We start from the raw sequence: 62,787 nt of genomic DNA, 5'->3' as shown, positions 1-62,787 counted from the left end.
TTTTTTTTTTTTTTTTTTTGGGTCTATGAACTCAACAATGCTACGTGATGTTTGGCTTGGATCTCTACAAAACACTACAATCAATGTGTTTCGATTAATTCCTGAGCTCTCATTTGTCGATCAGTTCTATACAACTTTTTCTAATCAAAGAGTTAAAACTCTTTCTAATACTAATTGAGTTCATTTTTTGGCCTTAATTGCAATTGCTAATCCTACGAGTGAGCAATTGAATCTTGTAACATGTACCGATGTACGCAAGTGCTTTTGACAGGATCGGACCTGTTTGTGACCAACATATGGTTGAAAAAAGATTAGGTAATCAATTTATTTTTTATACTTGACATTTTGTCTTTCGTTGTATAATTGTGTTAACAAAACTACCATCGATAGTGGTAATGTAACGCGAATATAATCGTTAATAAATGAAATAAAAATTTACGCTAAAAGATAATGAAGAAGCGAATGGTGCAACAATCTAAAGAATCGATTCCTAAATCAAGCTTTCGTACGTGTATTATTATTCGGATCAATAATAAAAGAAAATCGTGATAACAAATGGTTTGTGGAGGAGACAAAGAAATATACGCCACATAATATTACCCTGAAGTATATAGCTTTTATTCGTACGCTAAGTAACAGACAGGAACATCTACTTGCCCCATTTGTTTATTCCTTTCACTGAGTAGTTATATTTTATTTGCAATAAGCAAAATAAGGACAACATCACTAATCAACACCCGTATATGGATTGGATTCATTGAACATACATGAGTTTTCAAGTATTGGAAACTTTTTTTTTTTTTGTATTTCTGGTTTAATCATTTCGTCAGTGACCACTTGCGGCTATTTGGTTGGTAGATTTGTAAAAAGTTTATATTAAATATTGTTTTGGTGCCTGACGATCATTGAGGGTGATTTGTTTGTCAAATTATCTAATCGAATGTCATCATTGTGACTAAACTCCGTAAATATTGCCACTGTAAACTTCGTTGAAACTCATTCATGGTCGCTAGCCTCCATCTAGGGGTTGATTTAAATTTCGTTTTTAAGGTTAGGAGATCATTGTTCGAGTTTTTTTACTAAAATGTTAATATAATTAGAAGTTGCAGATGTCTTGAATGACAAAAGTTCTCGGTGTGCTTAACAACGATCTAAAGATTAGTCAAGACTTTGGTTTGAGATTCCTCGATTGATAAGAAGAACGTATGTTATGAAAGTTACAGTTTGCATATGAAATTATAAATAAGATACAATCGTACATTCATATACATCAACTGATCGGAATCTAAGATGAAAGAATTGACATGTAGATATTTAAAGGAATAAAGAAACGAAATTATTGATATAGTGAAATCATGTGCCTCTCGTACGTAAGATTCTTGAAAAAGAGAAAACTCGAGTGACCCATGATAATAACTCATTTTAGATGTAAGTACCAAAATGCATCATGATTTATCACATCGGACAATATAGTCTCGAACACAATAATCACAACAAACCAATTCTATATAGTATGTTATGGACCACCCATCTACAACAAAACCGTCCACGATCTTTCACATTTTTTTTATTTTTTATTTTTCATTTTTTTCGCTAATAGCCAAAAATCTCATATTTCTAATAAGAGCAACAAATACTCCCAAATAAGGTATATAGGAAAACCCCAAGGAAAAGACAAAACTATATTATTAAAAAAAAAAAAAAAATTATACCAAACTCACATCACCATCTTCATGACATCACATATCTTACACTGTCTATAATTACAATCAGTTAAAACTCTAATTGAGCGTTACTTAATCATCTTATAATATAAAAACAGAGCATCAACATAAGAAAGTTACATCTTTACCCCAGATAAGATTCGTCTATCTCACGATGATAATGATATGAAATTTTGATTACTACTACTCAGCAACAGTTGAAAACATCACCAGCAGTAGAAGCAGAAGCCATGATTGATTGATTATAAAACCCTAGATTCATATGATTCATCACTCCATCGTAAAATCCACCTCCACCGACGTCGTTTAACCCCTGACCGGTCTCCATACCGAACCCTGAAGACGATGAAGATGCTTCGACGAAATCGACGATCTCGTTAAGGGACTGGAGACGGTGGTTGAGCTCAAGAAGCTGAGCTCTGAGAATGTCGTTCTCCGCTTCGATGGTGACGTAGTGTTGCGTGGTGACGGCGATCCCGGCGACGAGCTGAGCGTTTTCTTTACGTAGATGAGTCACCTGAACAGTGAGATCGTCCAAATACTTTTGTTTCCTCATCCTCGACCTCCTAGCTGACTCTCTGTTCGACTGCTTCCTCTTCCGCTTCCTCTCGTCGATCAGATCTCGTTGCCCGCGGAGATCAGACTCTGAACCGGAGTTTTGTAAACCGGTTATTGAAATCGTCGACGAGCTATTTCCACTAGTCGACGACGCCATTTCAGTTTTATTATTCATATCACACGACACAAGAAAAACAAACACACAAAAAACAAGACGCAGGACCCGAACGTTATTATGTAGATATATAGTAGTATATAATATATAGTTTTATGTTATTATTATGGTTATAGAAGATATATAGATACAGATATATAGATAAAAGGGGCTAAAGGAGAGATGATTTATGAGAAAACATAGAACCAGTAGAGGAAGACAACGGAGAAAGATTGAACAAGATGGGTCCTGCGTCTAAGAGACGAGTCTATAGTTAAACCAGATCTAAGGATTTCACTAATCACCGGAGACATGAATGTTTGAACATCAAGATCCACNTTCCTCATCCTCGACCTCCTAGCTGACTCTCTGTTCGACTGCTTCCTCTTCCGCTTCCTCTCGTCGATCAGATCTCGTTGCCCGCGGAGATCAGACTCTGAACCGGAGTTTTGTAAACCGGTTATTGAAATCGTCGACGAGCTATTTCCACTAGTCGACGACGCCATTTCAGTTTTATTATTCATATCACACGACACAAGAAAAGCAAACACACGCACAAAAAAAAAAAAAGAAAAAGACGCAGGACCCGAACGTTATTATGTAAAATAGATATGAGAGAAGTATATAATATATAGTTTTATGTTATTACTATGGTTATAGAAGATATATAGATATATAAAAGGGGCTAAAGGAGAGATGATTTATGAGAAAACATAGAACCAGTAGAGGAAGACAACGGAGAAAGATTGAACAAGATGGGTCCTGCGTCTAAGAGACGAGTCTATAGTTAAACCAGATCTAAGGATTTCACTAATCACCGGAGACATGAATGTTTGAACATCAAGATCCACCAGAGTTTTGCCACATCAAAAAATATTATTATCAAAACAAAACACACAGAAACTGATGATCAAAAATTAAAAAAAAGAGAGGAAGTTAAAAAGGCAGAAGAAGAAATTGAGGAAGAGAACCAAAACAAAAAACGCTAAAGAAGAGAGAGAGAGAGTGTGTGAGTGATTGATTCGAGAGCGAAGGGGGGAAGAGGTAAATTAAGGATTTGGGAGGGGATTATATAGAATCTGATAAAGGGTTTAGAGCACTTTAACCAAAATAAAATTTTAAAAAATTAGAAAAAAAAATGAACAAAAAGGAAAAGAAAATGGGAAGATGAAGAAGCATGTGAAGTGGGATTTTCCGAAACAGTCAAGTTACAGCTGTTTTGCAATATTTTTTATTTTTTTATATTCATGTTTATGGGTTTGATTTTTATATTTATGATTCTGTATTCTATAACAGCCAATGACTATTTTTAGACATCTTGTATAGAAAAAAGGAAAGAATCTTGGGGATTCTATATGTGAAAACATTTGTATTTTTTTTTTAATTTTATTCTCTGATATAAAGTAATCTGTTTAGTTTTTTTTCTTAGTCAAATGACGAGTTTTTAAAATTAAATATGTGTGTATTAACCTTGCTTTTTACCAGAGAATTCTAAAGATTAAAAAAAAAAAGTAATAATTGAAATTTTTGATTATTGATTTTCGCATTCTTTTAAATTTAATACATCAGAATCACCGCCCAAAAGTACCAGAATTAACCGTTCAGCAACAGACACCTGGAGTATAAGACAAATGATGAATAAGGGGTAGAGGTGCTATTTCTTCATTCATCTATGGGTACTTTCGGTATTTAATATTCTACCATAATATTCCCAATGTCAATAATTCAGTCAAATTTTAGACCGTCAATTAATCTTTTCAGGAAAATATATTAATTTTAATTTAAATTAAGTACTTGATATAATATAGTTTTGAGTATAGAATGAATAGAATGTAGAATATATACAAAAAGAACAATAGAATGATACATTTTCATACGATTAAAGGTTTCTGTGTTTTACATTTTCATACGATTAAAGGTTTATGAGATTTAACCCATTAGTTTGACAAAAAAAATAAAAAAGATTTAACCCATTAAAGAGATGAGTTTAACCAAGTATTATGTTAATATAATAATTATTATTATGTTAATATAATAATTATAATTCTATCATATAGAATGAGTTTAACCAAGTATTATGTTAATATCATAATTTCCATATTAAATTCGAATTTATTTTTGGTATGAAACATCAACATTTTATCAAAATATTATATAATTTTTTTTTTAAACACATTCAAACTATAGAAATATCTTTTATAAAAAACCGATTAAAAATATCTAAACGATACAAATGATACTTTACAAAAATCACACTTTATTTATTTTATAAGCTGTAGTATTTTATGTGTATTCTTTTAATTTAACTATTCTTATTGATTATATTGTCACCAGTGGAATTGGAGGTTATGAATTATATTAAGTAAATAATTTTTATGAAATATTGCTATGAAGACTTGTGAGAATGTAACTATTGCTTAACAGTTTTTGTATTCATAAATATATTTGCATTTATAAAGGATATAAAAATTGATATATTTATCTGAATTGTTGAGGAAAAAAATATTAAATAACCTATAGCTTTTTGATATATTTATCTGAATTGGTGTGAAAAATGTAGTCATATAGAAAATAAATGCTTTTCTTGGTTAATAAATTGTTAGGTGTAATGTATATTTCTACACTAATATATATATATATATATATTATATATATATATATATAAATATATACACTAATATGATTCATAACTCTTTTCAGAATTGTATCTGAATTTTGGCATTCGCCTCCCCGGAAAGTAACATACTTGCATTCCAAATTTTAGAGAAATTCAGAATATCTCTAATAATGTGCAGATTGGTAGACAAGATTAATAACTTGATTGGACAAGATGCCAATTCTAGATCTCTAATTGGAGTTATGGACATTTACGAATTTGAAAGCTTCAAAACTAACAAGTAAATAAATCTCTACGTTGTCAAAGGCTCACAGATATGCATTCCATCATCCTCTGCTAATAATCTAATACCCTTCTGTTGCAGTTTTGTATCAATTTCACTAATGAGAAGTTGCAGCAGCATGTTAAACAGTAGGTTCTTGACTGCAATAAAAAAAGGTTTATTAATTCCAGCTCTGATTCTCAAATAGGCTTTGAGTTTTCTTTTTGCTGTTTCAGCACGATTTCAAGATGGAACAGGAAGAGTACACAAAAGAAGCAACAGATTGGAGTTACATTGAATTTGTGGATAATCAAGATGTTCTCGATCTTAAAGAAAATGTCATTTCTTAACCAAGAAAGGACAATGTTATCAAGTTAATTAATTGAAAGGGTAATTATGTTTAGATGGACCGTCAATCGTACGGACATCTCACGTGCGATGCAAGAGTGCGTGCTCTGTGCGCATGTGGACCCATGTTATAACCTCAAAGATGAGCTGTATGATCGACACGTGTCCTATGTATAATTTTTTAATGTTTACTAAGTTAGTAAATGAAATTCAAATATAAACAATGTTGGTTCAAACAAGCAAATAAGTGAGGTCTGACGATAATTAGGTATCCTTTTAATTTTTAATCAATTTGTCTCTGCATCCATTGGAACATGTAACAAAGTACTTCTAAATGTTTTCTTGACATATTGTTTTGTCTTTTATTCATACCCTTTTAACATTGTAACTGATATATCGATCGTCATATTATTTCGTTGTTGATTTAGAATTAATCGTAATTTATTTTACATAATTTTCCTTATATATAATATTGAAGATAGTTAGATAGATCATAAATACCTAATTAACAAGGTTTCGTAGAATAAAACAATTAAACTATCTCAAGTTTATCTTAACCCCAAAATCAGTTGAAGAAGAGAATCAAATTGCGACATATATTGGGGTATGCAAAAGATCCCACTATAAATGTCTATAAACCAAATGGTTACCACTTACCAAAAGAACAATAATTTCCATTCAACGTAAAAGGTGGTTTGTTATTGCTTTTTTACCAAGGAATATCACATCTCATTCACAAAACTAAATGTTAAAAAAAAATTCAAAGTGTAAAGAATAATAACGTTATACAATTAGATTAACCGTATTTGTGTAGAATGTTATTATTAGCTCTGAAAAATCTATCAATAAAACAAGTTAATCATATCTAATTAGATATAGATCTTACTAGAATTTCAGGATTGTTTGCTTCACTAAGATATCAAAAGGGAATCAGATTGTCAGAACGGAGTACAAATTATATATTTTGACCTAGTAATTCAATTAAAACGGAGTACAAATTCTATATATGCACGTTATAAACATCATATTGTTTATAATTAACGCCCATTTTTTTTGTTTTGTAGTTTCGCTTTGAATCTCATATATAAATACCAAAAGTTAACAAAGCTGATCAAAGTTGAGATCAGATTTAGTACTGCAAAGTTTGGTAAGTGGTGTGTGGTCAGTGGTGTGAAGTCTCTTTTTTACCCAACGCAAAAGGGATACAAGTTGCTTAGTGAAACATATACACGGATTTGGGGAAAAAAGTATTATAAAAGCAAAGGCAAAGATACTGTGTTTTGGCAAAAACAGGTTTCTATATCAAAAGCGGAATCAAAATGTAATAATTATTATTAGGTCTGTTACAAAATAAAACAAGTTCGAGAGAGATATATATACTGTAGATAGAAGGTAAGAAAAAAGCAAAAATAGGTGTCTTGATTATCATTCTCTAAAGGTCTGCTCTTAATCACCCTTTGTATACCCTTAGCCAATATAGGTAGTGTTCCCTGAAAGCTTTTGTCCGAAGACTGCAAATAGCTCTAACATACCTTGGTTGTTCTGGTTATACAAACGATTTTTGAGAACCCTGCCATTAGTTTCACCTAGCTTTATGGAATATGAATTTATAAGCTTCACATTGAGAGGTTGTTTGTGCCAAACTCTTATGTCTATGAGAACCTTGCCTAGTGAAACATCTAGGATTCATACTCATGTTGTGAAAGGCTTGAAGAAGTTCGGCATTATGATCATGTCGCTTAAGAGCGGTGATTACCGAAGCTTCTTCAGCCCTTGTTTCACATACCCGGTTCCTGATCCCACTTATGTGCTTTTTAACCTCTTATGGGATATGTTTTATACCCTCAAGAGCTTGGAACCTAAGCTTCACCCACCCTCTTTCAAACAAACCCTATCCGTGTTGTCCAAAACTAAATCGACCAAGCCTACTCTGCATTTTCTTTGGTCTTACTGGCTACATGCTTTGTGTGGATTTCTTAATCTCCTTGGCCAAGGGCCCCAAGTGAGAGAGAACCCACCTGTATTGTTACAGTTTGACCTTTATCATTGGCATATGGTTTTAGTTTTCCTTGGAAGATCTGTTTGTATTGGCATAAAGTCTTATGGTCTATCGCCCTGCTCTCCAATTTACTCACTCAACGACTTCAAGCCACTCTACTTCAGTACCTCCTCCAGCTCTCGGACCCTATGGATTGAAGACTACCCTAGGTCCAATGGAAGATACCTTCTGACCTGGGCTCTACACCATCCTACCTTGGACCCTACAACCATGGTCCCTGGAATCTCTGCCATCGCACTTCTAGTGTACTTCGTCTTGGCGAGCGTCTTGGCTTTGGATCCTTCTACAATGTCTACGCGTCTTTTGACCTTGACAATTCTGTCATCCATCGTTCCACTCAATGATGATCTTTCGAGTATCCATGATCTCCCATGTTTCTATCTGCTTCACTGCATTTGCTCCATAGCTCTCATGGTGTTCACCTCAAAGTCTTTTATTTTCTTGTTTATGGTATTGGGGAATACCTACTTTTGTAACTCTTTAAATTTTGGGATCTTTGAGTTTCCACCTTGTACCTTGATTTGATTTGAATGAATGAAATCATGTGTTTGTCCAAAAAAAAAAAAAATGTCTTGAAAAGATTCTGAATCTGCCTAACACCCAAAGCACATGCCCTCATCTTTCTTCCTTAGCATTGATCTCTTTCCCTTTGCTTTATCCCTTTTTCTTTGCGAGCATTGTGGAGTTGTTTTATATTCAGACCACTTTTTATTCTATGTACTACCTCGAAGCTAGCTAAGCAAGTAGTTTATGATTTGTTTTGGTGAGCTAGCATTGCATAACAATTGATTTATAGTATAGGTCATGATGATAGAAAATAGAATCAATATATATACATACAACAATTACAAAACCGTTGAAAAACAACTTCTGATTCTTTAGTTTTGTTGTTCTATCTTGCCGAAGAGTAAATTTAGAAACAACACAATCACTGAATTGTTACTGGGATTACCAATAAATTTTAGAAATATTTATCTACGATATAGAAATTACATTGACAAATCTTTCTTTAACTGAAATTTGAGTATACGGCTAAAAGTATATATATCTCTTTATATATATGATCTGGATAGATTATGGCCACACAGAACTCAACTTTTTGGTCATACAAAGGGCAAAAAAAACTCAGTGAATTGTGTAGTAAGCAGGTACGTTGAAATTAATAACATAAATTATTTGCTTTACTATTAATTGTGGAATCCCTCGATCGAACTGGAAAACGAAAAGCCGAAAGAAGTTTTGCCAAATTATTTTATAGGTGGGTTCTGGTGACTAGTCAATTTGCATGAATGGACACTTTATCAATGTTATATATATTGAGTGATATATAAAAAAGAAGTATGGAAACATTCAACAATTTGGTATGAAGGTACCATAGGAAAATATTCTATTTTCAGTTAAATATGAGCATTTTCCACTTGTTGGATTAGGTACTTAATTGGTGAAAGTCAAATTCATAAACAAATTTGATGATAACAAGAAGAAATCCATATTAATTCTACATAGTTTAGTTTTAGAAAAACAAAATGTGTAAAATATATAAATAGAGGTGGTTTGTTCGTAATCCCTAATTCACTTAATGGAAACACACAGACACAGTTGCCTAATATCCGTTAAGCATCTCTTTCAAAGATGAGTGAGACCCTAAGGTTTTTGTTTTTCTTGTTTCCCTCACTCGTAATTCTTAATATTTTTGTAAGTTAGACCCATATGCAATGTCTCGACTACATACGGCTATAATATATAAAGATATTAGCTATGTCACTTAAGTTAAGATCTATCATCTTAGGGATTCCAAATTTGTTTAGCTAAGACTAGATTACTCTACTAACATCAAAAGTTTGAAAAAACCATTTCTAGTTACTAATTGGAACAACTCTTTCCATTTTTTTTTCTTTTAATATTAATTCACTAGCGGTCCCACATCCACTAACACCTTAGCACAATCAACAACAGCGGATAACAAAACAATTCAATTAAACCAATAAGAATTCCAACAATAACAATCCAATAACCAACAATACAATAATCCTAAATTAACAATGAAATAACCAAATTCCAACATCCTACAATGTTCTATCAACTCAATACTAGCAACCAAACAATAGCTAGACCACAATCAATCAAGCTTCTAGAACATCATCCTCCTCATCGTCTTGATTCCACGATCACACTTTGCCTTTACTTGCACACCACAAACAACAATTGAGATGCGTAAGTATTATCACAAATACTTAGCGAGGCAATCCTCCCATCTACTGGGCTATACACACAAGCATTTGAGAATCTAATGTCAAGCAATCATCAACAAAATCAATCAAACCCGGAAATAAGCAATCGTCGACCAACAAAAGTTGGTGTCGACCGACACCATACCAGTGTCGACCGACACCTGCTCGACACCTCCCGAAAACCCTAGTTGTGTCAGACCGACACCTCCACATGGTGTCGATCGACACTCCCAAAGATTCCCGAGCCATCCTTGCACAAGTGTCGACCGACACACCGAAGGTGTCGATCGACACTGATGCCGAGCATCGTCTTCCTCGACGCTCTCTTGCAGATCTCCGCTTTCCAAAGCCTCCCATTCATCCCAAACTCATCCATAAGCCACAGAAGGACGTATAACACCAAAACAACCACAAGCAAGCAAGGAATCAATCAAACAACTCAAAATCACAAGGAAACATAGAATTCTAAAGCTTAGATAAGCCATGGTCATGCACTCACCTCTTTTGCAGGAGAATCTGACTCAAAAACAGCTATCACACACTCCTAGCAAGCTTTTGATGCAATAGACAGCAACATATCTTCCCAGAAACCACCACAATCTCTCCAAAACTCAAGAATACTCACAAGTCTCCTTTTTCTCTCTGAAACACTTAAGCGGCCACAAAAAGAAACTTTTTTTTAACCCTTTTTCGTCGACCCACCTCTTAAATATGTCGGTTTAGAGATTTCTAATTGAACCAATCCGAACCAAACATCAACCAAAACAAACCGGTTGAATCCGGAAATGTTGGTGTCGATCAACACTCAGACCAAAAATACAAATTCTGGTTTGCAGATGTTACAATTCTCTCCCACCAACAAGGATTCGTCCTCTAATCCCGCAGCACCGTCCATCCTTCAAGGATCTCAGTGCCACCGTCAACACGGCCACACGTCCTCCGACCGGACTGAACACCATCAGCCAAGGTTTCCCGTGCAACTGTCGCAACAGCCCGCACACCTCCGACTGACCCACGAGGTCTCCCTCTAGCCACTATACTCACATCAAAAACACTATTTGCTCACAACTCACTGCTTCCCCCGTCCGTGGTCGCAACAAACGAATCATGCCGGCTCGCTATCAGGCCAAATTGCCTTAAGCTACGACATCCAGGAAGTCACTCACACAAACTCCCCCCGCTCTCGGATCGCAACCCTCGAGACAAACCGGCTTACTGTCGAGCCTCGACTCACAGCTACGGTATCTAGGGAGTCTCAAATATTCCGCTCTTGGGTCGTCACCCTAAAGCGCGCTCTCGGATCGTCATCCGAAGCAACATACCACTCCCACTCTCTGGCCACAAAGTCCATCAAGCTATCGGTATCACACGAGTTGGGCCCTCACGACCTTGAGCAAACAAGTCTGATGTCATCGAGTATCTCCCGACTAGATCTACCTCAACACTTTCCACAAAAAAATTCCCTTTTTAGAAACTTTCTAACTCTGGAACTTCCTTTTTGTGGAAACTTTCTATTTATGGAAACTTTCCAAAAATAGAAATCCGAGCTATTTCTCTTTTTCCCATGACAAAAACAATTAAACATAAAGAAAAATACTCATCTTATTAATCTCAAAAATGTCATAATCGTTACAACCTCAACGAAATACATAAGAAAAATAAGATACAACAATCCGAGCTATCAACCCGCATCCCGAACACCACCTCATCTTGGTACTTAGTCGCACAACCAACCACCCCTAAGCAACCAAGTATCAAGAGAGATGGGCTGGAATACTCCGTACCAGCTCCAACCACGGACTACAACTTGGACCTGGCTAGACAAGCTCAAGTCGCGGTCTGCTTCTCAAACCTTGCCTTCAACCTCGCCTCTGTCTTCCAAGTCTGCTCCTTTACTCCATCAAAGTCCCACAGGACTCTCATCAAAGGAATCTTGTTCTTCCGAAGTTCCTTCACTCTCCTCTCGAGCACCCTCAACGGTCTCGCCTCCAAGGTCATGTTGGGCTGAAGATCCTCAGGAATCTTAGCCAACAACTGATCACCCTCGTGAAGACACGTCCTCTGCATCGACACATGAAATACCTTGTGGAACGCACACATAACCTCAGGCAACTCCAGCCGCTATGCCACTGGTCCCACCCGCTGAACTACTCTGAATAGACCCATGTACCTCATACTCAGCTTAGTCTCTGTCAATGACCTGTTCGGACCCTGCAACATGACCATCTTGAGGTACACTCTATCACCAACCTGAAAATCAAAATCTTTCCTTCTCTTATCAGCATAGCTCTTCTGCCGATCCTAAGCCTCTTTCATATTCAGTATCAGAACCCGAATCTTCTCCGAGGTGTCGATCGACACTCAAACAAAAAATACAAATTCTGGTTCGCGGATGTTACACTAATTAACGAAAGAGAAAGAGAAACTATAGGAAGACAATGAATCTTTGATGGTTGGCCAAGTAGGGTCGGACGAGATTAAAAGCAAACAACTGGGGTCAATTTCCTATTTTTAAAAAGCTAGCCTTTAAAAGCCGTATTATATCTTCTTTTTCTAATACAAATTAAGGGCATTTTCTTGAAGGTTTTTTTTTTTGTTGTTAAAATGTTCTTGAAGTTCATCTTCTTCTTCTTCGTCTGTTTTGTTTTTCCTTTTCAATTAACAGGTATCTTCCCTAATGTCTTATTTGCGAAATACTCTTTTTACAAAATTTGTAGTCATTCTTAAAGGTTGGTTCTCTCTAGGAACTGACTGGTTTATCTTAAAATACCTATAATTTGTTGGTTGTCCTAGCAACAACAAAGAACATAACAACTGTTAGTTTTTTCGTGTTTTTGATATACAAAACACACACATACATTCAAATTTGAAATTAGATTAGCATACGTCGAAGAAAAATTATTAGGTGACAAGTTCTAGTCATTAAAATAGTTATTGTAGTCTATTTGCTTTTTGTAACTCACTTAATTATTTTATCTTCATTATTTACAAGTCGCTATAGTTTTTAATTCTCTAAAAAGAAAACCAGAAGATATTTTCAAACATATAGACACGTTGCACGATATATGCCTCACATATATACAACGACGTTACGAGATTAGTTGATATATTTTACAGTTTGCATATTATATTGGCCATTCATTGTAAAGAAACACACACATACATAAACATTTTCTTTATACATCACATCAAAACTGATGTTGCAACTTAGGGGTCGAGATTTCTTGTCTACCTTTGTACGGTCCCGGACTTTTCCTTCGGTACTAAGGCAAAAATGGCACATGCACATTCAAGCATGCATTAGTGAGTTTAACCGGAACATGTTTACCATTGAGAATCTATACTTACAGTAGTATAATTAGTATATTACTTGATCTCTTAAAACCTATACTTACAGAGTATTATAGTATCGATCGAACTTTAGTAACACACGAACTTTTGTAACTTAATTAGTCAGCTAATTAGCACGACAGTGTGAGAAAAACCAACTTCTTCAATCAGAGAAGTGACTATATCATTCCAGTTTTTTTAGGTATGAATTCGAATTCTAAACGAAGTCATTGCGGCCGATTTGTAATGTCCGGATACTGATAAAAATTCAAGACTTTGCTGACTAAACAAATAAAATATAATAATTAGTATGGTATATGCGTACGCAGTTACGTATTATCACACAATGGCTTGGTAAATAACTTAAACATATATGCAAATGGAGGGGATATTCTTTTGCTTAAGAAAAATGCTATAGAATATGTGTTAATTTTATCAAGAAAACATAAATATATGTATGTGAATTCTAGAAGGATTCTCTTTAAACCAAGACCAAAGAATACCTAAACGATAAACATAATTAAAAGAATTAAAAAAAAAAAGAATCTTGGAACAAGTTCCAGACACTAGCATCGACATGCATGATCTATCAAATCTTGGATATCAAAAAACCAGATTCGAAAAACACACGCATATGCACTCACATATACTACATATAGTAATATACCTAATTAGAGGGCAATATACAATTATACAATTGTGTAACATATTGGTGTCTCATAAACTTGAGCATATGACCTTTCTGAATTCGTCGTCTAAGTTGTTATTACTTAAAAATTATTGTCTCGTACGTATTTGTAGAAGACAGAAAAAACACAACAACCTAATCGACGCGTATTAAATTTTGATCATTTTTGGAAGGAGATCACTTATTTAATAGCACAAAAATTAGTCAAAATGACGACGGGTACGTGATTTCAGGTTCATGCACTCCTATAAAGATATACAGTAAAACGTCTATAAATTAATACTCTATAAATTAATAAACACTATAAATTAATAAATTTTGGTAGTTCCAAGTCGGGATAGTGTAAAAAATAACAAACATCGATAAGATAATAAAATAATATTTTTTTTGAAATCCCTATATAAAATATAGTCCCAATAATATCATAAATTAATAATCATGTAAATTTATATATACTTTTTTTTCTGCTGCGTAAATTTACATATGTAAATATATATGTTTAAATAGTAAAGTATGTTTCTCTTAAACCTCATTTTATAAAATAATTTTTATGTTGTATTTTCAAACTATAATGATATAAAATATTCTATAACATTTCATAAAACAGCTAAGACTTTTAAAAGTTTTCAATTTCTAAATATGCATCATTTGCATTTGGATAGTTTGATAGAATATTAAAATACGATAATTGATATTCTTATTCATAAATTTGAATATTTACGTCATTTGTATAAGTGAATTTGTCTATAATATTTGTAATTCATTGTCAAAAATATTTTTTAATTATTTCAAATTCAATTCCGATACCATAAAATTTACAACATCCAAAATTCTAATCTTATTTTGCAAAAATTGTCTCAATTCATAATTTTTTAAAAAATAAACAATTAAAAATATACCTATAAATTAATAATTATTAATTTACACTATAAAATAATAATTATTAATATCACTATAAATTAATAAAATGTCTTGGTCCTAATATTATTAATTTATAGAGGTTTTACTGTACTACTACTATTTAATAGTCGCTGAGACTGTTGGTGAAGTGCATGTATATATATATATATATATATATATTTNGGATAGTTTGATAGAATATTAAAATACGATAATTGATATTCTTATTCATAAATTTGAATATTTACGTCATTTGTATAAGTGAATTTGTCTATAATATTTGTAATTCATTGTCAAAAATATTTTTTAATTATTTCAAATTCAATTCCGATACCATAAAATTTACAACATCCAAAATTCTAATCTTATTTTGCAAAAATTGTCTCAATTCATAATTTTTTAAAAAATAAACAATTAAAAATATACCTATAAATTAATAATTATTAATTTACACTATAAAATAATAATTATTAATATCACTATAAATTAATAAAATGTCTTGGTCCTAATATTATTAATTTATAGAGGTTTTACTGTACTACTACTATTTAATAGTCGCTGAGACTGTTGGTGAAGTGCATGTATATATATATATATATATATATATTTACCAAATTTCGTTGTATAATTAAGCCTTTAATTGATGATATATTAGTTAGCTAGGTGTGCTAGCTAGTTGTGTGAATAGAGATAAAAATGATCATTAAGGACCAGAAAATTTTTTTATTGTACATGTGTTGTATGTTGATAACTTTTTAGTCCAAGAATATGGATTCATATCAACAAAAGTCCTTAATTGAGATAAAGGAAACCATTCCATGATCATATTTACATGTATCAATGTGAGTGTCAGTTCGAGAATTTGAGTAATGAACCAAATAAAACCAAGTGTCTATCTATACTTATGGAGAAAAAATCTCTGATCATGTGAAGCGGTTTTACTAACTAATCAGTAACATATTTGGTACTACGCTCTATGTTTTTTTTTTTTTTTTTTTTTTTTTTTTTTTTTTTTTTTTTAAAAAAACCGATGCAAAGTGAAAATTAGAAAAAAAAAATGAAAAATACGTAAAGTGGTAAAAGGAAAGAAGAAAGAAAGAAAGAATGAAATAGTGGTAGGGTTAAGTCGGGAGAGAATGCTAAAAGTCTTGAGAGTGAGTGAACGAGGCTTAGAGCAGCCGACATCGAATCTTTTTAAAAGTCGCAAAAAATATCAGAAACACCTTATCATATATAGCTCATACATATACGTGCATCTGATTATCTTTCTTATTTTTTAAAAATATATGAATCTTATACTACGATATATATATATATAGATATATTTCAATTTAGCTTTTTCTTCGAACGAAAAGAACTTGAAGGTTCCTCTTGAGATACATCTCGAACCATCAATTTTATAATAATAGATTATTATATGTTTATTTGGAGAAATTCACATAAGACAAATAAAAAATTATACATATAGAGTCGGAAGTGTAAACCGTGTAATTAAGTTCGGTTAATACCCAAATATCACTCTTTTTATAAAAACAATAAATCAAAATATGTTGTATGCTCTTTCTATTCGAATATGCTGTTCAGTGATTATATTTGACCAGTTCAGATGTTTGTGAATGCTCCATCTTTTGTCCGTATTAAGGTCAACGCTTTGACTTATTACTGTAGTTGCTTTTTGAAATGTTGGGCCTTCTCCTTTCAAGCCCATTGTTTTCTTAATTGCATCCAATAAAACGGGTTTGATTTTGATCGGTTGATCCGTTAACTTTTGTTTTTGTTGTGTTTTGTGGTGGTTGTTAATTAATTAATTAAATCAAAAGTTAAAATATTCATTAGATGCTAGAAAACATGGGTAATTATTGGGCCTTAATTATAGGCCAAATTTTGTTTTGGACCAACATAATTTGTAATAATGTATCATTCATGCAATAGAAAATAAACCCCAGAGAATCTTAGCCTTCTGTTTGTTTGTTTGTTTTTCCTCCAGCATCGTAGCACTCTCATGTCAGTCTCAATGATCAAGCAATAATGCATATGCATAAAAGTAAAATACAAATGAGAAAAGAAAAAAAAAAATATCCAAACATTGAGGAAGAGGGGTGGGGTGAGGATATTTTTGGGGCTGAGAAATTGGATAACGAAGGAACGCTCGTGAAGCCATTAACCTATCAATTTTTTCGTTGGACCGATAAGGTATTTGGCAATGTCAAAGGGCCCATCATTGACATTGACCTCTTAGCTTACAAATTTGTACTAGTTTCAATTTCAACTTGCTTATTTTCACTTTCCTTGATTCAGACTTGCATTTTCCGCTAATTGGCCAATCAAAAATTACTCAGACTTTGTTAATTGATAGTATTATTTTTATATAATGTTCCCATTTCTCTTTTTTTTTTTTTTTTGTTGTAACATAAACTGTATTATTTTTTGGTTAGATATAAATGTAAATATTCTATTTTAGTTAAAGTATATCAGAAATATATAATTTTAGATAGGACATTTTTTTCTAGAAGATTAAAAAAAGAAAAGGCTAAAAATAAGGGAGTCCATGTTTTATAAGTTATAACTTACATACTACCTTATCCAAAACCATCTCTGAGAGATACAAAGGGCGCAGGTACACGTGGCATCCATATAGGCGAATAATATTTCGTCTGCCGTCAAGTAATGACGTGTCGAGCTTTTACGTTGTCTTGTTCTCACGTCATCACGTTTACATTATTGGAATTCCCTTTTTTAACCCTTTCCCATTTCGGTTTCCTAATTACAATATTAGGATAGGTTCAAGAAAAAAACAGGAATACAGGTGAATGAGTTATTCCGTACCAATTTTATATGCCTTATGATTTTATTATTATTAACTAAATAATAAGTTGTTGGTACATCTCTTGCTCAAATTAGACGTAATTAAAATTGACGGTGTCCTAATTGTATAACAATGACCAAAGCACAAAATATCATGTGTTTTTGTTTGGTCAAATAATAATTAAAGATTTTTTTTTTTACATATCGATGCCTTCCTTAACCAGAAATGTCAAAGCATACATACTGTATCATTATTTTTCCCTTAATTATGTTTAAAATCTATATGAGATTCCCATTTTTCATTTACTAAAGAGCACTTTTTACAATTAACATTGACTAAACATAAATAAGAATTACCAGATTACATTTTTAATCAAAAATTTAGTATTAATAAGGATGTTTTTGTTTTGGTAAACATCGCTAAATTTATTTAAAAAGTTGGTCCATAAATAAAATACGAAAAGGTTAGGCGACGAAATGAAACATCAAAATTTGGGGGAAAGGGGTAAAATCGACAATTAAAACAAAAACTGAGTCGATAAAGGTAACGGAGATTCTCTCACTCCTTTGATCTCTCAAGTGAAGAATCATCTCTCTCTCTTCTTCTTTCTTCTTTCTTCTTCCGATTGATCCTCTCTTCTCATTCGGAACTCTTCGATCCTCTTCTTGAATCGATCCGTTCAGAGATCTTCTTCACTAATCTCTCTCTCGTGCGAGTGTTTATACCATTCACGATCATCTGATCTTATCCGTTTCCACTTGTAAGTGATTCAGAAAACTATTTATGATCTTCCTATTTTATTTGATCAATCATCATCAATATGTGTGTTTTTGGGGATATCTATGGTTAAATTCGATGAATAAGTGATCTACATGATAAACTCTTTCCATTGTATATAGAGATCATTGATTGATTTGACTTTTTTTTTTTTTTCGGTAGTTTGTTTTGGAATCTATTGTATGGATCAATGATCTGCTATCCAGTTTTTAGAATTTTCAGATTAGAGATTTGGTAATGTTTTTGATACTCTAAAATCTCCTGTGTTTGATTTGATGATTGTGTGTATTGAAGGAAGGAAGATGAGGTCGCTTCAAGCACCAGTTGTATGCCCTACGATTCGTCCAAGACAAGTTAGTGGTGCATGTGCTTCACTTGTCAACTACACTGGTTTGAAACCGAGAAGACAATTCTGGGGTAATCATCCGAACAAAGGTGTCAAGTCTCATCAGGTTACCACAACAACAATCACTCTTAGATTCTGCAACAGGAGTACTATTAAGTGTGTTTTCAGCTCTCACTCTGATGGTACTGGAAGCACCGCTGAGAATTTTAATGAACACGATGAAGATTATGTTAAATCTAGTGTTGTGGAAGCTGGTAAGCTAGTTCGTGCAATTATTTTCTTTGTCTGGTTTGATTGAATTTGAGTTCCACCTTATTATATTAACTTTGTCTGATTATTTTCTTTGTCTGTTTTTTTTTTTTTTTTAATGTTTTAGTTGAAGTAAGGAGTGGAGCAGATGGTTTCATGGTTAAGATGAGGGATGGTAGGCAACTACGATGTGTTCATAACAATCCTCAAGGAGGGCATTTACCAGATTATGCTCCACACCCTGCTATTGTTTTGAAAATGGAAGATGGAACTGGTCTTCTCCTCCCCATTATCGTCTGTATGTGTAGTAGCTTAGCTTTAATGATCTCAAAAGTGTTGATATTTTATCTCACTCTCAGAATGTTTTCAGTTTCTTATTTCGTTTTGTTTTATTGCAGTGGAGATGCCAACTGTATTACTCATGGCAGCAATGACCAATGTCCAAATTGTATGCTTTTATCCCTCCTTGTCTTTTTTTGTTTTTTGGTTCAGTAAAGAGTGATTGAAGAGAGGTTTTATGGTTTTTTTACTTGTTACAGGCAAGACCTACCATGTATCAAGTGGTGAAGGAAATGGTGGACAAAATGGGTTACGAAGTATGTCATATGGTTTCAGTTTGTCCTCATTTATGTATTTTTCCTCTTCTCGTGAACATGTTTTTTCATGAAAAATGTCACAACTTTTCTACAGGTTAGACTTGTTAGAGTCACCAAAAGAGTTCACGAGGCGTACTTTGCCCAGTTGTACCTTTCAAAGGTTTGTAACTGGTTTCCTTAATACAACTTCCATCAAGTCTAAGGAACTCAATTGTCTTGTTTCCTCTACTAATTAAGGCTGCTTTTTTGGGACTACATTGCAGGTGGGTAATGCCTCGGACTGTATCAGCTTCGACCTTCGGCCTTCAGATGCAATTAATATAGCAGTTAGATGCAAGGTAAGACATTACTATGTTTATTTTATAATTTGCCATCTGAGCTAAATATAAATACGTCTTCATTGATATATCGTGTTGATCCATCTATAGGTACCTATCCAAGTGAACAAGTACCTTGCATATAGTGATGGAATGAGAGTCATTGAGTCAGGAAAGCTATCAACACCGGCACCTGCTTCAGATGGTTTACTATTTATTGAACAAGACCGGTAAATCTTCAGACATCTAATGATTAATAAAGATCAATCTAACCTGATCACATCTTTTTGCTGTGGATTTTAGTGTCACAACTCGCAACTTAAAACTCCGTTTCAACTTTGTGCAGACCAAATGGTCAAGCTTGTCTTGATACGAAAGAGTTTAATATTTTGAGAAACATGATGCAAGCTGTTGATGAAGAGCGATATGATGAAGCCGGTAAGCTTATTGTCTCCATGTCCACAATGTACATACATCCATGGTTGCATATAGTGTTATACTGGTCTGATTGGTGGCTGTAGCTCAGCATTGAGTCGAATCTGATTTATGTATCAGCAAATAGTGTTATACTGATCAATTACATTGTTGGTTCTATGATTTGCAGCTGAGTGGAGAGACAAGCTTGGCCAGTTTCGGGCCAAACGTAACCTGAAGAAATACACATAAGAGAGGTAAGGAGAAATAAACGAAAATTCATACTGAATGACCAAAATTTTGTTTCTCGAATCTTATGTTTCTCCTTGTGGCAGCTCGATCAACAGTTATTGGCTGTGTACATAACAAGAAGAAAGTCATTGGTCGGAATCAAAGTGGAGGAAGGAAGAAGCCTGAAGTGTCGTCTCTGTATGATGGGAGATCGAAGAATGCTTCTGCACTTCACCCATTTCCCAAGAAGAAAAGAAAAATGTATAATGTATGTAGTGTGATGTGTACATATAACTTGTTAATCTATGCAAATTAAGCTCGCTCTAATTAATCAGAAGTCTACTCTTGTGTTCGGCGTTGTTTGTTTTCGTGCTTCTTTCTTCCTTTTAGTTTTTATTTTTCTTCTCAATATATAATATAAAATATATTATTTTCTTGCTACTTGCGGTTGTATCAATCTTATAAGCAAGTTAGTATTATTAGTTTATTTATGTTAATGGATTTTGTTGAAGTGACACATGGTTAACAAAAGTTTGGAAGAAAAAGACAATCTAGATGACATTGCCGACATATCTGCAGTGTCTGTTTTGTTTGTTAGTCAATGTCTCTAGAACATATCTTGATATATTTTCTTACATCAGAACTCACTCAATGTTTCATTATGATATTTTCAAGTAAAATACCTATATCGAAGACATGTTTTTTTTCTTCCCCAAAACCATTTTAACAATTAACAATATGCGTGGTAATAAATTGGTTTTGGTTGAGCTAAATTGTGTAATTTAACTAGTTTACAATTCTTAATCGATTGACTTTTAGGTGAATCGATAATGATTGGAAATTCACATTATGGTACTATTGAAATAGCTTTTGCTATGCGTTTCTTTTGTTTTAGATTTCTTTTTATTTAAAATTTTAAACAAAATTCAATAAATTGTCAATTGAAACATGGAAAAAAAATTAAATAGAAAAAAACGAAAATCCATATCCATACAAATAAAATATCTCGCAACATACGTTTCATAGGACAAATTAGTGTGACAAGCACTTGTCAAAAGTGGGCTCCCAAAATATAGAAAAAATATATTTATAATAAATTCATAATCAATGTTTTATTGAAAAAGCAAAAAAAAAATAGAACAAAAAATATAAGAAATAAAGGAATTTGTATATTTTAAATATAAAATATTCAAAACAGAAAATCATGTATTATCACAGATGAAAAGTGGTTTTCAATAGTACATAAACAACTCATATATGAACAAACACCAAAACAATTATAGCAAAATCATGTAATATTAGATATCAAATTTTCAACCAGCTCAATAAATTTTAAAGACGATGAGAAAACACCAACTCGCTAAACTTATACAATTTTAGATTCTGAATATGTTTAGGTCATCAGGTGACATACTATGTATCATAGTTAGTAAACAATTCTCTCGTTATAATACATTTCAAAATAGTTTATTGTTAACGAATTTATATAACTAACAAAAAAATTAGAACGGTAATTGGCACGCGCGGAAAATCATCTAATTAATTTTTTTTCCAGAAAATAGAAATAGTTAATCAGGATTTAAAATAAAATAGAACAGAGCAAAGCAAAGAAAATATAGCAAATTCATGTAATATTGGATCACAAAATTTCAATCAGCTCAATAAATCTTTAAGCAAAAAAAACACCAACTCATTAAACTTATACAATTTCAGCTTTGTGAATATGTTAGGTAAGCTACTTTGATCTAATAGACATAGAGTTTGTTAACCATCATATGAAAGTTTCGACAAATTTTCTCTCTCTAAATTTTATCTGCCTTCTCTCTAAGCTTTCTAAGCTTTTGTAAGACTTTCTCAAGAATTATCAATGTCATCCCTTTGATAGGGCTTTAAGAACATCTCTCTCAAAAAGAGACTTGCCTCTAATTGAGTAGAGCTTCCATCCGAAGATTTCTCCTTTTTCTGTCGGCTTTGCGTTTCTCATCTCTCTCTCTATCTATAGTGGCTGTTCTGGATCTCAATTCTTCTTGTTCACATAACCAGAAGATTTGCTGAGTTAGTTCATCTGTTGCTTCTCATAGATCTGGTCTTGGTGCTATGGTTTCTTCTAAAGGTTCAGAAATGGATCTAGATAAAGCAATTTATGAGATGTCATTAGATGACAAACCTCTAGTTCTTTCTGATCAAGCAAAATTCTGTTCTATGGAAAAGAATCACTGTAGTATAATGGGCAGATTCTTAAATCCCAGTAATCAGAGGATGTCTAATTGGATTTTAGAGATGCCCAGAATTTGGCGAATTCAGAATAGAGTCCGTGGTGTGGCTTTATCTCAGGAAAAATTTCCGTTTTTTTTTTCAAATCAGAAGATGATTTAGAGGATATCTTAAAAGCATGAGTCTGGACACAAGATGATTGGTGTGTCGTAATGGAAAGGTGGAGCGTAAAACCTACGGCTGATCATCTGATGTTTCTTCCAGTATGGATTCGTCTGAGAAATATTCCAGTTAATTACTACACAAAGGAGACGATTCAGGAAATAGCGGAGTGTGCTGGTAAAGTGTTACAGGTACTTTTTGATTCTGAAAAATCTCAAGCTCAAGATTATCTTCGAGTTAGAGTTCTAATGGATGTCAGAAAGCCTCTAAGAAATTCAAAAGAAGTTCAACTCCCGTCTGGAGAACTAGTTTTAATAACCTTTGATTATGAAAGGATCCAAAAAAGATTTTTCCAGTGTCAACGGTTGACACATGAAAAGACTTTGTGTCCTTTTAATTACTCAGCAGAGGTGAAAGAACTCCATCCACATCAAAGAGCTTTGATAAGCAGAAAGGGTTGCTTATACACGAATCAGATCATGATGCTTCTCAACAAGCTCCTCCTAAACTGCTAGCTGATACTTTAAAAGAATCTTCATTTCAGAATCAGTTAGTCTCATTGAAGAAAAGGAATGATGATGTCTTCTCAGGATTTTCAGATGTTTCCTTCTCCACGAGTGTTAACTCTGGTGTTTTTGATGCTAGTTCATCAAGAATAAGTGTGAAACAGAAAAACCCTCAAAAAAGAAAATCTCCTTGCATAAAAAAAGACAAAGCAAAAACGGATATGGGAAGCAGCTGGATAAAGTTGTTAAGAGAAAAGCTCCGATGTCTAGAAATATGTCATACAAATGCCTAAAGTTGGACCAAAACACGGTGGTTCCAGAGGAACCGCTGATGTATGAGTAAGGCATATTGAGTTGGAATTATCAAGGTTTGAGGAATCTTTGGACAATTCGACATCTTAAAGAAATAAGAAAATATCACTTCCCAGATATAATATTCCTCATGGAAACTCAGAATTTTGACGATTTTGTTTTAAAAATCTTTAGGGAGCTTGGTTATGATAAAGTTCATACAGTGCAACCAGAAGGTAACAGTGGAGGATTAGCTATCTTTTGGAAAGACCAACTGGATATTGAATTTTTTTTTGTCGACAAGAACCTGCTTGATTTACAGATATCTTCAGGTAAAAAAAGCTGGTTTGTTTCTTGTGTTTATGGAAATTCAGCTTCATATCTTAGACCTCTGTTATGGGAAAGAATGAGTGAGCTTGGTGTTGATAGAAAAGACGCTTGGTGTATGATAGGCGATTTCAACGATAACCTTTCTAATAAGAATAAGTTAGGTGGTCCGCTTAGACCCTTATCATCTTTTAGAGCTTTTAAAAAGATGATAAGCTTATGTGATATGCAAGAAGTTGGCAAGTCTAGAAACAGTTTTACTTGGACAGGAACGAGAAATCATCAGTGGATTCAATGCAAGCTTGATAGATGTTTTGGAAATTCAGCTTGGTTTTCAATGTTCCCTAATTCACATCAATGGTTTCTTGAGAAACTAGGTTCAGATCATCGTCCAGTTTTGATGAAATTCATCAATGATCAAGAGCTAGTACGGAAACAATTCTGTTTTGATAAAAGAATGGCAAATAATCCTTCTCTGATGAAGGTTATTCAAAACTCCTGGAATACTGAAAGGTCAGACGTCAAACATTCTTCCATGTTTAGTATTGCAGAGTGTAGAAAAGCTATGAGTAAGTGGAAAAGATCAGCTGATTGTAATACTAAAGAAAGAATTCAGAGGTTGAGAAAAGAGTTAGATGATCAGGTTAGTCACAAATACCCCTGCTGGCAAAGAGTTGATGATATAAAAGATCAGTTAAGAATTGCTTTTTATGAAGAAGAAATTTATTGGAGGCAAAAGAGCTCAGAGAAATGGTCACTAGATGGTGATAAAAATACTCAATTTTTTCACGCATCGGTTAAATCCAAGCAAATTGGAAACTCCTTGAAGTTCTTATTAGATGAGACTGGAGTAGAGCGATATTTAAACAAAGAAAAAGGATGGATTGCTTCTTCTTTTTTTACAAAGCTATTTAGAACTTCGTCTCCAATCAATCTGAGTTCTTATTTGGAGGGGTTTCAGCCTCGAGTCACAACAGCAATGAATCAAGATCTACTCAAGGATGTAACTGAGCAGGATATTTACAATGCAGTTTTCTCTATTAATAGTGAAAAGACTCCGGGTCCTGATGGTTTTACAGGACTTTTCTTTCAGAAATATTGGTCAGTGGTGAAAGATCAAGTTATAAAGGAGATTCTGGGATTCTTTAACACAGGAATCCTTCCTAAAGGCTGGAATCATACTCATCTTTGCTTAATACCAACGATTCTAAATCCCCAGAAGATGACAGAAGTAAGACCAATAAGTTTGTGTTCGGTTTTATACAAAATAATCTCCAAAATTATTTCAAGCAGATTGAAGTTGCACCTTCCAGACATCGTCTCTCCAACACAATCTACGTATGTGGCTGAAAGGTTAGTCGCTGACAACATTTTAGTTGCTCATGAAATAATGCACAGTTTAAGAACTAATGATCAGATTTCCAGAGAGTTCATGGCTTTCAAAACTGACATGTCCAAAGCCTATGATAGAGTAGAATGGACTTTTTTGGAGGAAATTCTTATAGCTTTAGGTTTTGATAAGAAGTGGATAGCTTGGATCATGGGCTGTGTTACAACTGTAACTTATTCAGTGTTGATTAATGGACAATCACATGGATTCATTAAACCTGAAAGAGGCATTAGACAAGGAGATCCTCTATCTCCTCTTTTTTTTGTTCAATGTATGGAGGCTCTGATTCATCTTCTAGATCAAGCACAAAAAATTGGAAAAGTTACAGGCATTCAATTCAATAACACAGGTCCTTCAGTGAATCACCTTCTTTTTGCTGATGATACCCTTCTAATGTGCAAAGCTAATAAAGAGGAGCGTGATGAGATTATGTTGTGTTTATCTAAGTATGAGAGAATATCAGGTCAGATGATAAAATTAGATAAATCAGCAATTACTTTTAGAGTGAATGTGAAAACAGAGATTAAGAATTGGGTTAAGATGAAATCAAGTATATTGATGGAGGGTGGATCGGGGAAATATCTTGGCTTATCGGAATGTCTAAGTGGTTCAAAGCAGCAGTTGTTTGGGTTTATTAAAGACAAACTTTTAGCCAAAATGAATGGATGGTATGCGAAAATCCTTTCACAAGGCGGCAAAGAAATTCTGTTAAATTCTATAGCAATGGCTCTCCCAGTTTATGCTATGACATGTTTTAAGATGCCTGTTAGTCTTTGTAAAAATCTGACAAGCGTGATGATGAACTTTCGGTGGAATAATCTTCAGAATACAAAGAAAATTCATTGGTTAAGATGGCAGAAATTATCTATACCTAAGAAGCAGGGAGGAATTGGTTTCAAAGATCTTCAATGTTTTATTCAGGCTTTGTTAGCTAAACAAGCATGGAGATTACTTAATGACAAGACCAGTCTCTTCTCGCAAATCTTTAAAAGCAAGTATTTTTCCAACACAAATTTTCTTAATGCCACTTACGGAACTCGACCTTCTTATGCTTGGAGAAGCATTCTCTATGGCAGAGAATTGTTAAATGAAGGTTTAAAGAGTGTCATTGGCAATGGTAAGAAAACTAGTGTATGGATCTGCGATGGGAAATCTAGAAGAGCTTTAAGTCTGCATTCCTTAGTGAATATTGACATGAAAGTTTCTCATCTTATAGATCCTTTCACCAGAAATTGGAAATGGCCTAGACTGAAAGAGTTGTTCCCTGAAGAAGAGATAAAAATCATTTCCAGACAAAGACCATTGATATCTCAAGAAGACTCAGTTTGTTGGGCAAAAACAAATAGTGGTAGATACTCTGTGAAGTCGGGTTATGATCTAAGCAGTCGAAAAGTTCATCATAACCTCTACAAGGATGCTGAAGCAGAACCTTCGTTAAGTCCACTGTTCGAATCTCTTTGGAAGATGAAAAATGTCCCAAAAATTAAAGTTTTTATGTGGAAAGCTTTGAGAGGAGCTCTTGCAGTTGAAGACAGGCTCAAGACCAGAAACATCCATGAAAAGAATGACTGTCAATTATGTGAAGAAGAAATTGAAACTGTCAATCATATTCTATTTCAGTGTCCATTAGCAAGACAAGTATGTGCCTTATCCAATGTGCCATATCCAGTAAAAGGTTTTGGTGACTCAATCTATGCCAACATGAATCATTTGATTCAAATATCGCAAGTGAAAGCTATTTTGCAGGATATAAGATTTGTCAACCCTTGGATTTTGTGGATTCTGTGGAAAAATAGAAACAAGATGTTATTTGAAGGAGAAGGAGCTTAGGCAAATAAAATAGTGGAAAAGGCGTTTGACGATGCTCACGCATGGTGGATTGCTCAAAACAATGAAACTCAAAAGGAACAAAATAAGTCTCAACAAGCTATTTGGACCCCTCCTCTGATCGGAGACCTTAATGCAACATTGGATTTGCTTGGTCTAGGAAAAAAGCCTCATCAGGTGCATCATGGGTGGTCAGAGATTCAAATGGAAAGGTCTTAATTCATAGCCGAAGATCGTATACCCAGGTACATTCTCTTACTGAAGCTAAGTTAAAAAGTTGGACATGGGCTTTGGACAGCATGAATAAGCATCATCTGCAGAGAGTTACTTTTAGAGCATCCTCTTTTGAGATCATTCAAGCTCTCCATAAACCGAAAGATTGGCCAGCTATGATAGGTCACATTGCAGAGTTGTTAAGCTTTACAATCGACAAATCTAATTGGTTTATGGTAATGGAACCTCCAAGCTGTAACAAAGGAGCGTTTGAAATAGCGAATAGTGTAATAAAAGGATTACGTTTACAATCCTATGTTGCTACTGGGCATCCTAAGTGGCTATCCGAGTTATTTGCTAAAGAGTATGTGAAACAAACGGAGGCTGGGTATAGACAAGATTGCATCACAAGCAAGGTTTGACCTGGAGTTGAAGTAGAAGGTTACAATGTTTTCCTCCTTGACCTTCTAAGTCCATTCAGATTCGGTTCTGACAAAAAAGTAACTTCAAAAAGAGGAATGGTATCTCCAACTCAAATTTACCTAAGGTGAAAGGTTTGTCTTGTGTCCTCTTGTCTGGCAGTTTGCATGAAGAGGTTCTTTTTTATTATATTATCCTTAGTTTTCTCTTTGATAAGATTGAGTCTTTGTTGACTGTTATTTTATCAATGTGAAAATTTCTACGTTATCTTTGGTTTTTAACCTTTTCTTCTTTTAACTTCTTATATCTTTATTCTACTATTTCTATAAATCTTTTTTATATCGTAGATATTAGCAAACCTTCCTCTTAAGTATCCTCTTAACTCTTTTCTTCTATCTCTTATCGTAGATATTAGCAAACCTTCATCTTAAGTATCCTCTTAACTCTTTTCTTCTATCTCTTTTACTTATATACCCTTCTAGTTAACCTTTTTACCCATTCCTTCCTTTCTCTCTGGTTTTTACCTGAAATTTCTCTTCCTTTTTCCTTTTAAATACCTTTTCATGGCTGACGAGATGTGGAATGAAATTCAAAACTTGGTTTTGGGACGTGATGATCCAGAAATACTCATCCCTCATTCTGCATACGCAGCAACGATATCTCGCAACAGGTTAAGTCTAATAGCTAGAGCACTGAATCCAAGTGTTCAGAATCCTCAGACGGTGATATCTTCTTTACCAAGGTCATGGGGTCTTGCTTCACAAGTTCATGGAAGAGTACTGGATGGTACTTTTATTTAGTTTCTTTTTGAATCAGAAGTCGATCTTATCTCAGTGCAGAGAAGAGAACCATGGGTTTTCAATGATTGGTTTGTTGCTTTCCAAAGATGGGAGGACTTTCCAAACTTAGATTTTCTGACTACTATCGATCTCTGGGTTCAAATTTGTGGTATCCCTCTACCATATGTATCTAATGAGACAGTGCAGCTTATAGCGGAAAGACTTGGAGAAATAGTGACAATGGACTTTCATGAAGCAACAACTACTCAGATAGCTTGTATCAGAGTCAGAATAAGGTTTGGAATTACTGATTGTCTACGTTTCTTTCGAAGAATCAGGTTTAGATCTGGAGAAACAGCAATGATACGCTTTCAGTATGAGCGTCTTAGAAGAATCTGTAGTAACTGTTACAGAATGACTCACCATAGGATTCAGTGTCCGTTCCTTCAGCGTATCCCGACTAATAGAGTTAACCATGCAATTCCAGAAAGACTTGATCAGAATAGAGTTGTTGAGAATGATATGTTAAACATGGATGATATCAATTCACAATCTCAGATATCAGATAGATCATTTCCAACACCAAATTCTCAACCTCCAAGAGTGGATACTCCTCCACTTAATCCAGAGGAAATAGCGGCTGCTTCTCCTTACTTTCCAGATTTCAAAGCTGAAAATGTTCAGCTCTTTGCAGTACCAATACCAAAATGGGCGTCAAGTCTCAGAATACAATCCTCAAACAGCTCTAATGTAACTCCATCCACTGATCGTGAAAGCACTTCAAAAGTTTTTAAAAATGCAGGAATTGGAGAAGCATCCAAATTTGAAGTAAGAGAGTCATCCAAACATCCAAGAACTGAGATAGCAAAAGATAGAGAAAGAAAACTAAAACAAAAAGTTCAAGAATACAAAGGTGGAGGAATTTAGATACCTCCAAAAAAGAGATAATATTACTCTACAATCACTGTCAAGGTTTTTTGGGAACTTGTAGTATCTTCAAAGCAGGAATAATGGAAAGTTTACTTTTTGGTTCGCATTTTTTGGATCCTGCTTATCTACAACAGATGGAAGATGAAGGAATGGTTGCAGATCAGTGTACTGATCTCTGTTTCATCTTTTTAGTTTAATCGGTTTGTTTATTGGTCTATAATTAACTGTAGTAGAAAAAATCGCTGGCTACTTTGAGTTATGCAACAATGAGATTATCTTTCTTCATGTGATAATCCAACCTTGTAATAGGTGAAAAGTAGAAGCTTCCAAAGTTGTAATTTTGGTACATGTTATATAAAATCAGACTTGAAGAAAAAAAAAAGCTACTTTGATATATCATAGTTAATAAGCAATTGTCTCATTATAATACATTTTATAGTTTATTATTAACGAATTTATATAACTAACAAGGAAAAATTATAACGGTAATTGGCGCGCGCGGGAAATCATCTAGTTAAATAAAAATATATATATTGAGAAAATAGAAGTAATTTATCAGGATTTAAAAGAGAAAAAAAAAACATTTTTTCTAAGTCTTTGTAAAGAAGAAAATAAAAAAAATCACCGACGGTGTTAGCGTCTGCCGTTAGTGTTTTCCGGCTAACAACAGCAATTAATGTATCTCTCTAGCCCAAAGTTTAAATTAAATTTAATTATAAAGAAGACTAAAGATATGAGGTTATAAAACCTCCATCATCATCACTTTACTTGTCCCTCTTTACGTCTCTTTCAATTTCTCTCCTCTGAAGAAGAAGAATCGCTTCTCTCTCTCTCTCTCTCTTGGGAGGAGGCTGCCCGATTTCGAATCCCCCAGTTCTCGTGGAGATCCCTTGATTCCCCCATGTCAGGCTCTCTTGATCGACTCGCGAGGCCTTGTGAGTTTTAATTTATTCACCCTCCCTTTTCTCCGATCATCGTGGTTGCTGCGAATTACATATAGGTTTCGGATTGAGAATTTTAGGGAATTGAGTTTGAGAAACTGTAATTTGGATTGAGAATTTTGGGGATTTTTGTTGTTTAATTGAGATTTTATTGTTGTTGTGATTTTTTGTTTTGCAGGTTTTGAAGGGTGTTCGAGCAACGATGAGAGAAGAGAACGGAGGTCAGATTTCGAAGTATCTGAGGATGAGAAGAAAACAAGAATCGGGAATTTCAATTTCAAGAAGAAAGCAGCGAAAGCTTCCAGCAAACTCAGACACTCGCTGAAGAAGAAAAGCAGCAGCAGGAGGAGAAGCGGCGATCGTAATTTCTCTCTCACCATTGAAGACATTCACGACGTCGAGGAGCTGCGTGCTGTTGACGAGTTCCGTCATTTGCTCGTCTCTGAGAATTTGCTTCCTCCTACACTTGATGATTATCACATTATGTTGAGGTTTGCTTTTTATTCCCCTCTCTCTCACGATTGACAAATTGTTGTTGATGATGATGATGATGATGATTCTTTGTTCACTGTTAGATTCTTGAAAGCTAGGAAGTTTGATATTGGAAAAACTAAGTTAATGTGGAGTAATATGATTCAATGGAGGAAAGATTTTGGCACAGACACAATTTTCGAGGTTAATTATATGTTTTGTTTTCAAAAATCTTAATATGCGTGTCAACTTCATGTGATAAGAGTTTGATTTTGTGTCAAATAGGATTTTGAGTTCGAAGAGTTAGATGAGGTTCTGAAATACTACCCTCATGGTTATCATGGTGTTGACAAAGAAGGAAGACCTGTTTACATTGAAAGATTAGGACAAGTTAATCCAATTATGCTCATGCAAGTCACTACAGTTGAAAGATTCATTAGGTATCATGTTCGAGAGTTTGAGAAAACTATCAACATTAAGCTTCCAGCTTGCTGCATTGCTGCTAAGAGACACATTGACTCTAGCACAACTATTCTAGACGTCCAAGGCGTGGTACTTAAAAAAAAAAAAACCAGATTCTTTTAATTTTCCCGTGTGTGTTGTTTGATGTCCTGCATCTTTTTACTTTGAATCCTTTCAATTATGTTTTGCAGGGATTCAAGAACTTTTCTAAGCCTGCGAGGGATCTCATAATCCAGCTGCAAAAGATTGACAATGATAACTACCCTGAGGTATGAGCTGGTTGCTATTGATTTTGTGACCAAATGTGTGTTTTCAGTTTAGTTTAATAAAGGATAATGTAACTTTTCATATATATATGGCTATATGCAGACACTTCATCGTATGTTCATCATCAATGGTGGTTCTGGTTTTAAGCTAGTTTGGGCCACTGTGAAACAATTTCTTGATCCAAAAACAGTCACGAAGATTCATGTAAATTTACCCTTTTCTATGCATATCCATCCACATTTCCACAAGTTATCCTAAAGATTATCTTTAATCGTGTTGACTATTGTCGATGTGTTGTTGTAATAGGTTATTGGTAACAAGTACCAAAGCAAATTACTTGAGATGATTGATGCAAGGTAGAGACTTCTCAATCCTCTTGTTTGGTTGACATGAGTCGAAACTATGATTTAGCTTCCTAACCACATTCGGAACTTTTTCAGCCAGCTGCCAGATTTTCTTGGTGGTACTTGCACCTGTGCCGATCGAGGTGGTTGTATGAGATCTGATAAAGGTCCCTGGAATGACTCAGAGATATTAAAGGTAAAAAATCTATTTACCACAGCCTATTCTGTACTGTATTTTAGTTAAAGAGATTAACACAAATAGAATAATGTTACCTAACTGATCTCCCCACCTGTAGATGGTTCAAAGTGGTGGACCGCTCTGCAGGCATAATTCAGCTCTAAACAGTTTTTCTCGTATGTCTTCGAGCGAGAAGCCATCTTTTTCTGGGGTAAAGGTCTTCTGGACTTAGACGGGAAACTTGTTTTTGATAATATGTATCTGACAGTAACAATAATACCCCCTTTGTCTTTAGATAAAAATGAGTGACACCTCCACAGCAGAATCAGGGTCTGAAGTGGAAGAGATGGCTTCTCCAAAAGTAAATAGAGGGATTCGTATGCCCAAGCTGACTCCTGTTTGTGAAGATGTAAGTGTTTTATTGTACGGAAGTGAAAAATCACAGTATGCATTTCAGATTACTTTAATTATTACCTTACCTTACTTTCAGATTAGGGCCAATGGTAGATCAAATCCTACTGATTCATCAGAGTATGATTCACCAATGGTGGACAAAGTTGTGGATGTTGCTTGGATGGCCCATGAAAAGCCAAAGGCCTCAGAAGGTAAAAGAGTGGAAGCTAAATACTATGATATGTAAATCAGAAATCAGATGAATGCAAAAAAGTTTCAATGTAATGAAATATGTTGGGGCAGGTTCAGACTGTACTCCCGGTTTGGGCAAAACAGGATTGGTTAGTCATATCTGGATGTGGCTAACCGCGTTCCTTGTAAACTTGCTTACGCTTATCACAGCTGTGGCTCTGCCACAGAGTAAAAGACACTCCCAGTCTGAAACCTCAGTTCATGAAACAATCGCTAGAGAGTCTCTTCCTCCTTCACCGGCTTCTGCTAGTACCACGGAGAGAAATGTGTTTTCTTCTGTTGTAAACAGACTAGGAGATCTTGAGAAACAGGTTGAAACACTGCACTCGAAGCGACATGAGATGCCTCCTGAGAAAGAGGAGTTGCTTAACACAGCTGTTTATCGCGTGGATGCACTTGAAGCAGAGCTCATCGCTACAAAAAAGGTATAGTGTTTCTTTCATTGATTGATATAGAAAGGAACCGTCTTTGTATTTGCATATTAACTTCATACTCTCCAATGATTTAGGCTTTGCATGAGGCTTTAGTGAGACAAGATGATCTTTTGGCGTACATAGACCGAGCAGAAGATGAGAAGTATCACAAGAAAAAGAAGGCGTGCTGGTGAAGAGAGCTTGGGGTTTGGTTATATACGAAATTAACGAGAAGTGGTGATATGACTCTGCATTCTGAGTAGGTTGGTAATTTCGTATACACACCAATCCCTATATAGATGAGAACTATGTTTATATCGGGATTTAGGTCTCCTAAGCAAAGATTTGATTACTTTTGGGGGAAAATCAGAAAACTGTTTTTTTCTTTTCTTTTTTGTTGATATTTAAAGTACATTTTTATTTATATATCAGTGACTATTTTCCCTCACTTGCGTCTGCATCTCAAGGGTTTTTAATCGCTATATGATCATAATTTTCTCCAATTTTGTTTTGGTCTTATATGTTTTATGAATGAGTCATTATGGAAAATGTCTCTACTTATAAAGCCATTGATGATTACAATGAGATAAAATATACTAATGTGTTTATAAAGCAAAGAAATATTGTATTTCCGTGTTTCAGCTTCATTGTGGTGCCTAGTAAAAAGCATAATAACCATCAAAGATGAAAAATTGAAAATAAAAGCTAGCGAATTTAGAAAAATAAAAACCACCAGCATCATCTAATTTTAAAATTAACTACCAAACTCATTTTTTGAGTTTTTACTTTTATACCCCTATCTAATTCCAAGTCAGCTTTTTAGACTACCACGAGACAGAGCCATAGCCACCATAGCCATCGGCAGTGGCAGTAGTAGCAACGAGGCCATGTCTAGATCCAAGTCATCGACCTTGAATAATCAACGACGTCGTTTTCTAGAATAAGGCTTCTCTTCGTCTCCATTATGAAGCTCTCTACCTTCAAACGAAACTCTTCACTGCTCAGCCTCTCCATCTCCACCTCATTCGCCGATTCCGTTCTCCGGTACTCTGTCACCGCCCCTGATTTCTTTTTCTTCGCCTCCGATTTCGTCCTCCTATGAACTCTCGTCGTCGTAACCGCCTTCTCCTCACTAGCCTCATCCGCAGAAACCTCCGGGAAATACGCCGGAACGATTTGCTTGTTCGATTCATCGTGCTCCACCACATTCGCCGTAACGATCTCCTTCTTCGTCGTAACCGCCTCTTCAACCTCCGCCGTCGGAACGATTTGCTTGTTCGAATCAACATCGACTTCCACCACTTTCTCATCGGGGGCGGTTACGGTTACGGCGGAGAAAGAAGATGTGTACTGATCGTAGAGATCTGGTTCGTTACTACTACTACTACTACTCTTCTCGTCGTTGCTCTCGCCGGAGAGAAGGAAGATCAAAACGGCGAGTATGTTAGCGAAGACGAAGGCGACAGTACGATCGTTTATCAAAGCCGATCCGGTCCGGTAAATCAAACCGGCGACGGTTTGTAACAAAACCGCCACAGTTGGGAACCATAAGTAACAGAGAGAAGCTACGGCGGCTAAACGTAGAAAGTTAGGGTAGCTTCTACGGTTGTTGTATCTCCTCATCGCTTCCGCTTTCTCCGCCTCCACGCCATGGTACTCAAACTGCTTCATCTTTTTTTTTTTTAACTCACTCTGTTTTTTTTTTTTTTGTCTTTCCGTGAAATTGAAACAGAGACCGAGAAAATGCTTTGATCTCTGATGAATATTAATAGTATAGGTTTGAGAAAGTAAATTACGATTATTATTCTGGGAAAATGAAAAGGGGAAACTAAACGACACAGTGATATTTTCCGGGAAAATTGAAACGGGAAAGTGAAGCGATTGTTTTAGGAAGAGAGGAGATACACTCCTGACACACTCTGATACGGAAATAATAATACCATCGCAGCCGCAGCACTGGTCTTGTTATATACTAGTATATATCCTTAATGTTTTCCCTTAATTTTTACCTAATTATGTTTATTGTGGACACCCAACCAATAATGGTAGAGCACAATATAATTCTTTTTGGTTATTCTTTAGTAGTATAGTATTAAAATTTAGAAAAGAACCTAGAGAATTCAACAATGTTTTGTTTTGTCTCCCTGTCTATGAAAAGAAAACAATGATTAGTTTGTGTTTACTAGTAATTGCCATAACTAATTTAATTATTGCTATCGACACAATATTTTCACTATAGAAACTTGTACGAAGATAAATGTTAATAGTTAACTTTTATGCTCTCGTTCGTATATACTGTATATATTTCAACTTACTATAAAATTAGTGATGGCATCTATAACGAAATATTCGACTGGGCATTTTTGAGAAATTTAAATAATTATGGTAATTGATTACATGGACAAAAGAAGGACATAATCTTTGAAGAAGACACGTGAAAGTCACGCGCCGACGCCGTCAAAGTAAAAAGAAGAACATAACTTATCCACAACACATTTACGAGGTTCATGGATCCCGAACAAAAGAAAAGAATCGGAGAGAAGACAATGGTCGAGAACCACGTGAGATCACTAGATAAGTCACGTGCAACGAAGAAACGAAGAAACGAAGAAGAGAACTTCAAATATTTGTATATTAAGTTGATACTAGCTTAATAATGATTATAAAACAGAGGGGGGAGCTAGTAGTGTTGTTTATTGCAGACAAAGGCTGATTTGGCATATCAACAGAGCCGAACACTGTCTCCGAACAAACAAACGAACGCATTATTTCGACAAATTAACGCAACCAACAATTTGTATTGTGTGTCCAAGCATAATTAATAGTTTGTTTTATTAGATTGTTAATTAGATACTGTTAGACATATCGTTTCAGTAACCCGGACACAGTATCTTTCATCATTCTTATGCTAGGAAACAGCAGAACATTAGTTTATTCATCAAAACCTTCTTTTTTGTATGTGTATCTACCAGTTTTGAGCTTTAAGATATTTACGTCTCCGGATCACACAACATTGTCAATTAAAAAGGATCTACAACTTCAACCAAAGAATTACTAATTACATTGTGTTTTTGTATACGAACATCATAGTTTAGTACTTGGTTTGGATTGATACCACATTGTTGTTTGACGTGAGCCACCTCCATTTTTGTTAAGTATTTCATGTGTGTCACTTAAAATTATTATTGACTCGGTCTCAGTTTGATTTAGTCTCACTTTTCCCTATAAACGATGTAAGTACATCCCTCACCCAACTGCTTAGATCAGACACTGTATGAAGATGCCGATCTGTTTGGCTCTCACAGTTTTGATTTTACCACGTCCAAACGCTAAGATTTCGAAACTATGACCACATTTTAAAGTAGTCTACCCCAAAATATATATTTTTTTTTTACAAAAGAACGCAATTTTATGGTGAGTTTGATTGGGCCATTTCTTCCATTCTCACACAGTTCTTAATATAACCGATTGAAAGCCCACATGTGCTTTTCTTTTCAAACTTGAATGAACACTTTGGTCGCACAGATACAGTATTAGGCATGACCACAGAAGCCGCACCCCTCAAAAGAGTTGTGCAAATCGTCAAGTGCCAATATATGACTTTTATGTTCTCAAGCAAACCTTATTCCTCCTAACCTACGGAATGGCCATAGTCCAAGACTTTGCTCTGCTTACTATTAGTAAGGCACTGCGTCAAAGACTCACAGTTCATGTTCTGCCTGATTGATAACTTCAGCAGACACTTGCATAGACTATGACCCATGTTCAACAAGCTGTAAATCTAAAAAAAAACGATCTCAAGCAACTAAAATCAACACAACACTTGCACATTAAGAACGATTTGACACCCACCTAGATGGAGATTATCACAAGCTGTGGCAAAAGCCTCATCCTTTCTTTTATTTGCAAGAACACAAGAATCAAACGGATCATTGCTATGTTTCTCTAGCCATCTAAAACTAAAGTCAAAACTCAACAATGTTCACAAGCTAAAAAAAAGCTTTATTCTTCAGCTGTCCACTATAGTGTATGTAACACTGCTCTGAGATCACTAAAGTTCCAAAATTCGTCCTCAATCTTAATGAAATCAAAATAGATTTTAAACAAAACATAAATCAGATAAGTTTAACAGCCTAAGCAAAGTAATCCATTTCAATTGAAAACAAACAACAATTAAGTTTTTTTAACCAAGAGAAACAAAAGTCTAGTTCTCATCATTTCTTCTTGCCTTTGCCAGGACCTTTACCTTTCTTGGTAGGCATAACAATCTCTCCTTTAAGCACAGGAATCTCCATAATCTCGGAAAGCCCAGCGAACCTCTTACGAAACTTCTCGACTTGATCAGCATCAACCATCAAAGCCGAGCGGTTACCGAGGTAAAAAGGATGGTTACCTGACCAAACATCAACAACATACTCTTTCTTGGTTCCTCCAGTCGTCATCACCAGCTCTCCGTTACAGTAAACCTTGGCGTCTTCGTGGAACTCTGGATGCAAATCTTTCTTACGACATGTTATTTGAACCACCGACGTATTGCTGCTGCTGCTGCTTCTCGCCGATTGTTTCCCTTTTCCTTTCGCGCCGCCAACCAATGCCGCCATAGCCGGCTTATTTCGGAAAAAAAACCCCCAAAAAATAATAAATTTAGTGATTTTGGGGGGGAAGGAAGACGAAGAAGCATGAGGATTAATAATGGAGATTTACCTTTCTCAATTCCATAGAAGGAACACATGGATTGATCTGAAGAAACGAGTTCGGGAGTGAAACCGCCATTTTCGCCTTCAGAGCTTACCTTACTCTTTTTTCCTGGTGTAGAAACGACTAATAAGTTAACGATGATGGATAAGAGAAAGGAGGATGATGAAATTTCGTGTATTTACGTTTATGCCCCTGAATACGTACCTCAATGGTATAAGGGTAATAACGTAATTTACCTCATTTTTTTTTTTTGCCTGGTTAACAACACACTCTTCCTCTTCGTCGTCGATCTAACGCTTCCTTCTTCTTTTTTTTTAGAGAAGCAAAATCATATATACACTGCATATGGTAGTCATATACACACAGTTGAAGGTTTATTATAGCAGGCAGCGAGAATGAGAAAGGAACTGTGCAGAAACTTTCAGCGAGGCAGGTTAAATTCTCTTTTCATCTTCTTCTTCATCTGTTCTAGATTCTTCTGAGTCAGTTTGGTGCTTGTGTGTTGTTGTTTAGTTAGAGTTTTCGATTGAAGAAATTTAGGTTTTCTTGTTGTGTATTCTGGGGATGTAATTTGAAAACAATCTAATTTGCGCGACGGAAGTAATGTGTATAATCGATGTTTCTTGACTTTGATCGCTACTAGTGGCGGTTCTTTTAGAATACCTAATTTTGTGGATTCTCATTGTTGTCGTTGGGTGTTGTTATTGCAGTTGTAGGTATGGGGAAAATTGTAGATTTCTTCATCCACAACAGGCTAAACCAAATAATCCCTTTGGCTTTGGTTCACAACAACAACAACAGCAGCCGCAGCAACAAAAGAGTTCTAACCCTTTTGGATTTGTTGTACAAAGTGGTGGTGCTTCCAGCAGACCCAATCAATTCCAGGTTCTTCCATTGGTTTTCTCCTCTTTTAAGATGCAATTACCATTCTGATTTTTGGATGAGAAAAAAATGGTGCCTTTTCTTGCTGTTGAATGAAATTGGTGATATGATGATGCTTTTTTGCAAACTCAGCCTTTTGAGAACACATGGTCACGGACGGGTTCTACACCTAGTGCTGCTGGTGGTGGTGCTTCTGCGCAGCAGACTACTGGTGGTAAACAGACGCAGTCTACAGACCATAAGTGAGTATAAATATGTTTCCATATGCTTCTTCTTTATATATCATACAGTTTTGCCGTTTTTTTCTTTGGATGTTTACTGTTTTTTCTATTGGTTACTATGCAAAAAAGATGCACAGATCCTGCTGCGTGTAAGCGGGTAATGCAAGACGATTTTAAGAATGAGAGACCCATGTGGAAACTCACATGCTACGGCCACTGGAAATAGTATGTATTGCTTGCTTCACATTTGGTTCAGTTTCCTTGATCTTTATCCATTCTTTATAACGTGTCTGATATTTTTCTCTCTTCTCTTTTTGGTTTCTTCTAGTTTTCCCTGTGACGTTACTGGTGATATCAGCTATGAAGAGCTACGTGCATTGGCATACGACGAAGCTAAACGAGGAATACCTCTACAGTCTATTGTGAGGTTAACTTTTCTTATCTTTGTTATACCTTTACTCTAGTTTTCCTTTCATACTCATGAGACATAACATAAGTTGATTTTCTCTTTTCCTGACTTATAACGGTGCATTATATAGGTTGAGAGGGAAAGAAATTTGCAAAACTCCAAAATAGCTGAGTTTGAAAACTTTCTGCGGAATCCATACAAAGGCTCTGTTACCGCCAACCAAAGCCCGTTTGCTGCACCCACTCCTAGTATATTCCCACCAACCAATCAGATCAATTCTTCTCCTCCAGCATTCGCTGGCTTTAATCAACAAGCTGCATTCCCCAATACCAATGCTGGTGGACTCAGGTATCAACTTTTCTTGGATTTCTCCGTTTTTTTCTTATATTCCAATAAGTTTGTGTTGCCTTCATAAACTAACTCTCGTTTTCCATTGTTCCTCGACATAGTTCATCTGGACCTCTGAATGCCTTTGCAAGCTTCAGTCACCAATCAAATAATCAACAAACTACATTTCCCAATACCAATGCTGGTGGAGTCAGGTACCAATTTTTGTGGGCTTTCTCCGTATTCCATATTCCTGACAAGTATGTGTTGCCTTTATAAACTCTTGGTTTCCATATTTCTCTTTGGCCAACTACTCCTCTGCACAGTTCATCTGGACCTCCAAATCTATTTGCAAGCTTTAATCAACAATCGAACAATCAACAAGCTGCATTCCCAAATACCAATGCTGGTGGAGTCAGGTATAAAGTTTTGTGGGCTTTCTCCATTTTCAAATTCCGTAAAGTGGTGCTTCCATAAACTCTCTGTTTCCATATTTCTCTCTGGTCAATGGTTCCTCTACATAGTTCATCTGGACCTTCGAATGCCTTTGCAAGCTTTAATAAACAACCAAATGCTTTCGGCGTCAATACACCTCAACCTATTCCTACAGGTACTACTTCTAGAGTTAAACTTTTCTCAGAGGCCACGACTCCCCATCATTTAAAACCTCTTTTTGCAAATGATTACAGGTCCCTCTGGTTTTCAAACCCATCCATCAGTAGCATTCAAACCAGCGTCATTTGGACCTGGACCTGGACTCCCCACAACTCCACAAAACAATAACATATTTGGTCGACCAACTCCAACGCCGGCTCCCAACACTTCCCAGACCGCATTCAACTTCAATGTCCCTGTTGCATCTTTCACTGCTCCTGCTGTAGACACAACAAATACATCTTCCGGGTAAGTCCCCAATTCTAATTCCAAGTTATTTCCTCAGTGAAAAAAACCGTTGTTGAACATGTCGACAAATCGATCATCGACAGCATACTATGATGTTTCATACGTTTCTAACTTGAATCATTTGCGGCAGAACCGAGCTGCAAATACAAGGTGATCCTGTTGATAGTAGCATATGGTTAAAGGAAAAATGGAATCCAGGGGAGGTAAATTGCTCAAAACTTTTTAAGTTGATCACAAAATTTAATTGCCAAAACTATAATCTTTATGGTTATTTTGTTGCTTTTTTGAATGCAGATTCCAGAACAAGCGCCCCCAGATGCCTTTGTTTAAACAAAATATGAAATGAGACATTGAAATAGTTAGTTTACATATAGACAAGTGTTTCAAACATGGCGCAGAAAACGCCCTGTGATCTTTTTACATTTGTTTAAAGATTTTATGAACAAGCTAGACCAGTTAACTCCACTAATGTTAGTTTCTCCACAACATCAAAAATCTGAACTTTGTTTTAAACAATAACTTCATAGTATCAAACTACAAAAATCATATCTTTCTCACAAGTGACATCTTTTTTTTTTTTTTTTTTTTTTTTTAAANGCACCAAGTGACATCTTTAGCTTACATACCCAAAATTTTGAAAGCTTACTTAATTTTTTATCACTACAAAAACTAACCAAAACGTCAAGCATCGTTCTCTTTAGATTTCCTCTTCTTCTTGCTCTTCCTCTCCCCATCGCTCTTCCTCTTCTTATTGGATCTTAGCTTCGATTTAATCTCCCTGTGGAAGCTCTTTAATTCGGTAAAGGCTCCAGAGGCTCGTCGAAGATACGCGCTTACGTCTCGAGAGGCACCGTTCTCGGAGGAAACGAATCCAGAGAGAAGCGTAGTTGCCTTAGACAGAGAGATTGGCTCTGAACAGTTAACTCTTCCGGTGACCGTCTTCATCGGAACAACAAGCTCGTCGAACCAACAAACGATGGTCGCGCCTCTCTAACTCAAATTAGGGCAAGTCAAAAAGAACAAACGTATTAGTAGAACTGAAATGGGCCTCATGGGCCTACACAAGGCCCAATGCAAAAAAAGCCACCGGAGGAGTCGTCTAATTTATAAAGGTCAAAAGATGATGTAGTGACAGTCAGTCACAAGAGTAAACATTAAACAAGAAGCTCTCGATTAAAAGACGATGGCGGCTATGGCTTCTCACGTTTCGACGGCTCGATCACCTGCTCTTTCCTTCTCCTCCTCTTCATCCTCTTTCGCCCCCGGTACTGCTCTCCGCAGATTCTCCGCCGTTTCATTCGCTTCTCCGACTCTCCCTCGCCTTCGTGTTTCCTGTCAAGCCTCCTCCGTCACTTCGCCTTCTTCTACTTCCGATGTCAAAGGTTTGGTTTTTAATGGTTCAATTCCACCATTTCAGCATTATTCCTTATTTTTTTGCTTTGTCTGAGGAAGAAGATTTGCATGTTGGTAATTAGGTTCTGATTTTAACATTCGAAAATGAGATAATGTGACTCCTTTTATTGCTTCTGTTGATTGAGTAACTACGCAAGTTTGATACTTTTTTGCTGATTTCGTCTATAGATTCATATCCTCAGGATTGTGAGATGTATCATAGCATAATGTCATGATCATCTGGTAAAAATGATTAACTAAAAACCCTATTTTTGCTGCTTGTTTTGCGTTTTGCAGGAAAATCTGACCTGAAAGACTTTTTGGCCATTGATGATTTTGACACAGCGACCATTAAATTGATTTTAGACAAGGCTTCAGAGGTGAAGGCCCTTTTGAAATCAGGGGAGAGAAATTATCTACCTTTTAAAGGGAAGTCTATGTCTATGATCTTTGCAAAACCATCCATGAGGACTAGGGTTTCCTTCGAGACGGGTTTTTTCTTGCTTGGTGGCCATGCGGTTTATCTAGGACCCAATGACATTCAGATGGGTAAGCGGGAGGAAACTCGTGATGTTGCTCGTGTTCTCTCACGCTATAATGACATCATTATGGCTCGTGTGTTTGCTCATCAGGTATGCTGGTGAGTTTTTTGGTTGATTAATAATAACACTTACCAGATGGCACATTAGAAGCATACAAATGGCTTGTTCTAATTTCAGAAAGATAAAATACATTCGTATGTTTGTTCTAGTGTCTTGTTAGTGGCATTAGTATCCATTTTTCAACTAATATGCTTAAGTGTGCACTTCAGAGAGCTGAATGACCAAATATGAATCCGCTTCTTTTGCAGGACATTCTTGATTTGGCTAACTACTCGAGTGTACCAGTTGTCAATGGTCTGACAGATCATAACCATCCTTGTCAAATCATGGCAGATGCCCTCACAATGATTGAGCACATTGGTCAAGTCGAAGGAACAAAGGTTAGTTAACCATTTCACCTGATGCTGCAGATGCAAGTTACATTTTTACATCCACCTCACTTATAACATTGAAAACTGAAACAAACCCATGATTAGTGCATGAAATCTTGACATCCAAGATTATCTATGTCAAAGCACACAACTAGTGTAGACTTGTATGATGATCTCATCTCATATTCTATATGTTGCATACATGTAAGCTCATATAAAAAAAACGCCAAATATACTAACAATGATTCAATTAACTTCAGGTTGTGTATGTTGGAGATGGGAACAATATGGTACACTCATGGTTGGAATTGGCATCCGTTATTCCTTTTCATTTTGTCTGTGCTTGTCCAAAAGGGTTTGAACCAGACAAAGAAAGGGTTTTGAAGGCACAACAAGCTGGATTAAGTAAGATAGAGATCACCAATGATCCTAAAGAAGCTGTCATAGGAGCTGATGTTGTGTACTCAGACGTATGGGCCAGTATGGGGCAAAAGGATGAAGCCGAATCTCGCCGTAAAGCATTCCAAGGATTCCAGGTAACATATAAGTCTTATCTGGCTTAGTTTTGGTACAATGTTTGGTCGCGTAATAAAGTACACTGTTTCACACTAACATGTTATTTTAAATTGCAGGTGGATGAAGCTCTTATGAAGTTAGCTGGACCAAAAGCCTATTTCATGCATTGTTTACCTGCAGAAAGAGGAGTTGAGGTGACCAATGGAGTCGTGGAGGCTCCTTATTCCATTGTCTTTCCACAGGCAGAGAATCGCATGCATGCCCAAAATGCTATAATGCTTCATTTGCTCGGCTATTAAACCCCCTTTGTTATCTTAGTTCTCTCATGCGGCTTGTTGGTGTACCATTGACTTAATAATGTACTACGTATTAACCTTAGTTTGAGAAAACCTTGATGAATAATATTGTGGCTTCTTTAGCTGGGAATATGAATGAGCTCATTGAATGGTATTCTATTTCGTTTCCCTAATGGTGGTTGCTTTGCTCATTAGCTGTCTCAAATCTACCAAATGAATCAGGTCTTTATTTTCTAATTTTTGCTCTCACACGAAACGACTTTTCTTAAAGTCAACTACTTATGATTTGATCAATGATCAGAGACAGAGAGAATGTCCTTGGTGAGTAGGCAAGTAGTATTACATTACATGATTAGTTACATGATTACATCATTCTCTTGGAGGATGTCTTTATAACATGATACAAGGTTGTGTTGAAAGTAGAAAAATTTTGCAACCTCGGAGAAGGATCTTAATGGTGGAACTTAGTGGAGTCATTCCGACAATAGATTTGGAAGAGGCTTCTGATAATATTTTGAATCAGAAAATCCGTGAAGCGGGTGAGAGATGGGGATGTTTCAGGGTGATTAACCATGGAATCTCTTTGTCTCTGATGTCTGAGATGAAGAAGACTGTCATAAATCTCTTTGAACGTCCATACGAGGTGAAAATGCGTAACACTCATGTGCTACTAGAAAGTGGTTACATGGCTCCAAGTGAAATGAATCCTTATTATGAGACATTGGGTCTATTTGACATCATTTCTCCTCAAGCTGTCAATACATTTTGTGACCAACTCGAAGCTTCTTCAGATCAAAGGTTTCTTATACTTTTCCTTTCCTCCGTTCTTTTCAATTTTGGATTTGTTTTTTTTTTTTTTAATTTGTTTACGTCTTGATGGTCTTTTTGAAGGGAGACTTTGGTGAACTATGCCAAAGCTATAGATGGACTTGCAAAGGATTTAGCAAGGAGATTAGCAGAGAGTTACGGGCTTGTTGAGACAAACTTTTTCAGTGGATGTCCGAGCCTATTTCGGATTAATAAATATCATTTTAAACCAGAAACAATTGGGAAACCTGGTGTGCAATGACACACAGATACCGGGTTCTTGACGATTCTTCAAGATGATGAAAATGTTGGTGGACTTGAAGCCATGGACAATTCTTCGGGAACGTTCTTTCCCATCACCCCGTTGCCAAACACGCTTGCTATCAACTTCGGAGACTCGGCTACAATATGGAGCAATGGTAGGTTGTGTAATGTGAAGCATAGAGTGCAATGCAAAGAAGCAAAGACAAGGATTTCTATCGCGTCCTTCTTATTAGGACCAATGGATACAGATCTTGAAGTTCCAAGTGAGTTTGTGAATGTTGAACACCCGCTGTTATACAAGCCTATCAGCTACAAAGGACTAAGAAGACTGAGAATCGCTATGAAATTGCATGATGGAGAAGCCCTCAAGCTTATAACCCATGAAAGACTTGAATGATCTAACTGCAGTTTAATTTCTTTTTTTTCTTTTAGATCTCTCAAAGAATCAGAAATAAAAATGTATCTATTCTATTGGATTTTGTAATATATGTATGAATAATTATCAGTGGTGTACTTTCTCATATTTGTGGCTGGTTTAGCTGTGGGAATATGAATGAGCTTCTTTTATATATATGACCCATGAAAGTAAATATTTATAGCTGGTTATTACATCTCTAGATCTGTCTTCATCCCATATCATAGCAGCTTATCCTGTACTTTTTTAACTTAGGTTCTCGGGCTCGTTGGTTCTGATTTGCAGGGAGATTTCTGATAATAGGGTAAAGGAAGATCCAAAGTTTCACACCATCTTACTTATCGCTCGTCTGCACCAAATTTGTTCCATGCTTCCTGGAGGATCAGAAAGAAGCTGGTTAGTGACTGATTTGCAGATGGAGGTAACTCAATCAAGTGGAACTGATTTTATATTGACAGGTTAGAGAGAGAGAAACCTTGAGAAGGTCAAAAACTTTCTCGCAAATGTACATCTGCTGTGTAGATGCGCCACGTTGTTGAAGCTTGTCAGGATGAACGTAAAGAGTTGCCTTTCGGTAAGCTTTTCTCACAGAAGCACTTAAAACAAGATCAGTGAGAGGAATCGGTTTCCATCCACTCTCTGCTCCGAGTATCTGCAAACCACAAACCACAGAACAATCGATTAAGACTGATCATCTAATCCATTAGAAAGAGTTAAGAGCAATTGTACAAATGGAGAAAACAAATTACATATTGTAGTGTTGAGAGCAACGCTCGCAAGTTGTTTTCCTTTCCATTCGACCACCGTTTGACATCAGCATCAAGAGCTTCCGCAAGATTCTGCAATTTCAACCCGAGAAGAAGAAGGCTTAGTACAACCAATTCAAAGATGACGTTTAAAAAAAAAAAGAATCTGATCATATATGTGATTACATTTCTCTCTGCCTGCTCTTTCTGAACTTTAAGATCACGAAGTTTCTTCTCTGCAAGAGCCTCTGCCTGGAATGATGACATCACAGAAACATGTTCTAAGCAGAGAAAAGAGGAATATAAGAGACAGATGAAAGACTGGTGTACATACCGCGCGATCAGATGTTCTCTGGTGTCTCTCAGATCTAGCTTTACTTCTCTGGATTGGCTCACCTTTGTCTTCATTACGCAAATCAAATGAACAAGTCAGTATATTGGTCAAACATCTTGGAAACGACAATATCTATATACACAAAAAAGACATACCAGTCTGGTTTGAAGAATTGGAAGGACCTGAACTTTTGTTCTCTGTACCCTGCTAAAGAATTTCACAAATCAAAATATTACATGAGAGCTATGAATGATAAGTTGAAAGAAGAATAAGAAAATAGGAGTCAAAACTCACAGAAGATGAGGAGCCTCGTCTTTCACCAGAAGAGCCTAATGACTTGCTGCCGCCATAACATTTTGTTTGAGAAGAAGCAGCCTTTCCAGACAATGCTTTTTCCAGTGCACGTTCTCTGGCCTCAGAGAGTGCTCTTTCTACAGCAGCACGTTCAGATCTGAGTTTAGCTTGCATTGAAGCCTTCTCAGCTGATGATAACTTATCATTTGCCTCAACAGAAGCCTTCTCTGATCTCCTTGGAACCTCAGAAGTCCCTCTACGGTGGGCTCCTGCCTTTGCTTTCTCTATTGCAGCTTTTCCTGCTCTTTCCTTAGCATCAGCAAACGCCCTTTCGCGGGCTTCACGAATAGCTCTTTCTACCATAACTCTCTCTTTCTCTCTTTCTCTTTCCTTCTCTCTTTCCTTCTCTTTCTCTCTTGTTTCATCTTTCTTCTTCAGATGTTCCTCAACCAGCTCTGCTTCGTTCTGTGAAGCATCAGAAACAGCATCTACCCCTTTTTCCATAGATGGTCGACAACTTTCCTCTCCCTCATTTTCTTTCATGTTTCTATCTGTTGATGTGAAAGTATTTTTGTCTCCGTTGGGCAAACAACAGGAAGACTCAGCTGCCTCCACATTGCTTCTATCAATTTCATTCTCTTGATACTCAAACCGGTGCTCTTGTTCAGTCTTATCTTCATCATTCTCTAGACCAAAACTTGTTTTCATGTCATCATTTTCTTCTTTGGTTTCCTCCATTTCGGCAGGCTTACTTTCTGCCTGACTTACTACTCCATCCTGCATTGATCTGTCATCATCCTCTACAACACTCCAACCACTTCGTATTGAATCAGAATCTATGTCTTCAACGTGTTCTTCTGTGCTGCTGACAGCACTGGCTTTTTCAGGGTATTGATCACTGAGATCTTGCTCAACGCCAACCTCCTCAATGTATGAATCCCCTTGTCTCATTTCAAAAGATGACCTGCTGGTGTCAGTATCTACACTACCATCGATCTTAGTTTCTTCTGCCAGTTCATGCGTTTGCTCAAATTTCTCCCCAGATTTATTTGAGTCTGTTTTACTACAATCATCATATTCATGCACTTCAGCACGAGAACCTGCATGCTCCTTTATCTCATTAAGTTCAGCAAGTCGTTGAGCCCAGCCAGCTTCTTCAGATAATTCGTGTGCATCTTCCCCTTCTTGGTCGCTAGCCATTCTATTGGCCTCTAGCTCTTCTCCTATCAGTTCACGGACCAAAGACGTTTTACCTTGCACTTCTACCTTACCATATGTTTCTTGTGCCGACTCTTCATTTTCTCTGGTATGTGCATAGGCTTCATAATCCTTTCTCACTGTCTCCACCTCATCCTGTTCATATCTATCTGTGCCAGTCATCTGGCAGTAAGAAGTCTCTGCAGTTTCGTTTCCGTTCTCATCTCCAGCTTTGTGATGGATATCAAGATGGTCCTTTTCTGATTCCACTAAGCAGTAAGTTTCATCTTCTCCCTTAATATCTGCTGGCTGAAACATCTGCCTAAACATTTGTTTAAGAACGGTCCAATTTTCTTGTAATCCTGAATCATTAGCTTGTCCAGATGTACTTTCTGTTTCCTCGCTAGCATCATGAATCCATACACCCTCCTCACGGAAGGATATTTCTGTGGTTTCATTCTCCAGACCTCCTAGCCACAAGGGCCTGTTGTTTTCCTTCGGGGCCTTGATCATATTATAGACGTCTTCAGAGGTCTTCCAAACTCCTCTTCGCCTGGGAACCTTGTGCATTGTCTCTTGCACCTCATCTGTGTTTCCTGGCTCAGAAATATGTTCTCTGTTAAAAGACACCATAGTTCCAACACTATCATCGGACTGCGTTTTACTGAAAATATGATCAGGTGTTGGGATCTCTTCCACTTCCTTCACATATGTTTTGGTATCATCAGTACCAACAAAAATCTCAAGTGGCTCAAAGATTCTCTCCTTCTCACCTTCCTGATCTAGAACATTGCAAGTTGGGTCAGGATTTTCTTGCAAATCTTCTACGCCCCACTTAGATCCACCTTCAGACTCACTAGCACTTTTAACTTGCCATCCAATTTCTATCTCCATATTCTGGGAAGTCCCTTCTGAAAAAGCACAGATTGTAGATTCAGACTTCTCTTCAATATTAGTTTCGGTCTTACTCTCAGGTCGTTGCGGGGTCTCTTCCACTTCCCTTGCATATGTTTCCATGACTGGAACACCAACTAGCATCTCTTGTGAGCCACCTTCCTCACCTTGAACCATTTGAGTGAGGATAGAACTATCCTCCTCAGTAACCTGTTTCTCATCCTTTTGTGAAACCTTGCTCCCCGTGAAGGTGAAGGCCTCTACAACACACTTTATTTTACTGCCAAGCTGTCCAAATGTATAGAAGGGATTATCAGTTAATGGTTGCACCTCTTGTTTCGTATCAGTTTCAGGTTTGGCTGGTGCAAGGTTTTCTGGCTCCTGCTGCTTACTGTTCATAACTGATTTGAATATCTCTCCAGGTGATACCCAGTGTTTGCGACCTCTTCTTGCTTGTTCCTCTTCTAGCTTAACCACATCGTGTTCTTCTAACTCTTCCAGCTTATGGTCTGAAGTTGATTTTAAAAGTCCTTCCGGAACTTCCCACAGCTTCCGTGCTCTTTTTGCATGCTGATCCCCCTCATTCGAAAATGATTGTTCGGATGAGTTCCCCGTCTCACCGAGAGTCTGAGAATTGTTGTCTCTGCTTTCTTCTGTAATTTCTTCAACTTCTTTGTCCCCTTTAATTTCGATTTTGGGGTCATCACAAGATTTCGGTTTTGCAACACTGCGAAAGCCTGACTTTTTCCTTCCCATCATTTGTTTTGCAATATTCATTCTTACTTGTGCCTCTTCTATAGCCTTCTTCAATGCTGCAGAAGACTCAGCGGCAGGCGAATTTGCATCTGTTTCAGCATCGAAGTATGGAGGTGAACTTGGAGGATCATCATCTTCAGTTTGTAACCTTTCCGAAACCCCAGAGTAAGAACCCAAAAATCTTTCAGAAGATCCATTCAATGTATGCTGCAAGCCTGAAACTGGTTTCACATCCGGATGTTCAGCATTAGAACCGGTCTTGCACGTGAAGTTATCACGCGTACTACATCCATTCCGAGCAAAGATGTTCTCGAAATCAACCTCAGTTTTAGAACCCCGCTTTCTAGAAGAAACCTTGACTTCCTCACAACCTTCATTACATGGCTTCTTCGTCTCAACTAGTGGATTAATAATAGGTGGTCTACTTTCAATCTTTTGCAACGGACTCATACTCTCAACCTGCAGTTTAGTAAGTACCTGAGCCTCCTGAATAACATTAGTAGTAGTCCTATCCTCATTGCGTGAGACGGCCTGGTGATTTGGTATATCAGAGTGCTTCATCCTAACCATTTCAGGTGAATTTTTCCCTTCGTTGCAAACAGGAACAACAACATCACAAGAGTTTCCACTTTTCCTACGATTCCTACACATTGGAAAACAAAAAAGCTCTCACCAACAGAGATCTAACATCAAAGTGTTTCCACTAGTCAAAGATGTCTCCAGCAAAAAAACCTCATATACACAAATCACACAATCATATTAGCCTTTTAAAAAAACTGAAGAACCCTAAATATATATTGAAACATTTACCTTCTCTTAATGTCAGTAACGGCGGTTTTGTTATCGGAGTTGATGATCACTTCCTTGGGAGTAAGAGCGAAATCGCAACCACCAAAGCCAACACCACCACCACCACCAAAGACGGAAGAGTAATCGAGCTTAGAACTGCGAACATCGACCTTAACTTTACCAAGGTTGAGCTCCGGTACATCCAAAAACGGAATCGAAGAGGGAGAAGGACCCGAAGCTCTGAAAATCTCGCCGTAATCAACAAGAGGAGATTTCAAATTAGACGGAGAAGCGAAAACGCCGTCGTACGCAGCATTTGCACTAAAGCTATGGCTACGATTACTAATCTTCCTAGAGAAAGTAGTAGCAGGCGATTTCTCATACTCCATTTTTTTTTTTTTTGCGAAGAAGAGATGAAAAAAATGGCTTTGTTAGGGGTTTGTATTGTTCGTCTTCGTCGTTGTTTTATGCTTTCTTATTCTCTAATCTCTTCCTAATTTGTCCTTCTCTCTGGTTTTTGCAGACGAAAAAATCTGCAGAAGCTTTAGAGAGAGAAGACAAGAGTGAGAGAGAGAGAGAGAGAGCTATGAGCTGTTTATTTTTTTATGCCGAGTTATTTGGTTTTCTAACAAATGAAATTAACTAGTAATTCGAAAAAGCGCGTGACGCTAAAATAATAATAACTGTCTGTAGTTAAATAATTTAAGAACTACTAATACTAATCGCGAGATTATTTTGCATTGTTGGTACTATAGAGAGTATATAAAAGCAAAATAAACGTTAATGTGTGTCGGTTCATTTTTATGCTCTTTGTATTTTTTTTTTTAATTATTTATTTGTGATACTTTAAGATGCGTTAAGCGTAGACTCTAGTTTGTTTTCTAGTTCTTTTTTTTTTTCCTGTCTTCGTCTGATTATTTTATTTAGTAAAGGAGTAAGATCAATTGTGTTGTCAAAACCAAAAGTATTTTGGGAGACACGCCAATTTCCTTCGTTTAAGTTCATGTACCTTAAAAATATAGTCATTTCTCATTTATCAAAAATTATTTATAACTATATGAGAGATGATTACTATTATCTACGTAGTTTACTATTATCTCTGTTTCACAATGTTTACTACAATATATTTCACACATATTAAAACAAAATAAATATCATTATTTACTTTTTTTTCAATTGGGTAAAAGTGTAAGTTTTCTTCTCTCACATCTCTCCTATTTTTCTATTTTTTACTCAAATAAATAATAAAAAAATGAAAATATATATTAAAAATTTGAAAACATCAATCTTTTAAGAACAAAGAAAATTCCCAAAAACATCAAACTATCAAAAATGAAGAGAGTATATTTCAAAAACATCAAACTATCAAGAAGAGAGAGTATATATTCAAGAACGTAAGTCCATGTTGACTTTTTATTTTTCTTTTGTATGATATAACATATAAGACTTAAGAGTAACAAATGTATAAACGCTTTTTGACAAAAAGAAAATTAAAAAAAAAGTCTAATTGCGTTCTTAAACACATGGGACTTGGCCGATTACAAATATTCAAATCGCTCGATTTTTTACTATTTTATTCTTTATCAAAAATTAAATTATAGTTTTGTCGAAAGACAGTTATATCCAAGCTGTTGATAACAGTGTATAAAGGACGATGAAATAATGTAAGGGTGTCTTCGGAATTTTGATTAGCATAGTAAACACTATGATTCTCTCGACTTGTCTGGGCGACCGTTATGCATTATTATGCTCTTGTCTTGCCTCTTGTCAAAATTTTAACAATTTTTATTTTGTAGATTTCAAACCTAAAAATATCTATTTCCACAAATATCCTTATTTTAAACACTCTTAATCAAAATCATTAAGGCTATTTTTGTAAACATGTTTTAATGGATCGGTTCAAAATTAAAATGTACAACCCAAAATCACAATCGGATCCTTACTAATTATGTCAGTCGAAATTGGAAACAATATTGATTGTACACTGAAGTTATAGTAATATTCCGATTATAACAAAACTATATATAAGCAAAAAAATCCACACTTATTATCCGCTAACGACTCTCCCAAATTATTAATTGAATAAAAAATTTCTCTAATTCTAGCAATAAAATTAACTAAATCCAAAGTGTTAAGATCTTTTGATTTAATATATAATAACAAAATAACTACAAACGAGCATAATACTAGAATATACCTAATCAACCATTCTAAAATTTTAAAAATTAAAAATATTTCAATATCTTTTAAACTTGGTCATCAAACGTTTATCAACTAACGGTGACAAAACCCTACCATTATCTCAACATTATAAATAGATGTCATTAACACCTTTAAGCACCACACTCCACTACATAAATCATAAGTAAAGCTAGACTTGATTTTCTCTGATTACAAGGTTTATATCACCTATTATGAGTGTCACGATTATAGATACTATTGTTTTGTTTCTAATATTTTGTTGTTTCTTATTTATCAAGATATGCTAAGATCCATGCAACAGTCAAAAAAGATTTGGTCAATCGTTATGTGATTTCTTCCTATTGATGAATATGGATCAATGGACACTCATTGAGAACTTCCAACTCATCGTCATGTAAATAATCTCCCTAATAACGACATAAGCAATAAAGAAGTAAGTTTGTTCATCAAAACTACAAACTTCGTTGTCTTCTATGAATTATTTAAAAACATTGTTTGTTCCATGCATGGACTATCATATTCTATTATTTACATTACTCTACATATTATCACTGCCATATTTTGTATATCTGAGATTAAACATTTATTTTCCCTTAGGCAAAGAGTCTGCAATCGATTAATTATATCTTTAATCATTTATTTTTATTTTTTTCTTTATAACACTAGGGGTTTATATAATTATATTTGATTAATTTGTTAATATTTCTTTCAGTTATATTGTAACCAAAATTGTTATATTTTGTGTTTGTAAAAATGTGTTTTATTCCTCAAACAATTTAATATAATTTATTATTATAGGTTAATAATATTCCATACTTATAGATATATTACCAATAGAAAAACTATATTTATTTCAAAGTAAACTAACTTATATTCACTAATGAATTGTACTAAGACTTACAAATATTAATTTATTTTCAAATATGAATGTATTTTTATTCAAATAAGTGATATTTGTTTTCAATGTATAATTCTGAGATGACATATAATACCATTTTTAGTTTAATTCACATATTTTTTCAAATTCGACCACAAAAAAATATATATAACATTTTAACATCTATACTGAAATTTAATTCACATATATAACACTCTAACATAAATTCAATCATTTCTTTATACCAATATAAATTATATTAAAAAATATTTGGTCCGTGGTGTACCACGGGTAAATTCTAGTTATCTCACTGTCATACATGCAAATATGTTAATAATTCAAACTTTGGAAACCGGTTTGAGCCATTTGAGATAATATCGATTACAAAACCTTATTTTATTTGAAGGATCAATCACTAATTATAAACTAGATATTATAGTTCGAAGTCGTTTGTGATTACGTATTGATAAACTACTGATTCGGTTCTTGAAATGAACCTATATGCTTGTAACTAAGCCCAACACAGTTTCCGTGAGTTTAGTTTAATGATTCATACGATGTTGTCACTTGTCATCACCAATTTGGTTTATACATAGTAAATCATGCAAGAAGAAAATAACAAGAGCATAAAATTCTTCTAGCCACCGTAAACTAATTGTCCAAACTTTTTTATACATTTTATAATGGCGAACTGCTGGTTCCTTGGCGAGCATTCTTTCGGCCCGACTCTTTCAATCTCGGTTGAACGCAGTTCCAATCGTCTCTCCTTTCTCTCCTGACCCTCCATACTATCTTCCCCTCCCATCTCTTTTTGATTTCCCTCCCCCCCTCCCCTCTCTCCTATCTCCTCCTTTGTTGGTCCTCTCTCCCCCACTCAAACTGACTTCTTGGCCCCTGAAAGAACTATTCTGGCTCTCCCTGCTCAGCATAAATCTATTCCTGTGGTGGTAAATCCCCAGACATAGGCGATTTTTGACTCTTACTACAAAAATTTGGGGCAAATCCCTAGATCTGTTGGTACTATAGCAAAAACTGCGGCACAAACTAACGGGTTACTTGGTACTTCTCCGCCAAAGGTAGCTCGTCGTTATATTAGTAACTCAAGAGACTGTAACCCCTCGCAAGCAGGCGAAGTGGTTGCGCATGCTATTATACTCCCAGATGTGATGCTACCTCCGGGTTCGGTTGTGGTAGCGGGTACTCCTGCTCCGTCACAACAAACCGTTGGTATCATACCTCCTGCGGAGCAGTCATTGCCGACTCAAACTGTCACTGACTCTCCCTCAGCCTCTCCTACACAAGCTGTCCCTGACTCTCCCTCAGCCTCTCCTACCCCTCAGCCTCTTCCCACCTCAGATCCAATTGTTCCTAAGCCTGTAAAAACTGCTCATCAACAAACTTCACAACCTTCCACTACCTCTAGTATCCCACCGATAACTCTAGCACATAAGTTGAAAATTACTGAGGATAGATCACTTATCCGGTTGGCACCAATTGAATACTCTCCTGCTGGCAAGCCTCGCGTCTGCATCCCTGACTCAGTCTTCCAGGAAGGAGCTGACATCCATAAAGACTTTATTATTGGGCGGTTTAAAGGAAAACTACCTACATACAAGCATATCCAGAGTGTAATCACTCACATTTGGGGTAGAGGTAAAAGGCTTGAGATTCACCTTAATCATGCGAACAACACTATGTTGGTGCGAGTTCCTAATGAGTATTTGAGGAAAAAAATTCTTGAGAAGAAAATGTGGTATATTGGTGAGTGTATGTTCCTTGTGGCCAATGGGATTCTTCAGGTGGTGAGATTATGGATCTCGATGCAATACCTATTTGGGCTCACCTTAAAGGTATGCCGTTCGACCTGATGCATCACAAAGGCATTTGCTTAGTTGCTGGTTTGGTAGGAGAGCCTAAGGAAATGGATGGGTTCACAAAAATTTAGTAAGCTTATTTGTTGCCCATGTCAAGGTTGAAAGGAATTTGAATGAGCCTTTGCCTTCCTCAGTTGAAATAGAAAGGGAGAATGGTGAGGTTATCTCCATTGAGGTCGAGTATCCTTGGGTTCCTCATACATGCTCTCACTGCAAAGAAATAGGACATGTTATTCGCTATTGCCCACTTGTGACACCTTCATGGACTCAGGAAAAGCAAACTAAAGACTTACCAATGGTTCCTCCTGCGGTCAAGAAGGGCAAAGGAAAGCTTGTTTCTAATCCACATCCGGTTGCTGAAGAGGCTGGTTGCTCTAAAGGTCCAGTTTCTGAGCTTAATGGTGAAGCTCCGGTTGATTCAAGTGGAACTGCCAGTGCCTCTTTCTCTTCTGTCCCGTCATCTAGTGCTCACCAGCTACCTGCAAGTCAGAAATCCCATACGCCTAAACCCCACTTAATGCCAAAGCAATCTAAACCTAAACCTTCAACCCCACCCCCTCCTTCCGAAATTGCTATTCACAATCCTTACGATGTGTTAGCATCTCCTCTTAGCAGTTCTCTCCCTCAAAATCCTTTAAATCCATCACCCTTTCCTCAACCTCATCCTTCTCCCCCCATTTCAACTTCAGCTGACCCCATTACTAACATGGTTATTGACACACCTACTCTAAACCCTCTAAACTCTTCCTCTGGGGAAAACCCTCCACCTTCTGGAGGAACTCCTCTTAGTCAATAATCTTTTACCTTTCCTCATGTATATAAAATATTTTTGTTGGAATATCCGTGGTTTTAATGATACAGATAAGCATCGGCCTTTTGTTACTTGGCTTGCTACTAATAAGCCTATTTTTGGAGCTCTTTTAGAAACTCATATTAAGGAACCAAACTTGAACCGTATTATGAACAAGGCCTTACCTGGATGGAATTTTACCTCTAATCATCACTCGCATGAAGATGGTAGGATTGTAGTCATTTGGAAATCGCCGGCCACAGTCTCTGTCCTGCATCAATCCAATCACCTAATCACTTGTGAAATTTCAATTCAAGGTGGTCACCGTTTCTGTTATACCTTCATATATGCACCTAACCAAAGTGAGGATCGTATTGACCTCTGGTGTGAACTGCTGAGACTCCAACAAAATCTTTCACTTGATTCCACTCCTTGGATCCTTTGTGGAGACTTCAATCAAATTATTCACCCAACAGAGCACTCCACACAGGCTGTTAACGATTTCACTACTCGCATGATGGAGCTCCGTGATTGTTTGTTGCAGCTTGAGTTGTTTGACTTGCGCTTCTCAGGCCCTCTCTTCACCTGGACCAATAAAAACCCGTTGAACCCCATAGCAAAAAAGCTTGACCGTGTTCTTGCAAACAACAATTGGCTTTCCTCTTACCCAGATAGTGCAGTCTCTTTCTTGGCGCCAGATATCTCAGACCATTCCTCAAGTTGCCTTAACCTTTTTGCCCCTCTTCCCTCAGCTGGAACCAAACCTTTTAAATTCTTCAATTTCCTAACCAAGCACCCAAACTTCCTTGTTACGGTTGGAACTGCATGGAATCAGGCTGGAAGCATATCTTCTCAGGAGCCCTGTTTGTCCACCTTGAGTGCAAAGCAAAAAATATTAAAGAGAGAATTAAAAACACTTTCTCGAGATAATTTTTCAGATATTCAGAATAGAGTGCGAGAGACTAATAGTTTGTTGCAATCTGTGCAGGTACAAGCCCTGGTAGACCCTTCTCGTGCCCTGTATCAACAAGAAAAAGATTTACACTCAAGATGGGAGTTTTTGCGAAAAATTGAGGAGGCGTATTTTAGGCAAAGGTCAAGAATCAACTGGCTTAAAGAAGGAGACCTGAACACTACCTACTTTCATCGTATTATGCAGATGAGGAATGCTTTTAATGCTATACAGAACCATAGTGGATGATCCTTTGGAAATGAGCATTCTGGCGGTAAACCATTTCAAAACTCTTCTTGCACCTGCTGTCCTTCCACAAGTTGTCGCCCCTATCCTTTGGTTTCAAACTCTGCTCACCTGAACTAAAACAAATAATGATAAAGGTTCCCACTGCTGATGAGATAAGGAAGGTTATGTTCAAACTTAAAGCTTATAAAGCACCTGGTCCGGATGGTTTTACCTCTGCATTTTATAAAGCTTCCTGGGGCATATTGGGACTTAAGGTTATTCTTAGCATTCTCCGCTTCTTCCACACATCTTTTCTCCCATCAGCGGTTAATGCTACCATTCTGGCAATGGTGCCAAAGGTCCCTGGTGCTTCGCTTGTCTCAGATTTCCGGCCTATTTCTTGTCTCAATACACTGTACAAAGTGGTCTCAAAGCTCCTAGTAGCACAGTTGAAGCCTATCCTTCCGGACTTGGTGCAGAAGAATCAAACAGCTTTTATCCTTGGAAGACTATTGGTGGAAAATACTTTATTAGCAGCTGAACTAGTCAATGGATATCAGAAATCGAATGGCTTGAAACGAATAACTATTAAAGTGGATATAACAAAGGCATTTGATACAATGCAGTGGGAATTTATATTTAGTTGTTTGAGAGGAATTGAAGTCCCGGAGCAATACTTACGTTGGCTTAAGGCATGCATTTGTACACCGTCTTTCTCTGTTGGATTCAATGGAAATGTGCATGGTTACTTCAAAGGTCTCAGGGGGCTGCGCCAAGGGGATCCACTCTCCCCATATCTCTTTGTTCTGGCTATGAACTGTCTATCTGCGTGTCTAGACAAAGCAGCGGAGGAAGGCAGAATTCAGTACCACCACAGGTGTAAAGAACTGAAACTAACTCACCTTTGCTTTGCGGATGATCTACTGATATTCATTGATGGTACGGTCTCCTCAGTGCAAAGTGTTCTCTAAGTTCTGAAAGAGTTTGAGACAATCTCCGGACTAGCAACCAGTCTCCCCAAAACTAGTTTCTTCACTTCAGGTCTCTCCCCGTCTGAAATTGATCATATCGTTAGTATAAATGGACTTACGCATGGTCAATTACCCATCAGATACCTGGGAGTACCTTTGTGTACGAAGAAGTTGAGCTTACTGGATTGTGCACCGCTGATACAAAAGGTAAAGGGTTGTTTCAATGCCTGGTCTACGAAGTCACTCTCTTTTGCTGGTAGATTACAAATGTTGAACTCGGTGATCGCTGGCATATCCAATTTCTGGTGCTCAAGTTTTGTCTTGCCGAAGCAATGCATCAGAATACCGAACTCTCTCTCCAGTGCGTTTCTCTAGAAAGGAACAACTGAAGGTCATCATTCGACTAGAGTGGCATGGGAAACGGTTGTACAAGACAAGAAGGAGGGCGGATTGGGACTTAGGGATCTGTCTATCTGGAATAAGGCGTGTATGATAAAACTTATCTGGTTACTCTTCTTTCGCTCTGGATCGGTCTGGGTAGCTTGGTTTAGGAGAGAAATTTTGGCTGGAAATTTAAGCTCCTTCTGGACCCGTAAGCCTAGCAACAGGAATTCCTGGTTAGCTAACAATTTGTTAAAGATAAGAGAAGAGGCATATCTGTGTATCAAGGTAAAACTAGGAGATGGAAAATCATGTCAATTTTGGACTGATCACTGGAGCAGCTTAGGTAAGATGTCGACTTACCTTCAGGAGGATGGACTCTATCAAGTAGGTATTCGCAGAGGGGCTAGTCTCTCAGACCTCTGGCGACAGGGGACGTGGTGTTTACCTCCTGCACGTTCAGAAGCGCAAGTGAATCTGCACATTGACCTATCTACTCTCACCTTAACTGATGAGCCTGATACTTACCTTTGGTGGATTGATGACCAAAGTAGAGATCGTCATAATACGGGCACCATTTGCTCTGCTTTAAGGGAGAGGCACCCTATTGTCTCTTGGCACGGTGTGGTTTGGTTCTCAGGACAAATCCCAAAGCATTCCTTTCTTACATGGATTTTTGTGTTGAATCGTTGCCCGACGAGAGACCGACTACTTCATTGGGGCTTGCAGGTGGATCCCCTTTGTCTTCTTTGTGCAACCATGCCTGAATCGCGGGATCACCTCTTCTTCGAATGTCCCTACAACTGGTCGATCTGAATAACAATAGCGAGGCGGTGTGCTTACTCTCCTTCGAGCAACTGGTCTACGACTCTTAACAACCTCACTCATTGTAGAATTAATAAGGTGGCCCGGAAACTTCTCCTGATAGCTTGGCAAGTGGTGATCTATATGATCTGGACTGAGAGGAATCATCTCCTTCATCGAAACGCTTTCAAATCCTCTGATCTTCTTCTTTGACAAATCAACTTGACGGTCCAGAACAGAGCTTTGAATTTCCGTGATACTAATCCTCAACTATCCTTAACCCTTCTCCATCTTTGGTTCTCTGGAGCACCATAGTAGGCGGCAAGCAAAAGACTTTCCTCAAGATGCGATCTGTAACCCTACCTCTTCGCTTTCCTCTGTTGGCAGTATTCGAGCAATAATTGAAGATGATTTGGAGGTTAGGCATGGATTCTTGTCACAACAATTTCCCTCATATTTTTTGTTTATACCTCCAATATATATATTTTTAAACGAAAACAAAATCAAACGGTAACTGTATATTGGTCATATGACTTATTTATGATTTTCATTTTTAGCTTCTACACTTGGTGGTTTTTGGGATGTGGTCCAAAACTTTAGATTATACAGGCTGTTCCAATGAATGTATATATATACAATAATAACATATGTATTTATATGCACACGTTTGGTAGAAATGCAATGATTCACAGCATCGTAGTTGCTGGCAATCACCAAGAGCCAGAGAAGTCATGCATTTTCCGACAAAATCCATATGTTATTACTACTATCAAAATAATATGAACCTCAAAAATATATTCTCTCTGTCTCACACCATTCTAATTGATGTTTTGAAGTTTATACACATTTTAATAAAATAATGATTATTGAGTTTAAATATATATTTTTTTTTGATTAAAAAGATATTATTTAATTTTAAATTAATAATAATTCAAAATTTTAAATATTTTTAATGATTACTTTTTGAAGTTTACAAAACATCAATCTTTGTAAGATAAAAAAATATCCCAAAACATCAATTTTTATGGGACAGATGAAGTAAAATACTACTAGTGAGGAAACATAAGTCACAGATCGAATAAAAACCAAAAACGCTTCGTCATTTCCAAGATTGTTCCTGATATCACCGCTCTGAGTATTTTAAACAAATTAAAAGGAAACATTAGAAAATCCTATTGAACTTATACGTTTATTTTTCTTGTTCCCTTAATAAAATATAGAACGCAAAATTAAAGTTAGATTGTATACCTTAAAAAAATCATCGCTGACCAACAAAGAAATAAACTTTAAAATACATCAAAGAGACAGTTTGTATATATTAATGGTCCACAAGTTAGATGAAATAAAGTAATTAGTGATCGAACACTCATAACTGATCACCTAATGATTCTATTATAGCTTATAAGTGGCAGTGACAGATATTGTTGTTGGTAATGCTTTCTCTAAACCATGCATGATTTGTATTATAATTAGGACTCTGAAAATGACATCGTAACATGGAAAAGAAAAATAATAATAATAATAACATTCATGTGTGTGATGTTGACCGTTTTGCTATACCCAATTAACATTTGAAAGTACCATTCTAACACTTAAAATCCTCAAACGCCTATTTATATCTACAAAGAAAAGTCGTCAAATGCAAGTATATCCGAGAAGCCAAAATCAAACTGATAGAAGTGAAACACTCACATTGTATTTTGACAATTCAGAGAGCATCTTGACAATTCCACACAAGAAAATGTAACAAAAACTTTAATAAATATAGTGGTAAGGTTATGCCCCTAAATGAGTTGTCCACATACTCTTTGATGAGTTTCGGTTTGGCGACACACAAAAATAAAATGATGGTAAGCTTTTGGGCAATTGAGATCTAACTCTATAAATCTAGGGTCAGTTACTTTTATAGCTTTATAGAAGAAGAAAAGAAAAGTAAATCGATGTCATACGATCGAGAATCTAATTATGTCAGTCAAAGCACAAAAAAATGGAGCCCACGATACATACACATACTAGTGTCATTATTTTCGTTCCTTTGTAATAATTTTTTTATTTTTATTTTTTTTTGAACAAACTTGTAATAAATAAAATGTATTTCATGCTTTTTGATAGACCATGGCATCATGGAAACCTAATCTAACATGGCCTTTACAAGGTTTTATAAGCGTTAAAGTGGTTTCAGTTGCTTTTTTTTTTGTTGCCAAAAGTAGTCTATGGGAGAATCTCGTAGCCATATGCTTTGCATATTCACGACCCAACCACATGCTTGCCTACTTCTGTATTCATTTTTTTTTTACTAAATAAAAATCACACATTGTCTCGGGCCCAATAAGGACCCAAATTGAAAACCTCTAACTCACAAAGAAGGTTATAGCAGAAGTTTAAACGTTGTCGTATGATATTAAACAATTCTGACTCTGAAACTCTGATTTTTTATATCATACTGTTGATAATTGGGTTTCGAAAGGATTTGTGGATTTCAAACAAGGTTGATGAATTGTACAGTATTCAATTTTGAGTGCAATATTTGCTTGGTTTCACAGAACTTTACATTTGGCTTAATTTAATCTCACACACACACACATTCTTAAATTATACACAACAATAATCATTCATTCATTATTATCGTTACAACTATGTTACTTGCGTAATCGTAGCTGTGATTCAGTGCTTTTATGAAATCTTCTCAAGTGAACTGATTGAGATACTCATCGACAGTGGTGTACTTGACATCAGGGTAAAGCTCAGAGGCTTCCACACCGAACAAAGTCTCTTTGGTGAAACTGGTCTGATCTCCCTTCACAAACACCGCGTGGTTTATCGACTTAAAGACATCGACGGGACCTGGAGATTACACACACACACACAAAAGAAAAAAGAAAAAAATATCTTTTCATTCAGAAAATGGAAAAAAAGTGATCAATAAAAAATATAAGGATTTTGATTTCTATACCATGGATGCTTTTAAGGATTTCTTCTTCTGATATGTGAGTCTTCTCAAGAGACTTGCCGATCTTTTTCTCCCACAAGGTTACCATTTCATTCATTGATAAAGTGTTCCTAGGGGGTTTAATGTAAAGGGTCTTGTTCAGAGTCCTTGGATCATCCACTGTCCTGATTGTGTAAGCAGCAGTATCTTCCTCTTTGTTTATCACAACTGCAAAAACAATCTAAAACTTAGTTATGTAATAGATCTTTTTTTTTTTTT

General features: G+C 36.1%; 10 protein-coding genes and 3 pseudogenes across 15 annotated transcripts in view; 7 read left to right on the top strand and 6 right to left on the bottom strand.

Annotated features, from left to right (window-relative positions):
- LOC104702281 (bZIP transcription factor 44-like) lies at positions 1,672-3,590 on the bottom strand. 2 transcript variants are annotated; one of them, XM_019227839.1, is made up of 2 exons: positions 2,791-3,590; positions 1,812-2,287 (listed from the first exon to the last, which is right to left on the bottom strand). In XM_019227839.1, exons 1-2 carry the CDS (start codon positions 2,958-2,960, stop codon positions 1,912-1,914), a joined length of 546 nt encoding a protein of 181 aa, XP_019083384.1. In that variant the 5' UTR covers positions 2,961-3,590; the 3' UTR covers positions 1,812-1,911. The 2 variants fall into 2 exon arrangements, with proteins under 2 accessions (XP_010416418.1, XP_019083384.1); XM_010418116.1 differs by lacking the exon at positions 2,791-3,590 and having other exon boundaries at positions 1,672-2,762.
- Positions 18,228-20,969, top strand: LOC104702280 (bifunctional nuclease 1). 3 transcript variants are annotated; one of them, XM_010418115.2, is made up of 11 exons: positions 18,228-18,437; positions 18,749-19,054; positions 19,177-19,347; positions 19,448-19,497; positions 19,589-19,645; positions 19,740-19,805; positions 19,909-19,983; positions 20,074-20,192; positions 20,309-20,400; positions 20,567-20,633; positions 20,724-20,969. In XM_010418115.2, the coding sequence occupies exons 2-10, from the start codon at positions 18,757-18,759 to the stop codon at positions 20,626-20,628; spliced, it is 990 nt and encodes a 329-aa protein (XP_010416417.1). In that variant the 5' UTR covers positions 18,228-18,437; positions 18,749-18,756; the 3' UTR covers positions 20,629-20,633; positions 20,724-20,969. The 3 variants fall into 3 exon arrangements, with proteins under 3 accessions (XP_010416417.1, XP_010416415.1, XP_010416416.1); XM_010418113.2 differs by having other exon boundaries at positions 20,712-20,969; XM_010418114.2 differs by having other exon boundaries at positions 18,246-18,437; positions 18,753-19,054; positions 20,712-20,969.
- Positions 22,629-23,521, top strand: LOC109125666 (annotated as a pseudogene).
- On the top strand, positions 28,513-29,674 carry LOC104702279 (annotated as a pseudogene).
- LOC109124686 (phosphatidylinositol/phosphatidylcholine transfer protein SFH5-like) lies at positions 30,422-33,869 on the top strand. The gene is made up of 13 exons (XM_010418112.2): positions 30,422-30,601; positions 30,786-31,098; positions 31,183-31,282; positions 31,364-31,630; positions 31,732-31,809; positions 31,910-32,011; positions 32,114-32,163; positions 32,248-32,347; positions 32,448-32,540; positions 32,625-32,738; positions 32,820-32,934; positions 33,026-33,399; positions 33,483-33,869. The coding sequence occupies exons 1-13, from the start codon at positions 30,568-30,570 to the stop codon at positions 33,579-33,581; spliced, it is 1,839 nt and encodes a 612-aa protein (XP_010416414.1). The 5' UTR covers positions 30,422-30,567; the 3' UTR covers positions 33,582-33,869.
- LOC104702277 lies at positions 34,279-35,517 on the bottom strand. Its single transcript, XM_010418111.2, has one exon. The coding sequence runs from the start codon at positions 35,056-35,058 to the stop codon at positions 34,279-34,281; it is 780 nt and encodes a 259-aa protein (XP_010416413.1). The 5' UTR covers positions 35,059-35,517.
- Positions 37,444-38,219, bottom strand: LOC104702276 (50S ribosomal protein L31, chloroplastic-like). Its single transcript, XM_010418110.2, has 2 exons — positions 38,092-38,219; positions 37,444-37,994 (listed from the first exon to the last, which is right to left on the bottom strand). The coding sequence occupies exons 1-2, from the start codon at positions 38,158-38,160 to the stop codon at positions 37,602-37,604; spliced, it is 462 nt and encodes a 153-aa protein (XP_010416412.1). The 5' UTR covers positions 38,161-38,219; the 3' UTR covers positions 37,444-37,601.
- LOC104702275 (zinc finger CCCH domain-containing protein 16-like) lies at positions 38,348-41,313 on the top strand. Of its 2 annotated transcripts, XM_010418108.2 has the most exons (12): positions 38,351-38,518; positions 38,796-38,970; positions 39,100-39,209; positions 39,318-39,413; positions 39,517-39,610; positions 39,728-39,945; positions 40,047-40,139; positions 40,251-40,343; positions 40,449-40,534; positions 40,614-40,827; positions 40,958-41,030; positions 41,122-41,313. In XM_010418108.2, the coding sequence occupies exons 1-12, from the start codon at positions 38,481-38,483 to the stop codon at positions 41,155-41,157; spliced, it is 1,326 nt and encodes a 441-aa protein (XP_010416410.1). In that variant the 5' UTR covers positions 38,351-38,480; the 3' UTR covers positions 41,158-41,313. The 2 variants fall into 2 exon arrangements, with proteins under 2 accessions (XP_010416411.1, XP_010416410.1); XM_010418109.2 differs by lacking the exon at positions 40,251-40,343 and having other exon boundaries at positions 38,348-38,518.
- On the bottom strand, positions 41,351-41,875 carry LOC104702273. The gene has a single exon (XM_010418107.2). The coding sequence runs from the start codon at positions 41,770-41,772 to the stop codon at positions 41,509-41,511; it is 264 nt and encodes an 87-aa protein (XP_010416409.1). The 5' UTR covers positions 41,773-41,875; the 3' UTR covers positions 41,351-41,508.
- LOC104702272 (ornithine carbamoyltransferase, chloroplastic) lies at positions 41,940-44,167 on the top strand. Its single transcript, XM_010418106.2, has 5 exons — positions 41,940-42,209; positions 42,517-42,851; positions 43,070-43,201; positions 43,453-43,728; positions 43,825-44,167. The coding sequence occupies exons 1-5, from the start codon at positions 42,011-42,013 to the stop codon at positions 44,005-44,007; spliced, it is 1,125 nt and encodes a 374-aa protein (XP_010416408.1). The 5' UTR covers positions 41,940-42,010; the 3' UTR covers positions 44,008-44,167.
- Positions 44,459-45,472, top strand: LOC104704898 (annotated as a pseudogene).
- LOC104702271 (auxilin-like protein 1) lies at positions 45,616-51,099 on the bottom strand. 2 transcript variants are annotated; one of them, XM_010418104.2, is made up of 8 exons: positions 50,522-51,099; positions 46,865-50,354; positions 46,726-46,777; positions 46,571-46,638; positions 46,423-46,488; positions 46,240-46,329; positions 45,966-46,142; positions 45,616-45,864 (listed from the first exon to the last, which is right to left on the bottom strand). In XM_010418104.2, exons 1-8 carry the CDS (start codon positions 50,887-50,889, stop codon positions 45,829-45,831), a joined length of 4,347 nt encoding a protein of 1,448 aa, XP_010416406.1. In that variant the 5' UTR covers positions 50,890-51,099; the 3' UTR covers positions 45,616-45,828. The 2 variants fall into 2 exon arrangements, with proteins under 2 accessions (XP_010416406.1, XP_010416407.1); XM_010418105.2 differs by having other exon boundaries at positions 46,726-46,774.
- The window catches only part of LOC104702269 (isoflavone reductase homolog P3-like), a 2,250-nt gene continuing 1,531 nt past the window's right edge, over positions 62,069-62,787 (bottom strand). Inside the window, exons 4-5 of the mRNA XM_010418100.2 lie at positions 62,533-62,736; positions 62,069-62,423 (exon numbers count right to left, since the gene is read on the bottom strand). Of these exons, the coding sequence (XP_010416402.1) occupies positions 62,266-62,423; positions 62,533-62,736 (362 nt within the window). The 3' untranslated portion in view covers positions 62,069-62,265. The remainder of the gene's footprint in view (positions 62,424-62,532; positions 62,737-62,787) is intronic.

This window comes from Camelina sativa, chromosome 7 (assembly GCF_000633955.1).
Source record: "Camelina sativa cultivar DH55 chromosome 7, Cs, whole genome shotgun sequence".
Taxonomy (NCBI): domain Eukaryota; kingdom Viridiplantae; phylum Streptophyta; class Magnoliopsida; order Brassicales; family Brassicaceae; genus Camelina; species Camelina sativa.
Note: the sequence above shows the minus strand (reverse complement) of the source record. Positions and strands in the feature narration are given on the sequence as shown.

Coding starts and splice junctions, on each gene's coding strand:
- LOC104702275 (XM_010418108.2), top strand. CDS start 38,481: ATGAGAAAGGAACTGTGCAGAAACTTTCAGCGAGGCAG. Junction 39,210..39,317: donor ACGCAGTCTACAGACCATAA/GTGAGTATAAAT, acceptor TATGCAAAAAAG/ATGCACAGATCCTGCTGCGT. Junction 39,946..40,046: donor ACCAATGCTGGTGGACTCAG/GTATCAACTTTT, acceptor TCCTCGACATAG/TTCATCTGGACCTCTGAATG.
- LOC104702272 (XM_010418106.2), top strand. CDS start 42,011: ATGGCGGCTATGGCTTCTCACGTTTCGACGGCTCGATCACCTGCTCTT. Junction 42,210..42,516: donor TTCTACTTCCGATGTCAAAG/GTTTGGTTTTTA, acceptor TGCGTTTTGCAG/GAAAATCTGACCTGAAAGAC. Junction 42,852..43,069: donor CTCGTGTGTTTGCTCATCAG/GTATGCTGGTGA, acceptor CTTCTTTTGCAG/GACATTCTTGATTTGGCTAA.
- LOC104702276 (XM_010418110.2), bottom strand. CDS start 38,160: ATGGCGGTTTCACTCCCGAACTCGTTTCTTCAGATCAATCCATGTGTT. Junction 37,995..38,091: donor CTTCTATGGAATTGAGAAAG/GTAAATCTCCAT, acceptor TTCCGAAATAAG/CCGGCTATGGCGGCATTGGT.
- LOC109124686 (XM_010418112.2), top strand. CDS start 30,568: ATGTCAGGCTCTCTTGATCGACTCGCGAGGCCTT. Junction 31,283..31,363: donor GCACAGACACAATTTTCGAG/GTTAATTATATG, acceptor TGTGTCAAATAG/GATTTTGAGTTCGAAGAGTT. Junction 32,541..32,624: donor AGAAGCCATCTTTTTCTGGG/GTAAAGGTCTTC, acceptor CTTTGTCTTTAG/ATAAAAATGAGTGACACCTC.
- LOC104702281 (XM_019227839.1), bottom strand. CDS start 2,960: ATGAATAATAAAACTGAAATGGCGTCGTCGACTAGTGGAAATAGCTCG. Junction 2,288..2,790: donor AACAGAGAGTCAGCTAGGAG/GTCGAGGATGAG, acceptor GTCAGCTAGGAG/GTCGAGGATGAGGAAACAAA.
- LOC104702273 (XM_010418107.2), bottom strand. CDS start 41,772: ATGAAGACGGTCACCGGAAGAGTTAACTGTTCAGAGCCAATCTCTCTG.
- LOC104702280 (XM_010418115.2), top strand. CDS start 18,757: ATGAGGTCGCTTCAAGCACCAGTTGTATGCCCTACGATTCGTCCAAGA. Junction 19,055..19,176: donor ATCTAGTGTTGTGGAAGCTG/GTAAGCTAGTTC, acceptor TTAATGTTTTAG/TTGAAGTAAGGAGTGGAGCA. Junction 19,806..19,908: donor CCCAGTTGTACCTTTCAAAG/GTTTGTAACTGG, acceptor ACTACATTGCAG/GTGGGTAATGCCTCGGACTG.
- LOC104702277 (XM_010418111.2), bottom strand. CDS start 35,058: ATGAAGCAGTTTGAGTACCATGGCGTGGAGGCGGAGAAAGCGGAAGCG.
- LOC104702271 (XM_010418104.2), bottom strand. CDS start 50,889: ATGGAGTATGAGAAATCGCCTGCTACTACTTTCTCTAGGAAGATTAGT. Junction 46,143..46,239: donor TGCTCTCAACACTACAATAT/GTAATTTGTTTT, acceptor TGTGGTTTGCAG/ATACTCGGAGCAGAGAGTGG. Junction 45,865..45,965: donor AAGTTTTTGACCTTCTCAAG/GTTTCTCTCTCT, acceptor CTGATCCTCCAG/GAAGCATGGAACAAATTTGG.